Source organism: Vigna unguiculata, chromosome 5 (assembly GCF_037176805.1).
Source record: "Vigna unguiculata cultivar grain cowpea cultivar isolate G323 ecotype 2 chromosome 5, ASM3717680v1, whole genome shotgun sequence".
NCBI lineage: Eukaryota > Viridiplantae > Streptophyta > Magnoliopsida > Fabales > Fabaceae > Vigna > Vigna unguiculata.
Window position 1 is genome coordinate 6621680 of NC_140796.1, and position 72089 is coordinate 6693768.

Genomic DNA, 72089 nt, shown 5'->3' on the forward strand with positions numbered 1-72089 from the left:
ATATTGATATCTTTTATGTGATTATTATTGTCATTTTTTATTATTGTTGTTCTCATAAATTATGATGAGTTTGAAGGAATTATTTTTTTATGTATTTTGATATTTTTGGTTATTAGTTATGATGCATCGATACTTTAATTTATCTCATATGTATTCATGTCGGACACATATCTATATTTGATACTTTAGGATACTTTACATATATTTATCAATAAAGTATCTAATATATAAACCAATACTTTTATGATGACAATAATTTATAAAATTTTGTGTTGAAAATGTTTAATACATTTGATTTGAGTTTGCATTCACACAACAAAAAATCATGTATTTATAATGTTTTTAAGATTTTTTTACATTTTTCAATATGTATATCACGTATCTTGTCCTATTATTTTTTAAATAACCGTATCAATGTATCAATACATGTCGTATCTGATACACGTATCGTATTTATACATCATATATTATTAATGATGTTTTCCATCAAACATTTGTATCATTGTTATTTTTTAGTTTCTTACATTTGTGGTTACACCTAGGTTTTTTGTGCTATTTATGTGATAAGTAAATTATAAGCTATTCCAAAACACTTTTTTAGTGTACGAAATAATTATATATTATTAAGAATTTGTCACCTTAGGTTAGGTAACTTCTTATAAATAATGTTAGAGAATAAAGTGAGTTAAAATAATTTATGGTTAAATTAATTTATAAAAATCTCATTATTTTTTCAGAATATAACTTTTTAACTCTTTTACAAGTTAAATTAAAATAAAAATATTTCAATTTTTATTTCTTTTTTCTAGTAAAGGATTTTGTAAATTGTTTTTTCTACCTAAACAGACTCGTAACTGAATTTAACTGAATTATTTGTAGAATTATTATAACAGACAAATTCTTTCTCCAAGTATTTAACTGAATTGCATGTTCATATTTGGAGTTTTAGATACGATCATGTCCCTGTTGATCACGTCTTGGCGATACACATAGAAAATTTTAAAAAATAAATTTTTTAAAATTGTTATACTGCAGTTTTTGTATTTTCCTATTTCGATGAATAATTAGATATTTTTTTAATGATGAGATTACACCTTTAAAGCAAAAAACTCTATTCTTCTAACTCGAGAGGTTCATGAACATCCAACGAAAGAAATATAAAATAAAGAATCAAATAGATAAAATAATAAGAGTGAAAATAACGACAGAGATATTTGATATTTTATTATATATCAATTGAGTAGGACACGAGCAAGGAAAGAACAAAATGTGGTTAGAGTCGAAGCTTCGAATGAACATAATATGATTTTTCAAAAAAAAAAAAATTATGCTACAAGTCCTAATTATATATATATATATATATATATATATATATATATATATATATATATATATATAATTTTTCAATCCTAAATTTTTTAAATATTTTTTCTTTAAATTTAACATTTTACTATTTCAGTCTTAATAATATTCCATCAGTTTTTCTTTATGCTGTAACTTGTATCTATTATAAATTTTTGTTTGCTTTATTTTTTTCTTCAATAACAAATACATGATATCATTATCCAAAATTTGACATGTTAGTTAGTTAAGAAAAATCTTGGGAGTTAGTGAACTTAGAGTTATTATAGTGGTAGAGACCCATGAAAGGTGTAACCAATAATTCAATGCAACTTTGTTCCACACTTCAATGGATCCATTATGATCATGCCCATGAAAACGAGGTACCCACTAACTTCTCCTTTTGTTCAGAAAGACGGAAAACTAATCCATATTTATTTCACACAATTTCAGCAATAAATTGACGTCAATATTGTAATTATTATTATTATTATTAACACATGAAATTAGAAAAAAAAAAATCCAATGTTTCCCTTATTTCACAACTGAACTCTACCAATGGGATATCAGCATCATATAAGGTACATAGACTAGTTGAAAATTATTTAATTAAACTAATTTGAGACCACCAACTAACTTTTTGGGAAAAGAAACTAAAGGAAAAAATGTATACATAAACAAGAATAACTAGTGGACCCTTGACCTACTTGAAAGCATATTTGAAGTGAGTACTTTGAGAGTAAGTATGAAAAACTATGTAGATTGTCTCTTGTGTGATTTCTACCTAAAACATTTTTGTAATAATTGGATTCCTACTTTCCATCATATATTAATAATAAGATGAAATTTTTTGGATAAACTTTATTTGAGATTATAATAGATTAGTTTGAAAAAATTAATTATATTTTTAATTCTCTAAATTTTCAAGTAAAATTGAATTTTGTTCTTGTGATAAATTTTGTACCAATTTTATTCCCACACTTCATGAATGCATGTATGATGTTCTTAATAGCCATTAACGTTAAGTTATTGTGCACCGATACTTCAACTTGAGTCACGTATCCGTATTTGATACTTTAGAATACTTTATTGATATTTATCTGTGAAGTATATAATTTATAAAGTCGTAGTACACTACAAGACAATCTTTTAATAATGATCAATTTTAGTGACAAAAAATAATTAGTCATTATATAGTGATCAATTTATGTACCAATTTAAAAACTAAAAATTATTGACAATTAAAATAGTTCCAACAAATTATAATTGGTCTCTAAATTAATAATTAAAATAGTTTTTATTATGAATTAGTTTCTAAATTTATCACTAACATCAACTACCAATGTTTTGATTAACAAAATAATTGGTTTCTAAATTGGTCACTAACATTGACTACCAAGGTTTTTGGTTATCAAAATAATTGGTCTCTAATTAGGAAATTGGTCTCTAACATATCTTTGGTTACTAAAATTAGTCATTATTTAAGAGTTTTCTTATAATGATATTTTTATGATGGCAATAATTTATATTTTTTATGTTGACAACTTTAGTACATCTTGTTTTAATTTGGATTCACACAGTACCAATTATATATTATTATGTTTTTAAGAATTATTTCAAGTGAGTATTCACCAAAGTCTCACATTGAGAAATATGAAGAAGAGAGCATTAGAAAAGTATTATAAAAATAAAGAGTTGCTTTTGGAATTGTCACCACAAATTAATAGGTCTCTTGGGTGGTGTAAGGGGGCTTGGATAGTTGTGTGTTATTGGAAAGTTTTCAATATTTGCTAAAAAAATTGCACTATTAAGGGTTTACAATTTTGGTTCACAAATAATTGCACTATGAAGTGTTTGCAGTTTTGGTCCATAAAAAATTGTATACTTTTTGTTGAGTGTTTATGGATGTAGGCCTTGAGGTGCCGAACCACATTAAATTTCTTATATGTTTTTTTATTTATATTTTATGCTCTTATTTGTGAATGTGCTTCCACTTGAAGAGATTATTTTATTAGTGCATAGTTTGGCATATTGACCATAATCAACATTGCGTCTTGTGCCTTTGGAGGGAGTGGAGTTTGTGTGTGATGAGATGCTCGCATCTTGTGCCTTTGGAGGGAGTGAAGTTCGTGTGTGATGAGATACTCCTAGATTTGCTCGCTTGACCCCCCCGGTAAGCAATGTACGATGAAAATCTGATCTGTACGAGTTGTGATTTGCGTGCTCTGTGCTTTACAAATATGCTCTAGATGTTTTATTCCATAACATGTGAGACTTTTGGTGAAGAGAGAATATGTTAGATCTCAAGTGAGTATTCACCAAAGTCCCACATCAAAAGTATTACGAAAAACACAATTCTTAATTATTTTTTATTTTGCACGCCTCTAAAATATTTTTCCATTTTAATTTACTTTACAACACCATTTGTTATATCATAAATTGCTTAATCTTGTGTTTGGATGAGTATTTCAACAATTCTAAGAAATTGAAATACATTGCATTTGAAATTCTTGCAATTGAATTTCCTTCATTTTCTAAATAATCTGTTTGGATAAAGTAATTGAAATACCTTACATTTCAATCTCTTGTTTGGATAAAATAATTGAATTTCTCTTATGAGATAAAATTTAGTTTTAATAATATTTATTTAATATATAATTTTTGAAATTAAATTTAACAAATATAATTGTAACCTTAAAATATTTAAATTCGGCCAAATTTTGATTGACCTGACTCGACCAAATTCGGTCAAATTTTTTGTTGATGTAAACTCAGTCCAATTTGGCCAAATTTAGGTCGGAGCTAACTCAGTCACATTCCGCCAAATTTTGGCTGGTGCAGACTAAACCAAAATTTTCAAAATTTTGGTCGAGGTCAACTCGGCCAAATTTGGATGAATTTCAAAATTTGGATGGCATGGTCTGTATGGGTTGTTAGGAATGCCTGGTTTATTAGGCCCCCAAACCCGTTTGAGTCATCAAGCCTGCTTGACTTGTCTTGGTTGTCGTGTCCGCTCGACTTGTTTGGGTTGTCGGACTTACATGGCTCGTTTTGGTAGTTGGGTCCGCTATTTCATTGGGCTTGTTTGGTTTGTCTAGATCATCTGGTCGGCCCAGCCCGTATGGGTCGTCGGACCGGCCCGACCTGTCTAGGTCATTTGGGTCGTCTAGGCCCAATTGACACTTTTAATATTGAACAATGAGGAATTCTACAAATTGTGAAATTTCAATTTTCTTGATTTTTGAGTAAATTTCAAATGCTACTATTGTAGTGATTTGAAATATCTTCTTAAAATTCCTTAATTTCAATTCCCTTTTAATTTCCTCATCCAAATAAGTCATTTTACTCCAAAGAAATTCAAATTCTCCAAATAAATGAATTATTCTCTTAAATTGCTTATCCAAACACACTATAAAAGAAATCATATATCATTTATAAAATGCGGTGATGAAATCTGTATAAAATTTATGAAAGAAATGAAATTCAATTTCGTTTGAAAGTTTAGAAATTAAAATATAATTAACTCTTAAATATTGTTAATCTATTTTGATTCATTACAAATTTAAATTAATTCAACTTATTTATAAAATATAATTCATTCATTAACAACTATTTTGCGTACACCCGATCCATATATAAAATAATATTTATAAAACAGTAAAATGTTTTTTCTTCAAATTATATTTTTCTTAAGTTTTCAAAAATATATTTTGTAAAACAAATTTGAAAATGTACCATCGAAAAAGAAAATAAAAAATATTTAATCGAAAATTACTTTTTGAAGTTTGTTGATTTGAGTAGATTTTTGAAGCATAATGAGAATTTAATTATTTGCGAAATTGTACTTGAACAGCAAAATGATCTAGTTCAAAAAAAAAATCTAATAAACTATTCTCGTCAATAAAATTCGAAATAGTCTATAACAGTAAAATAGTAAAATTTATTAACAAAACCATTGTTCTCTAAAGATAAAGATTCAATATAACAACATATACAGCGCCAACTTAATCAAATTCTTCTATAATAAATGAACAGATTAAGCTAATTATGTGTTTATGGCAAATTTTACTTGCAATATTTATGCTTAAGTGACCGAAGAAGATTCTCTCTCTTTTTTTTTTCTTTAAACAAGGAAAATCATAGAATGATGTAAGACTAAACCTTTAAACATGATATTTCTATGACGCATTTAACAAGATAGCTAAAGTGTAATAACTTTACAACAATAAATTTACCAAGTAAACACATTTCAACATCAATTTTCACTTGGAATTATATTTGGTTTCCCTTGAGTTTATTGTTTTTCTTCTTCTATATTCATCTTTCTTATTTTACAAAATTAATTCACATACATAATAAATAAGCACGCTACGCAGGGAAAAGGTTAACATTTTTTTAAAGTAAATTGCTATTTTGGGTGGAAAAATCATTGACAAGGCTTAAAACAATGAATTTATTTTCTCTTCTCTACGTGATATAAGACTTAAATTTTCTTCACTATTCAACCTTTTGTGATGGTGAATATTTCCCAATGTAGTGAATTTGTTTTGATGAAAAACAAAACAGACCCATGTGACAATAACTTTACACATCGTATCCTAGGACCTTGATGTTGTGGAAGCAAAAAAGGAAGGGGTAATATACACATAAAGTGACACAAAAAACTTAACATATATAAGGTAAACAAGAAGAACTGAAACAAAAAAGAGAGACATGAAACTGAGTTATACTATCAAATCAAATCATCTCAAAATAATAGCAGAAAAGTCTTGTGATGCAGAAACATGAAAGGACCAAGAGCTCAAATGAGGAACTAAAAGAACACTTGAAATTATCATGCAGTCCTACAAGCACATGAAGGTCCTTATTAAGGACAAACATATGGGGCATCTTCTTATCATATCTTCCACCACCTTATAAGTACATGTAAATATACTAAGCAATCAAAACCTATTTTATCATATATATATATATATATATATATATATATATATATATATATATATGAAATCTATCAAACCAATCAAAAGCCAAGAAAAAAAAATAATCACTTGCTTTCTTTCTATGCATGTGTTTGAGAACAAATTAATAAAGAAATTAATGGAAAAACAACAACACAAGCAATATACCAAAGAATATACCGGATATAATTTCTCATAACTTCAATAATTTATGAGAAGCAACTATCAAAGAGGAACAATAATAAATCACTACAATCACAAATAAAGACACAAAAATTTTTAACGTGAAAAACTCCTTAAATCAAGGGCACGAGTCATCCAGACCAAAGACATAGTTTCACTATGACCAATAAGAGTACAAACGAGTCTCAATCAACTGCATAAATTAGTGACAACACCCAACTAAATATCAAAACAACAAATGTTTCAAATAAATAAGAATAAAGAGAAGAAAAACCTATAAAATCACTACTGCAGTGCAAAATTAATTTCTTCCAACTGAGATTTCGTAACGATGATCTGACCGGTCAGAATGAAGAAAATTGTGTTCCAAACCTGGTATAAAATTTTCAGTACGATCCAACGGTGAACAAATCCGCAATGCTAATTTTATGGTGACAGCTCAGTGAAAAACGATTTTTCCCTCTACCTCCCTCAATGTGCTAGGGTTTTTAGTGAATTTTAACTCTTTTGTTCTATCTCTCTTCTTATTTTGCGGCCCCTCTCCACTAAGTTAACTCGACTCTGTTAAGTGAGATATAAGCTTCTCAAGTTTTGAGCTTTTTCTTTTTACGTAAGAAGAGAGCCTAATACTCAACAAAAATTGTTGAATTACAACTTTAATTTATAAGAATGAAAAATGAGAAACTTGTTCCTATTATGTCCAAAAACTCGCATCGTTTAGAAGTCAAAACCGATTTAAATACTAATTGATAACAATTTTATCATTGAACTTAAAATCGGAAAAGACTTAAACATATATTATTGAATTATTGAAAAGAGAAGAATGTTATCGATGAGAAATTTTTGTATATCAGTCATTATATATTTGTATGTATATCAACTTTATGAAAATGGAGTAATTAATAAAGTGATCAAACATTTGTTGACAAGTGGTTACGTTTTCTCCTTGAAAAAAACTGAGTAAAGGAAGGAAAGCTTTTTGTAATGTTTGGATAATGCCCAATAAAAGAGGGTAATGGCTCCTCCACTTCTCTATTTTTTTTAATGATTCTTTTATCATATTTTTTAACTTCCTTTTTGTATTCTCTTAAATTATATTTTGGATGATGTTATACCAGACGACCACACAAACCAATTTGACACATTTAATTTAAAGAGTGAGGTTTTTACCTATGAAATAATGCGATTTCAATAGGAAATTTACTTTCTTATTAGTTCATGTTACAATACATTAAAGAACAATTGAAAAAATTACTATAATAAGGCTTTGTCGATTAAAAATTCACAATTGAAAAACTTACAAAATTGTTATGATTGAGAGAACAACATAAACACTTGTTTCTTGTCTTTTTGTCATAATACATGTTGAGTTTTAAAAGTAATGTGAATGGGAGAAGTTTGTGATCTTTCCCTTTGAGTAGAGCTTTTGAAGGTTGGAAGAAATTAAAGGTTTTGTTCAAAGCTTTGTGATTGAGAGAACTTTGATTATATGATAGCCACTTGTTTGGTTGTGAACATTTGACATCTTTGGGTATTTTGTGATTATGATTGTTGTTGTTTAATTTAATGCATGGAACCACTTCTGAGGGGATAAGAAAATGTCAACCACTTTCTATCTACATGCTATGATATGAACCACTTTTAATTTTGTAGGGCAGAATAGCCAAACTAACGAAGCTTTTACTTCCAGCACCTCCAACAATTTCTTAATGTACCCCACAAAATTTTCAAAATGACCATTTTGTCTTTTTCAAAAGTGACTTCAAAATTACATAAATGTACGAGATTATTTCGAAATATGTTTTTGGAATGAAGTTTTCAAAATAAAATTTTCGAAATAAATATAATACCTTTCAGAATTAATTTTGTAGAAAAATATTATATGAAATATATTTTGAAAAGAGCTTTTCAAAATATAAAGAATACATTATAGAAAGAATTTTGCAAAATGAGTTTTTTTTTTTTCACATTTCTCTCTTCTTCTTTTCTTTTAGTGTTCTTCCACTCTTCTTCTTCCTTTGTAGTAGTGGTGATGATAATTATGATGATGGTGATGGTGACAACAATGCCATTAATGGTGTGGTGCATTATTGAAAGATATTTGAGTCATGCTCTTTTATTAAAGAGGTGTATCTAGTGATTCTGAGAGTGTAGGAAACAATAACTATCTAAGTAACATATAAAGTCCAAGAAACTGACCCAATTTCTACAATATCTAAAAGTTGATGACAATTTCTTTTTCCACCCTATACTTTCTTTGTATACTATCGTGATATTTTTTGTCGTATACTAGTATGAAGTTTTCGAAATATTTAAACGTGAAAGCTATAAGAGACTACTTTCATTTGACGTTAAAAAGGAAGAAAGAATATTTTCTCAAATTGAACGTCCTTGAAGAGAAAGAAGAAAATTATTTGATTAATGGATGTTTTTACTTCTATAAAAGTCAAATAGTCTACAAAGAAAAGAGACAAAATATTATTGATCTAGTTTTTATGTTTTTTTGGAAGTTTAATATATTCTTTAAATGATTCTCCTTAAACATGAATTTAATTAATTTTACTCTTTATAACTTTTTGATTTTAACCTTTGTGACCGCTTAATAATAACGCGAAACATGTATTAAATTAAAAAAATATACATATTTCTAAAGTAACGAAAAAAATAAAATAAATATCTTCTATACAAGAAAAGTTCATAACAGAAGTTTCCTAGTGTTAAAACAGTATCGTTAGAGACTTAAATTAGAAGAACCATATAAATGAAATAAACATAAACTCAACAAAAATCTTAAGCAAGCCCAACAATCTTGTAGAGCCTACAGAAAAGTACACTAAGAAAAAGTTAATTTTTTATATTATTGTTTTAAAGAAAAAAAAACTAACCTAATTTTCATTTTTTTAATGTGTAATTTTGGTCATGTCAATTAAATTAAAATATATAAAAAAATAGTTTTAATTTTGAAAAAAAACAGTAAATTAGTTCAATCAATCATATAAATTTAGAAAATATTAATTAAAAAAAAACAAGCTGTGAAAATATTAATACCAACAATGGATGCAATGTCCTAATAAGTCTACTGTTTATTTATTTTAAGATGATTAAGATTATTTTAACATTCATATATTAAATTAAATATATATTTTTAAATTTCTCTTTGGCTTAATCTTATAATTTATTTTCTCTTTTAAAAAAGGACTAATATTACGATTGAAAAATAATGCACCAATGCACCAAAATTGTATTTTAGAAAAAAAAAAGGTGAAAAATGAAGATGGAAGAAAACAACACACTCATGCGCACACTCAGGTAGCCCTAGCTCTGAACATCGAACACAAACACAGTCGAAGGTGTTGCCTTGGTATGTTCTTCTATCGTTCCTTTGTTCATCTTTCTCGTTTTTTTCCTCTTCCAAACACCATTTTTTTTTTATCACTGCACAAACTCGAGAACCAGTGGATTTTCTCAATTGAGTATCTAACTACACTATCTCTGTTCCATTCCACAGACCAAAGATGGTGCAGTGGCAGAGACACATTTTCCCCTTCCTTCGCCACCTTCACAAGCGAGTTGTGGATCCCCACCATGCCAATCCTTCAGCTCCAAGCCTTGTCATTTCTCGCTTAGCCTCTTCTCTTTCACAAGGTTAAGACTTTTCTCTATTGCCCTTATTCATGTTTTTACTTTTGTGGTCTTAGTTATGTGGAAGTTGTGACTTTTAAGGGTTCGTTAGGATAAACCTTGCTTTGGTTTTGTAGGTCAGGTAGGGAGGAGAGCGTGGACAATTACGACACCAACTTTGCCCTGTTTCTCAAGACCCATTTTTCTTGGTTTCCAACATCAGGTAAAATTATGTTTTGATCGCATGATCACTGGTATAGTAAAACTAAGCGTTGTTTTGACTGAATTGTTAAATCATTTTGTCACTAAAATTTATGGTTTGGAAAAAGTTCGGACATCCATTTGCGGTGTTTATACCCTGAGAGAGAGAGAAGTGGGACATGCGATGGTGATGTTATAAAAAGAGAGCGATGAAGGGAAATAAGAGTGTAATTGGGTGTGAGAGGTGTTAAAAAATTGGGGTTCTTTGGACGTCATTCAAATCACAAGTGTCAGTTTAAGTTTTTTTTTTGTCAAAATTAATTCTGCCAAACTTTAAAAGTAATGGATTCCAAGGCATTTTCTTAATCTTTCAACTCTAAAGTTTGAACCGGGAAGGTAGAGCATTTTCATGTACTATAGTGAATTTTATTTTTCCAGCAAGGATGTATGTAGTAATAATAGTAACCCAGTTAAAGTTAACTAGTGTATACTAAATAATTGCAATGGTTGTCTCTTGCAACTAAATAGTAGATTCTCAATGTTTTCTCCTTTAGAGAGGTTATATCCAGGCTAAAGATTCATCTGATTGAAAGTTAATAAAACTACTCATAAAAGAGATAAGAAATACTCTTGTAGGAAATAAGCAACCTCAGAGATGGATCAGCAACAGAACATTGCAGTATGTGTGAATATATACAGAGAGAAGACAGATGCCATAAAAGAACAGATTGGCCTTGGGATCAAGCTTCTTTCTATGAGTTTTAAGGGGGTACTGATGTATTAAAGATATTTCAAAAGCATGAAGTGAAGTAACATCGCATGGTTTGCCACAGTTTTCCTAAAGGGGAAAGATGTTGCAAGTATGGAGTAGGAATACAATTGATGAGATATGCAGTATTAAGAGAGCAAAACACCAAAAAATAGATTGAAAAAGAAGAGCATGTGTAACATTTAAAAGATGTTGGTGTTTTTGTTCAACGATTCCATTTTTTTCAGTGGTCTGTTCGGATAGTCTTAACACATTTTCCAAATTGGGTTTCAATATGTTGAACAAATTTCATATGAGCATGAATTTCAGTCTTAGCCACTAAAAAAATCCATGTAAAACAGGTATGATAATCTACAATAGTGAGGAAATACTTGTGACCATGCAGAGAAATTTTGGAACATGGTCCCCGTATATCAATTTGAATTAAATCAAAGGGATGAGATGTATAAAAATCACTTAAACTGAGTGGAAATTTCTTTTGTTTAGCATGATAACAGGTATTACATGTAAATGTCGGTCACTTGAAATACAAAGATAATGTTGCTGCATAACTTTTAATCTATCATATGACAAGTGACCCATGCCATAATGCTACAAATCAATAGGCTGAACATGACATTGTGGATGAACATGACAGATTACAGGGAAGAGGGGTGGACAAGAGTAGTAGTCATGGTGTAAAGATTATCATTCACATAAACTATATCAATCTTCTCTTTGGTTTTCACATCTGGATAGCACAAGAATTTGAACAGAAAATGAGTTCACAATCAAGAGAGGCAACCAATTTCGATATCGAAAATAAATTGAAAGGGAAATCAGGAATATACTATACATCAGTTAAGTAAAATGAGTCATTAAATTTGACAGTTCTAGAGTGAGTGGCATGAATATGTTGACATGAGGGTAATTTTGCCACAATGGGATTAATAGGTGTATACATAAGAAAATTAGAAAGTGAAGAGGACATGGTGAGTAGCACCAGTGTCAAGGATCCAAGAAGTGACTATACATAGATAAACATGATTGAAGGCAGAACAAAAAGTACTTGAGGAAGAAGGTTGTGTGGAGGAGAAGTGATTGAACCAATTTGGTTATTGTGGGAAGAAAAAGGAGTTGAGTTGCCTTGAGTGGACTGTTGTATTAAAGACATCAAGGCTTGATACTGCTGAGGAGTGAATAGAAAGTCCTGAGTCTCTGAAGTTTGCTGTTGATCAGATTCAGTGGTGTCTTGTCAGGGATATCTTATCCTCCTATATTTGTTGTCACTTTTTCTTTATGAATTTGTTTTTTATTTCAAAACAAAATTACCTTCACAACAATTCTTGTTGCTGCTCCCTAAATTGTGCAAACACTTTCTTAGACTTTGTGATCATACTCAGTTATGTTTGGAGTTTTAATAAACAGTTGTTCATATTTAATATTTCCCAAATCATCAAACTAAAACCTCGGGGCTTACTGAGCTAGTGTTATAAGTTTCATAATTTTATGTCTCTGCATGGATTGTTGTTGCTTTCCTACTCTCTTCTTTCATAATTTCATATCCGTTTCAGGGAATTTCAAGTACTGCTCCATTACTAGCAAATTCATCTGAGGAAACACCTGTTTTGTCACCTTTAGTCCCAGTTTCTTCTTTGGGTAGTTCAAAAGGTGAAGACCAGAAGCAGAAAGCTGTTACTAAGCCAGAAAAGGTTCAAGCAATATTAAAGGGAATAAAGCAGGTTTGAGATGCATATCACTGTTCATGCTTGTTTGCTTTTGGTTTTCTTAGCTGCAGTTTGTTTTCCTTCATTTAGGGCATGTTTGGCAGACCTGAACAAGTATATGTTGAGTGAATTTTGTTTGAAATGATTCTAATTTTAAGTGCTTAAAAGTACAATATGAAAACTTATAACTTTTAATATACCGAACATGGCAACATCAAAGGAAAGAAAATAGTCTTTTAATTACTTAAATAATTGAAGAGATTTCACTTTATTCATTCAGTATAATGCGTGTGATGAATGTATTTAGAAATTGTAGCATTCTCCAGCCGCTCCACAATGGTGGTTTGTGATTGCACCACTCTATGAGGTGCTATTGACAAGGCAAATAATATTTTAAAAAGGAACAACTTTTATTTTTTAAATTTAACTAATGCAACTGCATACTATTACGGAAACTGCTTTTCTCCTTCAAAACAGTTTTGAGAGTGGATAAAGTAAAAGAATTTGCTGTACTCTATTGGACTGGACTAGTTTAATCTTTCCAAGTGGAACTGCCACTGCCAGACGCAAGAATTGCACTTTCTTATGTGACAAAATACCACACATCTTTATATATGATAATATGACATAATAATGATGATGACGATGTGAATATATAACACAAATGACATACTTTTAAACAATGCTTGCACTTCTACAACCAAGCTAATAAAGGGCACTTATATAACTGTTGATTGAACGATCAACAGTTGAGTGTTGTGACAAAATCAAGGTTTGCACCCCACTTGTATACCCTAGCTATATCACTAAACAATGTGAGACTGAACCATCATCATTTAGGTACCAATCGGGGGTTCTATACTTATATACTATAGATTGGATATATCCCTAGTCCATGTGGGACTAAAGTATCTGCTTTGAGGTCACAATTTTGGTAATCCCCAATGGCAAGGTAGGGGTGATTCTAACAGTAACAAATTTTGAAGTTAATTACAATCTCAACTTTCAATATTTTAATCAGAAATTGTTAGTGCTGAAGTGCATTCCTCTCACTTTAGAGGGCTAGATTTTATCGACATTTCCCCCATGAGTCCAAATAATCCTAATCTGTTAGATAAATAACAAAAATAAGGTTGAATGTGTCTCTATATAGCATTCAAATAATTATATTCCATTTTGCCCCCTGGTTTCATAGTTCCCATCCCTGTTCTCCTTACCAATCTTTCTTTAACTGTATCTACTATATTGTTTTATCTCTCCCTTCTAGCCTTCCATGTTTCCACCCATTTGTGCGTTTTCTAGTAAGCACTAATGCAAGCTAAAAGAAAACCATTGATTTGATAACATCAATAAGTTTCATTGTATCATCACAAGTATATTCAGCATCGCTATAATACGAATATTAAAAAATTATAATGCTTTATTTCATTTATGTGGTGCCCTGCATAGCTTTTTTTAAAGAAACTTCTGTTATTTTAATCAGCATGTCAATTTTTTCTGACATGTTAGAACATATATTTTTAGCTATTGAAATACCTTCCTTGATTTGATGTGTAAACTATCTTAAATGATTGTTTAGTTCATATCTGATTGATGGTGCTTTTTACATACCCTGTCTTCGATGGTATTTTAGAGTCCGAAGAAGGTCAACCTAGTTGCTGCTCTGGTTCGTGGCATGCTTGTCAAAGATGCATTGATGCAGCTGGAATTGACAATAAAAAGAGCATCAAAAACTGTTTATCAGGTAGTAATACTAGGTGTTTTTTATTGTCACCTCATTGGACAAGATTGCAAAACCTATACTTTTAATTGCTTCAAAGTTCCTCTTTGATTGCATCAAATTTTAATACTTTTTTTTCTCAACATTTTTTCCTCCTGCCCTAGCCATTTTACATTTTCCCACTTATAACACCAATATGAAATTCTAAAGTATCATTACTCTTCTGTGCATTTTGCCTGCGTTTAACACAACAAGTTGTGATTACTTAGATTCCGGTTATGTTCAATTTCAGTGGAGAGAAAGGTTATTCTATTACTTTCTATATGGTAAAGCAAAATTGCCAGCATTTGTTTTAATATCCTACACACTGCAGGTTATTCATTCAGCCCGAGCAAATGCCTCTCACAATCATGGGTTAGATCCAGAACGTCTCATCGTAGGTAATATCTTGAAGTTCATAATTGTTAGAAATGAAGTTGTTTTGTTACATGATTTGCAATGCAATAGAACATTGCAACGTTGTTTAGTCCATGTAGCTGACCTCATCTAGTGATGAAAGGCTTAATTGTTATTGTATCTCTGATGATCCTGGTTCCTTGTTTCTCTTGCAGCGGAAGCATTTGTAGGGAAGGGATATTTCAAAAGGAGAATTGCCTACCATGCCAAAGGAAGATCAGGAATCATAATGAAACCAGAATGCAGGCTAACAGTTGTAGTGAGAGAGATAACTCCAGAAGAAGAGGCTGATATTGCTAGGTTGAGAGTTCACAACTTTAAGAAACTAACTAAGCGGGAGAGACGACTTGTGCCTCATCAACTTATTGAGACCACTCCTGTTTGGGGCCGAAAAAACAAATCTAGTGCTCAAAACTTGAGTGCTGCACCTGCATGAGCCTCACTTTGTTTCCAAGTTTTCATGCCTCATGGCATTTTTTGTGTAATAGATTATTCTTCTTGGCCATCACATAATATGGAAACAGTTGAGAGCTTTGTCTGGCCCTTGTTGCAAATGATAGAAGTTTGTGCTGGATCATGTTCAGTATTATTCTCATTTAGTAGCTTATTTCTCTTCCTGATAGGTACTAAAAGGGATATGCCCTGTTCAATTAGCAGCATGAATCTCCTCTTGTTTGGAGTTGAAGTATAACCCTGTGATTTACAAGATAAGGGTATTCTTTCATCATTTTTATAAAATGTGCTTTAATTATTTATTAACTTGTTAGCAACATATATCATTCAGCAAATGAGTTTTAGTGTTAGGTGTAACTTTGGTTTGATATGTCAAATCCTGGTTAAGGAAATGAAGAATTGGTAATTTAAAACTGCCAAGAAATGAATTCTAGTTTTGAAAGAAAGGATGATCCACTTTTACTTTCATAGGATAAAAGAGTTTATTTGGGTTCTCTTTCAAACCAAAGAAAATAATTTATGTTAACTTGTCTGTTAATTTAACTGATGTTTTCAGCATGTTATTTTAGTGAGCAAGTTCACGTAGTATTTGGAATTTCTGAATGTTGATTGCTAGTAGCAATTGCTTGTGAGCACTGATGTGAAAGAAGACTTGATTTAATGTCAATTATTGAATTTATTTTATCCCATTCTTCATGGGGTGGATCATTTAATGTAACATCTAACTCATGGTCACACATGACTTTTTCTTCATCAAGTAAATGTATAACGGTGTTTTTACAGACTCAACTTCGCCATACAGAGAAAACATATTTTTTAATTCCAATTCAGGTATTTATTTGTTGCTTTTTTTCTTCCCTTATATTGCTTTTACGACGCAAAACACAATCACCATATTTTTCTTTTCTGCAAACAATTTTATTTCTCCTTTTGTAGTTCTATTATTGCAGAAATCATTATGACTTCTGGTGTTGGGTTTCTAACATTCTCCTTAGAGATGGTGTTGTTCCTGTCAACAATGATAGGCCCTTCTCTTCCCTCACAATGTTCACGGTAAGAAAGTGGAAAAATGTTTCGAGTAATAGAATAACTTTGCTTGAAAGAATGAAATATGTATTGATGAAGATCTAATAAAAAATTCAGTACAAATTTTGTTTAGAAACCATAACTGGAGGAATATATTGCTTGAAACTTGACTAGAACCGAAAAAGCTATAATTGCTTGGAAAGATGTGACTGAAGGAGTAAAAAACAAATGTTTGAAGCTATCAGATTACTGAAAAAAGGTTTAACTAATAATACCAACGATGATCACCAATGTTAATAAGGCGGGTAAGATACAATGTCAACAAAGCGGGTAAATATCCATATTGAACTCGTTTTTATATCTGTGCGAGTATCTGTTATATGGATACTTGCATATTTTTTTAATATTCACGGATACTCGTGAATATTTATATCAAAAATAAAAATAAAATTAAAGTATTTAACAACATAATTTAACTATAAATTCAAATCAAATACAACACATAATATTTATAAATTTCAATTAAAACTGAAATAACCTATTTAAATAGTGTTAAATGACAATTTATAAAAGAAATGAAAATTTAAAACCAATTGATAAAAAATAACCATTCAAAATGAATGTATTAATATTTTAATCATATTTTTTTAATTTTTTAAAATTTAGATTAGAGTATAGCGGATATAAGTATCCACGGGTACGATATTATGATATCGGTACCTACCCGTTAATATGTGGGTATAAAAAATATTCGTATCCATTGTTCACGAGTATATATTTATAATATTCATTTTCTATTCGTTACTGATTTTATCTGCATATATCCACGGATAATATTTTTTGATATTTCTGATCACGTAGAAAATTGTAAAATGAAAAAAAGGACTATTGAAGAGAATGTAAACTACAATAAAAAACTTATCTCTTTCAAAACCATGAACATTCTTTCATTTTGTCGCATAGGTCTTACTATACCCGATTTTTGTGCAATATTCTGATCACCAGCTTGATGTTCCGAAACTTTAAAATCATTCTTCAATGGCTGACAATAATCCCTCTTTCTGCAAGAATTTGATCCGATATTGTTGTTTAAATCTATATCAACACTAGAAAAATCACGGTATGTCATTTTTTGTAGCCATTCTATGTCATTTTCAACTCATAATGAAATTCTTACCTACAATATATCCTTGAGACAAACCAAAAACTCTTAAATGAGAAAGCTTTTGCTTAAACGGATTGAAATTAGGAGACCAAAGACATCTTTTAAGAATTTCTGGTTTCAAACTTCAAGAACCTGCCTTTATATAACCTTTTGAAGATCATTCATAGCCCCAGATACAAATTCAAAGACTAATATAGAGATTTTCCAGACACCAAGTTTCCTTTTTAAATCAAGAACTATGAAAGGTGCGTCTGCATGCAAGATAAAATAAACTTTCCATGTAAATCACTTTTGCAACCTTCCTAACCAGCTACATATTCCTCTTATGAAATTTTAATTCCAATGTCTACCTTTAAAACAAGTTAGAGGAAGCAATTCTGTAGTAGATACCTTTAAAATCAACAAGTTTTTCTTTCTACACATCATCAATTCACATAGATGAACTGCACAAGGTGTATGTTGTTGTTAGATAGAAAAATATAAGGGTAGCAAAACTTCAAAAAATAAAATTAAAGGATTAATCCAAAAACACAATAATTAAGGGATGGCCGCAAAATTTATTTTGAAGTCTCAATTCAAACACATTTATTTTTAGGAGGAGTGCCGAGAACACATTGGTAGGAAGTTCAATCTTCAAAGTATTCAACTTCAGACATACATACACACTTAATATATCATCTCACTTAATAGCACACAATACACAATAGATGGCTGTGTAGTTATTCATATTTCAACCACTTGAAAATCTAAAAAAAGACAAACTTTTCTTCTTCGTAATATTACTATGAAATAGTTATCGTCTTTCTTTTCCTCCACCTCTGATTGAACTGCGGAAGTCCTGGTTAACCTATAAAATTAGGAGCACAATTACATGTACAATTTTAACTAATTTGTTTCAAATAAAGTAAGCAAAATAGAAGGACATGCACCGATGTGATATGAGCGGGGTTGTTATGTAATATCTTATTATCAAATAATTTTGAGTTGAATTGTGATTTTATAACATTAATCTTACAAAATAAGAATCATTGACTTTGATACCACTGGATTTATATATCTTATCATATATGTTATAGTTATTGAAAGATTATGGTGTTATATATATATAATAATCTTACACATATCAGATATTTGATTTCACTCTTAATCCAAAACCTTAAGAATAATATTACGAGTCTTTTATACTATTTAACTTTCTATTTTATATTTGAGATTTTTTGACTCACTTGAATTATTCTCAACATTTTACTAACAAAAAATATTAGTCAATGTCTAATTTAGATATCAATTTATAAATTTTAAATTATTGGTAACTAAAATAATTTTTAAATTAGTGTTTAAATTATTCTAGTTACTAACATAAGTCACCACAATTTTAACTACAACAAAAAAATAATTCTAAATTTTTATCTAAATTAATTGCTAACAATATTTTAAATGAGTTTTGCATGACCGAACTTCAGCATACTCAACTTTTTCGTAACTTTTAAACTAATGATATGACTCACCTAATATTACGTTTCATGAGGTGTAAAAACCCTTTACATTTTTTTTTTTCTAAAACACCTTAATTCAAAATACAAAACTTATATTTTAAAATATAAAATGAAAAAATACGTTACAAAATTAAGTAATCTAAAATACAAAAGAAAAAATACATTTTAAAATATACAAACAAAAATCTATTTCTTTTAATAAAATAAAATACATGAAATGATACTTAACATTTCTCACCACACCTAGAGAGGAGGAACATACTATGGATTTGTAGGATAAAAATATTAATATTATGATTGGTGATATTGATATGTGTAGGAAAAAAATTTTAATATTGTGATCGGTGATATTGATGTGTAGGGAAGAAATGTTTATACTGTGATGAGTCATATTATAATTCATTTGTGGGGTTGTAGGAGTTGTTGAGGAGGGTTTATCATTATCTATTTTCTTTTAGAATTATATATATATATATATATATATATATATATATAATTTTATTATAATTAATTATAATAATTCAAATGAACATATTTTTTTTATAATATATATTTATTAAAATTTATTTTAGTTTGTAGAAATATTAGGCTTAAAGTTAAATAAAAATGAGAAATATTCTTTATGCAATGATATAAGTGGTTGGAGAAACATTGAAAGTTTCGGTATATATATATATATATATATATATATATATATATATATATATATATATATATATATATATATATATATATAAAAGATGGAGGAGCTTTATTCCCGGTTTCTGTAATTAAAACTAGTGAAACAATTTATCAGAATTGTATAGCTATATTGAAAGCAAATTCAAAAAACTTAAGATTTGTTCGGATGTAAATGATTGATCTAAAGGCTAACCTATCCATATCAGCAGCAACTTGGTTTGTATTCAACCTCTCTTCTTCTTCTTTATGTTAATATCAACCCTAGAAAATGGAGACAACAATGCAGGATTGGAAATTTTCTATAATATAACCAATAAGATGGAAATTATGCCACCATCATTGTAAACTACAAAACCAATGTCGGTGAAAAGTGTACTCTGTGTGAGAATAAGAAGCGTGAGATTAAGATGAAGGAGGATTAAGATGTAAACAAGAAAAATACTTTTAATTAGTTTTGTGATTATATTTAATTATAGTGTAGACAACATTATTTACAAACTTTAAATTCTATTATATGTCAGAAATGTTTTAATTAATAATTTTAATTTTAATAATTTTATTTTATTTCTATTATTTTAGTAGGATACATTTATTTTAATTAATATATCATTTAATAAAGGATAGCAGGAATGCATAAATGAAATTCAAAAAAATATTGTAAAATTCAAAATAATATCCTAATTTACATAACCACATTTTTATAATTGTGACTTAAAAGAATAAATAACAAAAAAAAGTTGTATTATGGGCTTGGAAAAATGTTGTCTATCATCATATCTTATTAGGCAATTGTTTTTTCACTATTGTATGCTAGGCAATCATTTTACAATTTTGTGGGCTAAACGAAAAAAATTATTGTCTATAGTAGGTCACATTATCCTTGCAACGACCGCAAATTTGTTATCAATTTGTTGTCTAAATTATTTAGCTTTAAGCCTTGATTTTTTATTTGTTGTCTAAATTATTTAGCTTTAAGCCTTGATTTTTTATTGTTGCCTATAGTCATTTTTCCTTTAGTGAGATTTTCATATTAGCAATCAAAAATTTTTGATCACTAAATATAATGCTTTTATTAGTGTAAAGGACAACCGTCATATTGAGGACAATTGTCACTCTATTGTTTGCTATGTTTACACGTTTCCATTTCTCTATATAAAGGAGAGTGATCTTTTATTGTAATGCATCAAATCAATATAACAAAGTTTTGTTATGTTCTCTTCAAAACTCTTTCTTTTGTTATTCTTCTGTAATATGGTATCATAACCAAGGCTTGAAGCCTATCCTCGTGAAATTTGATAATTGTTTGATTTATTATTCTACTTGTTACGCTATCAAATTATATATTAATGTCTAGTTCCATATCGTAGGAGATAAATGTGTACAAACCTTACCTTACAAATCGATTTTTTAAGGTTGTGTTAGACTTAAAATCCATATATTAACATTGTATGCGGAGCCATTAAGATTCATTAATGGAGTCTTCTCAAAATCATGTATTCTCCATCATTCCTTCATTTCATCCAATATTTGAGAAAGTCAATGATTCCAATTTTCTCTTATGGAGCCAACAAGTTGACTCGATGATTAAAGCACACAAACTACAATGTTTTGCTACGAATCTAGTTATTTTGACGTGTCTTCTCATCGAAGATGATTGCACACGATGAAATGAAAATCCAGAGTATTGTAGTTCGGAGGAGCAAGATCATATTCTCTTGTCTTGGCTTCAATAGACTCTTTCTCCATCTATCTTATCTCGTTTAATCAATTGTGCTCATTTATATCAAATTTAGGAGTAACTTCATGAGTATTTAAAAAAAAAAATGTTTAAAACCAGGATAATCATGCACTGAGCTTTGCACTACAATGCTTGACACAAAAACTGTGTCCAAGTATTTTCTTTGCATCAAATGTATTGTTGGTGCTCTTGGCTCTTACGATGATCTTGTTCTACCTCGTGAGTTAAGTTTGCCCGGATTAAGGGTTGAATCGAGTCGATGCAGGCCAAGAGTCGAGTATTATAGGTGCGGACTGAGGGCCAAGTTTAGTTGGCCTATACTAGGGTCAATCTAAGTCAGCTTATGCTAGGGTCGGACCATGTCAGCTCTGGTCGGGGTCGAGTCGAGCAGGCTGACCCGAGGTCAAGTCAAGTCACCCGGGGCAGGGTCGAGCCGAGCCGACCCGAATTGAGGGTCTTGTCAAGCCATCCCATTTGGAGGTCGAGCCGAGTTGGGTTCAGCGAAAGTTCAGCTGTGTTGACCTGGACAAAGGTCGAGCCGAGTCAGCCCGGACGGACGAACGTTGAACCGAGTAGGTCCGTGTCGATTGTCGAGTCGATTCGACCTGGGTCGAACGTAGAGCCAAGTTGGTCTTCGAGTGGAGTCGATTCTAGCTGAAGTTGAGGCGAGTTGGCAGAAGCCGAAATCGAGTTGAGTTGGCTTGGGCCGAAGTTGACCCAAGTCGGCCTGGGTTAAGGTTGAGTGGGGTTGGCCCAACCAATGGTAGTCAAGTTGGCTTGGATTTTCTAGTCGAGATGGCTCGAGTCAAAGGTTAAGTCGAGTCGCCCTAAGCTAAAGGTTGAGTTGAGTCGGTTCGGGCAAAGACTGAGTTGAGTTGGCCTAGGTCGAGGAAAGTCTAGTTGGCTTATTTCGAAGTTCAAGCCGAGTTGGCTCGTGTTGAAAGTTGAGCTAAGTCGGGCTCAAGGATAGAGTTGAGTTTGCCTTAAAATATTAATTAAATTACTTTATTCTAATAAGAAGATTGAAATCTAAGATATTTCAATTACTCAATCCAAACAAACTATTTAAAAAATGAAGTGAATTCAATTATAAGTAAATACTATGTATTTCAATTTCTTGGAATTATTCAAATCCCTCGTCCAAACACAAGGTAAAGCAATAGTGAAAGGGTAGGTTGCAAGCATTGAGTATGGGGTTTATCCATGCAAGTGAACTAAAGCAATACAAACATACTATATTTACATCAGTATTTTATTTAAGGTATGTTTGCAAGAAACCAAAACAAAGATAATAAATGATGCAAAATGTTATGCTTTGTGGGGTGATAATATAAAATGGGCTTATGCTATTCCAGACAATGGTACATGAGGAAATATCTGTATGTGGCATAAAAATCTATTCACATTGGAAAACTATAGCATAAGCAAAAGCTTTCTAATCATAAAGGGTAATTGGGGAGAGAAAAAATACCTTGTGAACGTTTACTCAACTTGTGTGTACAATGAAAAAAAGAAAATATGGAAGGAAATAATGAAGTGCAGAAGAAGTGATAACAATAAATTGTGGTGTAGGAATGAAAAGGGTTAGGGTTAAACCACAAGAGAACTGTTCCGATCCGACCCAAATTTGTCTGGCAATAATGGTTAGGAACAATGATCGTGTTTCTCAGATATTGTCCGCTTTGGAGTGGCGTGGAGCTTCGTCACGATTTTGTCTTTAAAAGGCGCCTCAGAAGGTGAAAGGAAAAAGGAGTATTTAAACTGTGTTTAACCTTGATTCCTAAGCGATGTGAGACTAATTGGGTGTACAAGAACAATATATAGGAGATACATTGAGGCAATACAATTGTTTGAATTACCAATTATTTGGAGAAAATGTACTTGATATAGAGCGGGTGGAATGACAAAAAGTAAACTAGATAGAGTGCTAGTGTCGCTCGAATGGATCGATATCTAGCCTCATAGTAATTGGTTGCTAAATGAGCAACAAAATCTGTGGTGAAACAAAACTCTAGAATTAATTGGTTGGAGTCAGGTGATTTTATCGCAAGGTTCTTTCACTTGACAACTCATTGGAGAAAGGCAAAGAACCAGATGATTGGTGTGACCATAAATGGTGAATTGTGTGAGGACCTAGAGGTGGTGAAAAAAGGGATAAAGGCTTATTATGCAGAAAAATTAAAAGAGAAAATACAATTCATTATAGGCCTTGGAAATGTTGAATTCAGTGGAACTTCTGATGAAGATAATCAACCGTTGACAAAAGAATTTTCAGAAGAGGAGGTTAAGATAGTTGTATGGAAGTACGAAAGTAATAAGAGTTCGGGCTCAAATGGATTTAACTTTAATTTTATGAAGAAATTATGCAACAAAATTAAAGGAGACATCCTAAATGACATTAATTGTTTCTTTTCTACTAGAATATGGCCTGTAGAATGCAATTCATCATTTTTAGCTCCTATACCAAAATGTGATAACCCATAACATGTAGATGAGTATAAGACTATTTCCTTAGTAGGTTGCATCTACAAGATCATATCTAAAACTTTGTCCCTAAGGATGAAAAAGGTACTACATAAGGTTGTGGACCTATCTAGTTTGCATTCTTGGAGAGTAGAAGGCTACTTGATAGTGTGGTGGTTACAAATGAAACTATAGATGAAAATAGAGGAAAATGATGGAAATGAGAAAGTGCACGATTCAATTACATTGGAGTTCTTGTTCGATATGATGGAAAGGATGGTTTTTGTAAGAAATGGATTAAATGAATAAAGGAATGCTTACAATCATCAATCATCCACAAATTGATCATAATTTGAAAGACATCTAAGATCATAATGTGATCAAATATGACTCAGTGAGGGGAAACATAAAGTTTTCTAATTTTGGCTAAAGTATTGTTGGATGCAACTAATGGTTCTTATTCTGTTCTATATATTTAACCATTAGTTTTAATTTCAATTTCTAGTGTTGTATATAAATATTAGAAAGGAAAATTAGGCTGAATAAAATACCAAACACTATAAACATTTATATCCTAAAAGGGAAGTGAAAATTGTAGTATGCATGACATTGAGGAATGGATGTCTTGTACTTACCAAACGCCTCAGGAAGAAGAACTTCATATACTCATTACTGTCATGGCTGATAGATTACCTGAACATATGAGAAAAACTGAGTTCATAGGAAAAACTATAATATAAGGATTCATTGTAGCAAGATATGTTCACGAAACAACCTTTGGATAGTTGTGTTGAGATCATCGTGAAAGGTTAAATCAGAATCCTTCGATGTTTTAATCTCCAAAAATATTGGCACTTTTGTGACTCCTTCAGAGAAAGTTTTCATATTGGGGCATTTAGCTACCATCACAGTTTTCAAATATGAAAATTGCAATGTGGCATTTCCTGAATAAAAGCATATTAGCTTTGGTAAGAAATTCAGCTTAATTGATCTTAGCCGTCCAAATACCATTTCATCACACCCATCTTCATCTTCCTCTTTTGCAATTTCTTTGATTGATTCACACTCCTTTATGCTTAGAGTCTCAAGTTTCACCAAACTTTTTAGTGTTGCGAATGTGAATAAATACTCCATCTTTTCACAGTGCTTCACAGACAACTTTTTAAGATTGATGAAAGACACTGCACACGAAACTATTTTTTCTACCCGAGGGCAAGTTCCAAGCTTTAACCATTCAAGCTTTGTGGAGTACGGTTGTACCCACGTGTGCTCTAAACCTATAGACTCTAACTCACTTAATTCCCACAAAGATAATTGTTTCAATCCAGCAAGTACATTGTCGTGAACTTGAAGCTTTTGAGAGGGAAATATCTCCTTCATGCCAAACCATTTCTGTACTGTAAGATAAAATAAATTGGGTACCTTGTGAAAGAAATCAAAAGGCAAACTATCTTTCCCATTGTTATCATCCTCAAAGGACAGTATAAGAATGAATAATTTAGAAAGGTCTTGTGGCCAACGTGCATCACTCATAAGCTTAATGTTTTCCTCATTCAGTGTCAATCCCATTAGTTTGGGAGAAACCTAGCAATTGAAGTCAAACAAATTCATAAGACAATGTGTTGAGCTAGTTAATGAAAAGAAAAGGAAACACAAAGGGTTAAATTCTAATGCTTCATTACCTTTTCAATCGAGAATAAAGGTTGTTGTAGCGGCTTAATTGGAGCCTCTATAACTTCATCTTTATGACTGTCATCAGAATCTGATGTGAATAGCTTCAGCTTAGGACAACATTCCACAAGTAACGAACCTAACAAGGGACATTCTAGATAATGTTTTCTAGGGTAAAAGCAACTCAACAGTGGCATGTTTTTAAGATATAGAAATGACAAACGAGGGAATTCAAACATTATTGTTGTTCCATTATCTTCCCTTCCAACTATTTCTACCATTTTCTCACACCTCTTTAATTCAAGTGACCACAACTTTCCAAGATTTTTGGCAAGTGATAAAGGGAATAATGTTACTAGGCTTCCACAACCATCAACATTCACTTCTTCCAAATTGGAAAAGCTCACAATTCCTTCGAGATTTTTCTTCCATACGCATTTTAAATTTGACAAGTGTTTTAAAGTAAGTTTTTTCAAACCAAAGATTATTCCCCTTGTCTCAACCTCAGTCTCATCAGTGTCAAATATTACTTGCACTACATCGGAGCTATGCACATTCAATTCTTCTAAGTTCCTCAAGTAAGGAAGTATATGAGATGGAATTACAATAACTCTCTTGCATGTTGCATCAAATTCCAATTTCTTAAAACTGCCAAAGAAGTTAATCGAAATAACTGGATTTTTGTGTTGCACTCCTGTCCTCTCAAGATAATCATCTAGAATCATTCGCTTTGAATAGTCAAAAAAATCCTGAAAAAGGAAACAAAATGAGATGTTAATATACAAGCACATGGCTCCGTATTTAACTGAGATCATATTGTGAAATCTAAATTATTTCATATTAGAGCTCATTTTTCTTTCTATTGTCCAGTTAAATTATGAGCTTAAATTCTACACCCACTTTTACATTTTCAAATAAAAATGAGCTTAGATATAAAAGTAACATCATTTGAACGAGTTACTTAGGTCACCTTTGTAATAGTCCTTATTTTATATTATATTATATTCTATCATTATTATTATTATATTATTATTTATTTTTATAATGTGTGCAAAACCTTTAAACTGAAAAAGGAGCAGAACAACAATAAAACATAACTAAAGGTATATTTTGAAAGTGTATTCCGATAATAACCGTTTGGATTTGGAATATAAGAAATAAAATTATCTTTAAGAATGCACTCTGGATAAGGAAGCGATATTTTATTTAGCACATATTAAAGTTTGGACATGGTAACACATAAATTCAACAAAACATTCTTTTCATATCTAATTGGTATCTTTGTCTCCTTATTTGTACAAGATCCATATGGTAGCCAATGAAGGAAGGTGTGAACTGGGAAGTAGGTTTGGTTAGTTTTTGGAAAATCTCTATCTGATTTGGTAAGGACCTAATACACTAAAATAAGGTACTTATGGATAAATTTGTAGAATATATTTGCAAGGAACTAATTTTGTGAAAGAAACTTATCTAGCTACTTCTTGGGCAGACCTATTATATCTCTACATATCAGAAAGTAGAATTAAATATAAAGAATTAATTTAAAGAAAATTAAGAGTCAGAATCTATTATCCTAAATTCCAGTAAATAGAAATATAATTAAACCTTCAATTAATAATGAGAGAGATTCAAAGAATTATAGAACTAATAAAAAATAGTGAAAATAACTACATTGCGTCTCAATAATGATTTTTAGATTCCTAAATTATCTATTTTTTAATGAAAGTTAAATTCCTTAATTAATTAAACTCATGTCCTACTCATACTTAAATGAAATTTTAAATAAAAGGACATTATAGGGGGTTCTCGTGCAAGCACTCGTAAAAGAAGGAAGATAACATTTGAGCACGAATAGATCGTGAGAAAGAAAAAAAATAAAATACAAGAGCATACACAATATAGGGTGGTTCTGAGAAGATTCATGCAAGTTACTCTTTTTGTTCAGTGAGGGAAAGGATAATAGAGGGAAATATCTTCTTAATTAGTATCATTAAAGAAACTCGTTAATTTTCCAGGAAAAACTCGTTAATTTATATTAGCGTATCGCGTATGTGTGTTATGTTAGTAGATGATAATAATGTAATGTTATTAAGTTAATATATAAAATAAATTTATATTTATTAAAAATAAAGTGAAATGAATAGAAAAATTAATTATTGATGAATAAAAAAAAGATAAACAGTTTTATAAAAAATAAGTAAAAATAACCATTAATTTTAAAAATTTAATAAATAATTATATTGTAAAAAGTAAAATTGGTATTATAACATATAAACACAACAAAGAGAATCTTCTTTATATATTGTTATAGATTAAAGAAACTATTTTATTGTTTAATTACCTGAGAATTTATTTAGTGGTGGTCTAAAGTTAGTTTGGATATTTATAATAAGTAATTTTTTTATAATAAAATATATATAATTAATATCCACACAGAGAAGGTTATGAAGTGTTTGTGACTAAAAAAACAAATAAAGATGAATCTAAGAAATAATGGAAGATAACCAGTCACCAGATAAGCCATAATGGGATATTTGGTTAATGAAATTTCCAATCAAACAAAGGGACGAGAAAGGTGGTAATTATCGAAGGATTTTACAAACACTTGAAGAATTTTATGAGCAGATTCGTTGATAATTATTTGCAGAATTTTTACTCCGTTGGTAAATTTTATAAGACTTTATTGATGGATTTTCTAATGTTGGTAATATTGATTTACAAACAGATTCTAAGAATTACTAATGGATTTTAACTGTTAATAATATCAAAAAAAAATTTAATGAAAAAATGTTATAGTTTTGGCATAACAAGGTTGTGTCACTAAATTAGCCAGATACAAAAAAACATAACAATTGAATATGGAGAATGCATTCTTACCTTTGTGTGAAATGACTTCTCGATTACTGTGTTGAGATCATTCTCCAAGAGTAAATCAGAATCCTCAATTGATGTATGAATGTTCTTAAAACTTGTCACATTAATGATTCCTAGGGAGAATGTTGTCATATTGGGACATTCAGTTACCAACACGTTGTTGAGACACGAGCATTGCAAAGTGGCATTTCCTGAATAAAAGCTCACTAGTCTTGGTAAGCAATTCAGTTGAATCAATGTGAGTCGTTCAAATACTATCTCATCACAACCATCTTCATCTTCATTTTTTACAATTTCTTTGATTGATTCACACTCCCCTACAATTAGGGTCTCAAGTTTCACCAAAGTTTTGAGTGTTGAAAATGTGAATAAGTACACCATCCTTTCACAGTGTACCACTTGTAACTCTTTAAGATTGATGAAAGACACTGCACAATAAACTATTTTTTCTACTCGACGACAATGGTAAAGCTGTAATAGTTCAAGCTTTTCAGAGTATGGTTGTACCCATGTGTGCTCTAACCCTACCCAATCTAAATCTGGTACCACATTCAAGAATAATTGTTTCAATCCTTTAAATATTGTGTCGTGAACTTGAGGCTTTTGAGCGGGAAATATCTCTTTCACACCAGAGCATGTTTGTAGAATAAAGTGTTCTAAATTGGGTACCCTGTGAAAGAAATCAAAAGGCAAGGTACCTTTCTCATTGTTATAATCCTCAAAGCACAACCAAAGAACCTTTAACTTGTAAAGAAGGTCTGGTGGCAATTGTGCATCACTCAACAACATAATGTTTTTCACATTGAGTTGAAGATTCTTCAATTTGGAAGAAGCCTAACAATAGACCAAACAAATTCAAAAGAAAATATATAGTTGCTTGTTAGTTAGAAGCTATAGAAGGAAAATATATAATGAAAGAAAAGAGAGCACAAAGGTGTCAAAGTGTTAATGGTTCATTACCAATATTTCAATTGAGAACAGAGGTTGTTGTGCTGGGCTAATTGGAGCCTCTATAGCTCCTTTTTGACCATCATCTAAGTTTGATATGAATAGCTTCAACTGAGGACAATAACTGATATATAATGTATCTAACAAGGGACATTCTAGATGATGTTTTCCGAGATAAAAACAACTCAAGAGTGGCATAATGGAAAGAATTAGAATGGACAAACAAGGGAATATAAATATAACCGTTGTTCCATGTTTCATTGCATCTCCCTTTTCAACTATTTCTACCAATTTCTCACACTCTTGTACTTCAAGTTTCTTAAGCTTCTCAAGATTTTTGGCAAGGGATAAAGAGAACAGTGTTACCAAGCTTCCACAACCCTTGACATATACTTCTTGTAAATAGGGAAAGTTAACAATTTCTTTGGGATTTTCATTCCACACACATTTCAAATTTGGCAAGTTTGTTAAAGTAAGTTTTTCCAAACGAAAGACCATTCCGTTCGTTTTGACATCAGTCTCATCAATTTCAAATATTACATGTACGGTATCAGAATCATGCACAAGCAATTCTTTTACGTTCTTCAAGTAAGGAAGTACGTGACGAGGAATCAAAATATCCCTTTTAAATGCTGCATCAACTTCCAATTTCTGTAAACAATTAAACAAGTTGTCTTGGAAAATAGGTTTACCGTACCGGACACCTTTCGTCTCAGGATAATCAATAAGTCTTACATGCTTTAAATATTCAAGAGCAACCTAGTAAAAAAAAAATGTCAGGAGTGCATGGCAATCTATAATTGAATGATGATATGAAAGGTCTTTATACTTTGATTGAATGAAATCCTTATGTTAAATATACCCCTTTAGTAACTATTTCTCCTTATTTTGATGTACGATAAAGATAACAATTTATATGCTAAATTATGCTAGATATTTGGATATCAATCAAACTTGACTATGCAAAGAAGAAACCTTAACCTATCAAACTAGGAAATAAATATACTTAAATTAACATATGTACATGCTTCATATTATATGTTTCTGGCGGTGATATAATTACTAGATGCAAACATTTTCAATGAAATTAAAATTAGATATTTTAATGTGTACCTTGAAATGTTTCAGCAGAGTTGTATTCAAATCACCTTCCCAATACCATTTCTCTTTTTCTTCGACTACAACATGTATTTTTTGTAGTTTTGGAGTCCTTTGCAATTCACAAAATTTTGTCATTTGAAAGCATTCACTCACTATTAATTTTTCTAGTAGTGGGAATTTTATGTCACAATTCTTGACATTAGAGAAACTTATGAGATTTTGTAGAGACACCAATTCTAATGACTTCAATTGCTTGAACTCAATCTCTTCCACTTTTTCCTCTACATTATCTGCAACAATTTCCACAATCATTGGACATGAAATTACTTTCATCGTGTTGAGTTGAACCAAGGTTTTTGCAATTGAGGTTGTCATTAAATTCCTCATCATACAGTTTGTCACTTCTAAATATCGTAAGTAACTAAAAGATATCGGGGATGACGCTAGATTTCTCAATTTTGTACATTGTTGAATGATCAAGCATTCTACCCTTTGAAGAAGCACATTATGCTCAAATCCAATCTCTTCTAAAGGCCAAATGCATTTTAATTCCAACTCTTTAAGTTGCATAACAACACCTATTTTTTCACGTGAAATAAGACTTTGAGGAGTCCAAATCCTTTTCAAGTTACTGAGTCCCAATTTTAACCTTTTCAAATTGGGAAGTCTATGAAGAAACCAAAATAGAATTTGATTATTCTTTAATCCATACAAGGAAAGTCCTTCTAGTTTGTGCATTATGTGAACATTAACAATGTACTTCTGTAACCATTCTGCTTCTTTCAAGCTAAATGACATATACTCCAAGTTGTATATCACCTAAGTAAATAAACTTGTCAATATCAAAGTATACATTAAAATGTAATGATGTATTATTTTGCTATAAGAAAAAAAAAACATAATCTCACATCTTTAAGAGTTGTTAATTCACATTTTTCATCTAAATAAGTCATGTTCTATATTTCCTATACAAAAAGCTTTAAAAGGAACTTTTGTTGCTTGAATCTAAACAAAATTGTTGTACCTTTTTTGTAGCTAAAACAATTGGTTGCACTTGTGAATTTGTGATTTTTGAAGTCAGCCCTTCCAACCTGCTACAATCAACTATATCCAATTTCTTCAATTGTGGCCACTCTAAAGTGTGAGTTCTTGAGTAGAAACTTCTCAACCCATATAAGTCCATCAATGATAGAGTGTTTAGACGAGGGAACTTAAAGTTGATAACATTTTCGCTCGAATGTTTGTCCCAAACAATAATCTCTTTCACTGCCCAACAAATATGTACCTCAAGGACTTCCAATTTTTCTAGATCAAGGGCAACAGAAAGTGGAAATATATATTTTAAATTTGGACTCATGAAAACTCTAATGCTCCTCAAGTTATTATATTTTAGTATTTTGCAAATGTCATCCTTCCATACATTCACCAAATTTGGCAGCATTTCTAGAATTATGTTATCCAAGTTTGTTTCAATTAGATCACAAGTTTGTGGAATATTCGCAAAGTCAAATATGTTTTCTACCAAGTTACAATTTGTAATTATTAAACTATGAAGACTTTGAAATCTTTGCCCCATATAGCTTGGAAAAATTGTAACAAGTTTGTGGCACTCTCTTATTATCAAAGAGTCCAAACTACAAAAGGAATGCAAACCAATATGGGATTTCCAAATGGTGGCAAGTTTCTCCATGCAGATGATCTCCATTTTCTTCAACTTTGGAAAAACATCAATATACTGTTATAACAAAAAGTGATTGATAGGTGAGCAATTGAAAGACCTAAACAATTCATACGATAACAACAAGATACTATTAATCAAACTCAATATTAAATGAGTGCACACACCTCTACATCTTCTGAATGAAATATATCCTCCATCACTTCACATTTACTTACAAAGAGGCTTTGAAGATTCACTAGACTTCCGGCCATGGAGCATGATAGTAAATACTTTAAATTTCCACAATTTATGACATTCAATGTGAGCAAATTTTGAAAACAATGGTCAAATTGATCACTCCATATCTTTTTAATGTTGAGTGAGGATAACTCCAACCATTCTAACTTGGGAAACGAAACCTGTGTGAGCAGAAATGGTCACAACAATAAGACTTGAATTTGAAAGATGGTTTCCCTAAGAGAAATGATAAAGCTAAAATGATTATGATTGTTTATATTTTTGTAAAGGAATAACAACATAAAAATTAAACATTACATATGTAATTATGATAAGATTATGACAAACCTTTTCATTGAAGAGTGGAAGGCAAGAATTGGTGACCTTGTTCTCAACGTCAGTGACAATATCCTTGTTTATATCTTGCAGGTCTTTCAATGATTGTGGACTACCAAACATCTTATCAATGACATATAAACAAGTAAATATTGGTAAAGAATTTAACGTTAGAAGTCGTAATTGGGGAAACTCAATCTTGTCATCAATGACAGTATGAGTTTGTCTTTCTTCTGAAACTATCCCCTTGAAAGAATCACAATCATACACTTCAATTGTTTCAAGCGCAATGAGAAGTCTAACAATGGAAAATGGGAAAAGGTTTACCAATTTAACACATGTTTTAATCTTGATGACTTTTAAACTGCGGAAAGAGGTCTCTGCAAGCCAATTGCCACATATTTTCTCCAAAGTATCCATTTTGTAAAGCCATATGGACTCCAATTTGGGAAAAACAAATAAAAGTTGAAATTGATCCACTGGGTTGATAATATACTTAATACCAAAATTGTTTACAATGGATAAATGTTTCAAATTTGGAAATCCTTCCACATTTAATTCATAGTAAATATCTTGAACATCATTGAGTTCTCCCAGTAGTAAACATTCAACACTTTTGAACAACATTTTAACCCATGTTTCAGAATGAATATCAATACCTTCTTTTAAGTCCAATGCCAAAAATTTCACCTCCTCGTACTTGTCAGGAATTTTGAATTCTCCCACTTTAAGCAAGTTAAGAAAGTCGAACTCACCAATGACAATCTTGTAACTATTCAAATTGTCAAAAAACAATTGCAAAAAATGGGAAGAACTTTGAATGCGTATGTCTAGATTTTGCAATTGATTCAAGTGCCTCAACTCAGACAAACTAGCATTTTCACTTTTGATATTTTCCTCAGCCCATAGTATCGGACTATCTCTGGTATAAAATTCCTCTAATGTGTTAATCCTTGGTATGATATTGGACCTAATTTCTCTCAGTTTTAAGCAATTGCTTATGTCAAAAAGCTGAAGTTTATCCAATTGACCAAATCCAGGAGGCAAATTTTCAATATTAGATCCTAAAAGACTAAGAATTCGTAAGTTCTTTAACTCACCAATGATTGATAAGTTCTTTTCTAAAGTGCATCTCTCCAAACAAAGCATTCTCAATTTTTTTAGGCATTTAATTGATGAGGGTAAGCAAGAAAGATTTACATTGGTCAAAACCAACACCCTCAATCTAATCATAGATTCAAAAAAGTGATCTGGTATTTCTAAAGATTCATTTTTATTGTCAATATGCAAGACTTCAAGTCTAGGACAATGTATACTCTCAGGAAGCTCATTGATGTCACAATAGAGTAAAAAAATGGCAGTGTACCTTTTAACGTCATCTTCATGAGGCCACTCATCAAGTATGGCATCTTTCATAAAGAACACATGTTTTTCTTTAGATGATATTAAAAGAGCAACATCTCTCACAATGTCATGCATGTTGAAGCGATCAATAGAATAACTTCTCACCAACAAACTTGATTCTTCTAGCTCATGTATCATCTCCTTTACTCGCTTCCTTGCTTCTGTAATAGTGTCGACTCCTGGAAGCAAATTTAAACCAATGCAGAATTTCACCAAGTCCATAATCAAAGCATCATTTCCCATTCTTGCACAGTGTAAGAAAATACACTTGAGCTCCTCATTTTCTAGATAATCATAGCTTAACTTTATAGAGAAGTTAGTGAATCCCCATTTTTCTGTAAAACTTTGTCTTTTAATTTGTTGACAAACATCATCCCATGTGGATAAGCTTTTATGCTTTAGTGTCCTTCCTATGGAAACTAATGCTATGGGAAATCCGGCACTCCATTTAGCAATTTCAGTAGCATTCCTATCAAATTCAGAATTTTTTACATCAGCAACTTTCTTAAGCAAAGTCTCTGCCTCCTTTTCTTCAAGCACTCCAACAGAAAAAGTTGAACTCAATTGCACATCCATTTGGTTACACAACACTTGTTTATTTCTAGATGTAAGAAGAATTTTGCCTCCTTTGTAACTACTAGATAATTTTTCCCTTTTCATCTTATTCAAATAAACTTCTGGCAACTTTTTTGGTTTAGTCTTATTGTAACCAAAATTAGATATGTTATCATTGTAGCCACCATCAAATATGTCATTGACCTCATTTTGGCTTACATCATCAAGATTATCATCATTACACGGAATCCCAAGTTTATTCAAGTCCAATCCATCCCAAAGATCATCAAGTATAATAAGGACATTCTCCTTTTCATTCTTTAACCTCTTTCGAATATGATCTGCTCTTGCAATCTCACTTTCCTCTTCCAATCTCATTCCTAACACATCAGCAATTTGTCCTTGAATTTTTTTAGTGTCGGGATTTCTTGTAACATTTGCCATAACCACTGTTTTGAACAACTTCTTTTCTCGAGTTTTCTTAGCAATTTCTAGGACTAAAGTGGTCTTACCCACACCACCAGGCCCATAAACTCCAATCATATCAACTGTAGAGTCTTCCAGTGCTTTCATAATCATCTCCATAGTTCTAGTTCTTGATGCAAAGCTCTCATAACCAGTGTTTGAAAAAACAACATTAGTGGATGGACTTTCACGATATGAAACATTCTCAATTTTAGAAGTTTTCCAAAGCTCGTCTCTTATTATTTCATCAACCATCTTTGTAGCTTTTCTTCCTAGCTGATACCTCGAGCGGAAGTTATTTGGAAAAAAACTAATTGAGCAAATTGTCTTTTCATGACATTTATCGTTAATATAACTTTTATATTCTTTAATCTTCTCATCCATTTCCTTTAAGCAATGTTGAATATCATTTTCAATTTCTTCTGCATTCCTTAATGCATTGTCAACTCGATGTTGTAGTCTTTCCTTGTTATGTTCCAACTTCTCAATATAAAATTCCAATTCTTTAAATTTGTCTTTATAACTAAAAAAGTAGCCCAGTTGTCGTTTGACCACATGTCCTACTATTTTCAAGCCACCTTCAGTTGTTGTAGAGACAACTGCATCCATGATTCCTTCACAATAGACACTTTCGTGTTGAGTTTTAGCTTCTTACTACTATTAGTAATTTCTTTCCTAAATATTACAAATGTAAACTTTTAAATGTTATTATAGAAAAAGAAATAGATAAAAAATTGAGCGAACAGAGCTAAGTTTGATGACACATTTAAAAATTCATCTAAAAAAAGCATATAAACCTAAAAGTACAACATTAAAAAAGTACTATAAAGTTGTCAATGCCAAAAAAATTGTATAAGTGACTTTTACGGTTTGTGGAGTGATGCAAATTAATTCCGATTGAGATTCTTTTAGCTTCACTTAATGTTTCTATATGAATTTATTTTTGCTGGTAAGTTCGGTTAAAATTTAAAAAATTAATTAGTTGTAAGTATGAACTAATTATAGCCTAGCCAAAATTCATAGTTTTTCAATTCAAGCTTATTGCTACAAAATTAGAAAGTGTGCAAAATTTGGGTGCAACGATTAATATATATCAAGAGATCAATTTCAAAATCCTGCTCTATCTCTATTATATTTCATGGTTTTAACTTTTAATCCAGAAGTTATCCAATTAGTTAATAATAAATAATATTTTCAAAGTATTTTTAACAAAAAAGTATCATGTAAACAAAAAGTCCAATAAAAACTCAATCTAAAAATATATAGTTTTCATTCTAACTTATATGTGTTCTTTTTAGTTCTTCATCATTTTTTGATCATACACTCATTTCTTATTCTTTATCACTTTTCTCATTTGGTGATAGGGTATCTTTGTTTTAAAGTTGAGTATTACGTTTCTCCACAGTTTTCCAAAAAGATCATGACGTGAATAACACCAATTACCATATTTCCATTAATAAGATGATAGAATTGAAACAAGTTTAAGATATTGTTTACCATCTCTCAACATACCAAATGTATCTCTCAACTCACTTAGGGGTTTTCTCAATCTCCAAAAACCTACGCAACAACGTCACTTTTTCGATTACATTACTTTATTAAATGAGACTAATGATAATTCTTATGACTCCACAGTGGTAAAGGAATCTTATTCAGAAATGGAGAAAGAAAAAATTGGTTTGATAGCAATATTACTAGAAAAAAAGAACAAGAAAGATAATATTATTTTGGGAAGATAACTAATTAGGAGACATCCCTTTAAGACAATTATACTAGAATTTTTGCTAACTCAATTCAAAGGGGTGTAACACTAGAGGCGTGCTAACTCAATTCAAAGGGATGTAACACTAGAGGCGGCAGGAATATAGATTAGTAATTAATGGAAGTGGAACATATAGTGGAGAAAAGAGTAGTTTGAATGGGGGAAGCCAATTATAGAAGAAATGTTGCAACAATTACATGGTTGTACACTCTTAAGTATAAGGATGATGAATGGGTGTGGAAGGGAGAAGAAACACAAGAGTATATAGTGAAATATACATACAAGATGTTACAACTGACATTAGAAGGGATGATAAGGTTTTGTATAAGAAATTCTGGAAAACAAAAGCATTACCTACAAACTAATTTTTTGCTTGGAGACTTTTTTAGAATAAGTTAGCAACATATGATAATTACATTAAAGGGGAATCCAACTAGGTAGTGTAAAATGTGTTATGTGTGAATGTAGTGAAGAATCAACAAGCCATATGTTCTTTACTTGTACGATGGCTACCTAAATTTGGCAGTTATATGATAAATGGATTAGGATACAATCAGTTCATAAAAATAAAGCTAAGGTTCACTTTTTAGAGTTTGGGTTGGTAGGATTTAGTAGTAAATGCAATAGTGTATGGAGGATTGTGTGGGTAACAACAATATGAAATATACGAACACAAAGAAATAATGTTATTTTTAGAAACCATAAAGTCAATGGTGTGAAGTGTTTACCTTAATACAAATTAAAACTTTGAGAAGAATCACATGTAAACACACAAAAGTAAGTTTGTCACATTTGGATTGGTGTTTGAGTCTAATTACATGCCTTAAGTAAATAACATTGTAATGGGTTGTTAGTTGGGGAGTAATAGGAATCCAATATATATAAATGCCTTTCTGATGAAAGATATGGTCACATAATCATATAACAAGATCAATCACTATATATTTAAAAACATTTAATAATTGATTAACTATTTTAATGAGATATCCATATTTCACAATATAATAAAAAATATTATCACTAACAAATAAAAAAGACCTCACAAACATGATAATTTTAAATAAATAGAATGGCTCTACTATTCCTAATTTATTCCCAAACAAGATGCCCATGAGAAATAAATTTTAGTATTAACTCTAACTTAAATTAAGGAAAGCTTAATTAAAAAACATAACTGATAAAAAAATAAAAATAAAAACTGCATTACGCAAGTCAGTCTGAACTTTTTGTCCAAGACACATGATAATTATATGAACATTAATAAAACAAATCCTAATTTATGTCAAAAATGAAAACATCTCCTAATTTTTAACATTATTGATGAATATTAATATAAACTTTTAAGAAAATATTAATGCTTATTAAAATACAAATGATACTGAAAATATATCATTAAAATAAACAGCTAATATTTGTTACCTTCTATCAATCTGACAGTACTGATCACTCAATGCGTGCGTCTGAGTCTTTTATAGGTTCCCCGGAAAAAGAAGATGTTATGAACTTCGGTGAAATACTTCGAAAACCCTTGTAATTAAGAAAAGTTGAAGTTAAATAATGAAAAAGGAAGGAAGAGAGATATCAGAACTCGGAATGAGAAAGTGTGAATAGAAGAACTTACAGATTGTGTTGATCTAAGAAAATCAGCTTTTACAGAAGAAGATGAGAGATTGAAGAAGAGTTGGTAGTTTGAAGAGTAGGGTTCTTTCTAACACAGAGTTGAACATAATTTGAAGCAGATGTTAGCACAAGAAAGAGTTGTTGTAAGAATAAAGGAAAAAGAGAATGAGAATGATTTTAGCACAAGAAAGAATATGGCTGGTTGTATGTGGATCCCTCTCATTTCTTGTGATATAAAAAAGTTTATACCGAAAGAAAAAGTAACCATGAATAAAAGCATAATTTCACTCTTCTAATGGTTTTACAATAAAAGAAACACTATTCATTTATTTTTTTAAGTTTCGAGACAAATATATTAAAATTTAAGATAAAGATAAATTTTAATTTTATATTTAAATTTAAAAATAAAAATATATTTGACCAAAAATTATTTTTTCTTTAAAGTAAATATCAATTCACTCAAAAAGAAATTGTTAAATTATTGATAAATTTGATCAATAGAAATAAATTTTGCCAATAAATTATACTGAAAAATTTTAAAATTTTAATTATTAACAAAAATATATGTTAATAAATCTGTTTGCGAATTATAATTTTTATTATTTATGAAAATAATTGTCCATAAAATCTGTTTAAAATTTAAAATGTTATTATAGATGGATAATTTTGTAATAAATTTTGTCAATTAAAATTAAAGTTTTCATTTTTAGACTTTAATCATTTAACGGTAAAATTTATCAGTAATTATCTTTTTGAAAATTTGTCAATAATAAATTTTTATTAATCTGTTAGTAATTGACATTTATGAAAATACGTCGACAATTTTATTGATAAAATAATGTAATTTTTTTAAAATTTGATAAAATATTTATTATAAATTAATTATAAATAATAAAAAGGAAAAAGAAAATAAGAGAGGAAAAGTGATTAAGAGGAAAAGAAAAGAAAAGAAGTCGAGTAGGAAGAGTAAAAGTAGTATATACACAACTTAGTTAACCTCTTAAACACGTTGCCGACATGAGATGATAAAGATTTACACACTTAGGATAAATTTACATGTAAGCTTCGTCTACATAAATTTAATTAGCTCTGCACCAAAACACTAAATCCATTTTTTTTTTAAAAAAGAAAAAATATAAAGATTTACCTTTGAGATAGAAATGGTGTCGGTGTCTGAGAAGTGAGAAACAGTTAGTGCTTGTGAAGATGAATCATTACGAGCCTTGGAAGAGATGTAAAGAACACAGTTATTTGTCTATGTACTTTTCTAGTATAAAGCTTAAAAGAAAAAACATAAAGTTACTCGGGAGAATAAAATGGGAATCATCTAAATGTAAAAACGACATTTTTTTTAATTTTCTTATTTTATATTTAATATAAATCTTACTTTTTATCGTTTTATAAAATAAACATGCTCAGAAATTATATTTTTCATGATTTTAAAATAAGGATGTATCTTTTTCATATTTTTAATAAATAAAATGTACTTTTATAGTATTTTAAATAAGGTAACACTTATTTTTTTATTTTATTTATAAATGATTTAATTTTTTATTCATAAAAATACATTTTATTTTAGAATTTTAATTTATTTATTTATTTATAGCTAATATAGTATTTTGAAATAAAATAAAAGGGATAACTATCTATTTTAAAATCAAAAGGAATGTAAATATTATTGTGTTAAAATTAGTAAAAGACAAATACCCAACTTAAAATTAGAGAAAATGTTAGTATTATTTAGTAGGAGTTAGAAAATAGAAGTACAATTTCTTCAAATCTACATTAAGAAAAGAATCGCATCTAAAACTAACCTTCTAATAGTATATGTTTCTTCTTTTTGTTATTATTTTAGTTAATTACATTTTTTGGTAAAAGTAAATGAAATTTATTAAGTATATTAATTGTGTGATTTAAGTCAAAATTTCAATTTCGTAAATTATGTTATGGACATTATTATCTCCGTCTGATTTTCTTGATTCTCTGTTATTATTTTTTATTTAATTGTTATTCTCTGATTCAATTTCTTGATTTTATTTTGATTCTAATAAATAAATTAGAATCCACAACTTTTCTCTGCAAGACTTATTTCATTTTACATTTTATTTCTCCTAAGTACAAAACTCAAGGTATACAATACATACATTCTCAAATCCGGATATTGAGATTGACACGACGACCTTAAAAAAAATTAATTTAAGATTTAAATTTATAAAAATTTAAATTAGATTTTGTAAAAGAAATGGATTTAGATTTCGCAATTTGATCCAAATATTGAATTTGTAACAGATTTGAATAGGATAATCATAAAATTAAAGATAATGATATTTTAATAAACCAAATTTTAAAAAAGTTTGCAAAACTCTTTTTTAGATAAAAAAAATACTATTTTATTATTTTATTTTTATTAAAAAATAAAAAATTAATCTATTTAATTCTATTTATAAAAAATATATCAACAAATAATTTTCCAAAATCCAATCCATGACTATGTTTTATGAGAAAAATTTTATAATATTTTTTAGGATTAAATATGATTTTGCTCCCTTAACTTTTTGAATTTTGAAATTAGTCCATTCTAAAATTTTGACCAATTTAGTCTTTCATCTTTCGAAATATATGGATTTAGTCCTTTTAATCAAATTTTGTTAGGTTTATTTGATGTTTCGTACACATTTGAGGATTGTGTTTAAGTTGTTTATACAATTTGATACATTTTTGCTTTAATATTAAGTCAAATACTAGTATGAAACACGTTTGAAATATCAAATAAACTTAACAAAAGTTGATTAAAAATGACTAAATCCACGTATTTCGAAAGATGAATGACTAAATTGATCCAAAATTTCAAAAATAAACTAATTATAAAATTTACTGAAAGTTAAGGGACCAAAAACATATTTAACCCTATTTTTTAATAAATAGTAGTTAAACCATTTATAAAGAAAAGTATTTAATTTTATGTTTTAAAACTTTAATTCTAATTTTTGTTAAGTTTTAGTTTTAGATAATGTGAAATTTTAAATAAAACAATGGAGGTGGGTGTTACTTTGTTAAAGACGTGACAAAAAAAAAGTATAGATGTCATTTTATTAAAAATATAAAAGAAAAGGTGTTTATTTTAAAATTAAAAAATTGTAAAGTTCATTTAACACAAGGTAATTGCAATCTAATGTCTTCCATTAGATTGCATTACATTTACCTGCTTAACTACTATCCAATCTATCTAGTCTTGCGTGCTTTCCCCAACTTTTTCTTTCTTTTCTTAACAGCCTTACGGACTTTAGTTTTCCGTGCTTCTCTTTTCTCCTCTTTCACCTTCTTCTTATTATCTTTCCTACCCTCTTTTCTAGCAGCTTTTTTATCTGCATGATCCAGTGCTTCACTTTCGCCATCTTCCTCCTCGTCATCGTCAGATTCAACCTCAGCATCATCCTCCAAGTTCTCAGATTTATCGTCAGAAATGATCGATGAATCTTTTGTGGCACTTGATTTCTGCTGTGAAGACCGAGTTAATGACAGAGCATGTTTAAGCCCAGTAATGGTGAGGTAGTATAAATCTTTAGTGTCCTTCCAACTTCTTATCCGTTGTACATCCTCCTCAGCATTCTCAACATCATCAAGTGTCTTTGGAATGAAAGACTGTAACAACAGTTCAAGAGATTAAACATGTAAGAAGGAACAGAAAAGATTAACAACAGTACAAGAAATTAGCCAACAATTCAGTTAAGGATAATAACTATAAAATGAAATTGAGATAACAAGGAAAGTTACCTGCACAAATACAGAGTCTGCAATCTCATCCTCTACAGATACATCACCTCTTGCCAAAATTTTTCGTTGCATCTAGAAATATTTCAAAAACCATTTAAGGTCTCTTCGAAGTTGGTCACTAATCATAAGCCATAATATAACAACAAAGCCAAATACCTCTTCCAAGTAACCATCCAGAGCATCATCAGCTATTGTTGCGTCAACAATAAAATCAAACAGTTCTCTTATTGTCATGACCGCAACACCATGCTTTTTAAAGAAATCCTGCAGGCCAAGAAGGCACTCATTCATACCCTTCACATTCCGAGGAATCTATAATTACATCTAACAATTGGAAATACTTACAGATACATGAACACAATCTTCACGCAGAAAATCTAGGGCATGGGGATGTTCATGTTCGACGGCTTGAGAAACATCAATAATATACAAGTGACCCTGTCAAAGAAAGAACATGTAAATTGACTATTATTGGCAGTTTGACATTCATTCAATGAAATATCAACTGGAGAAAGGAATTGTTCACCTCATAATATAGTATATTATATTCACTCAGGTCTCCATGCACCAATTTGCATTTCTGATACAATGTCCGCATTGCAATAATAATCTGAAACAAGAAATACTCAAATGAATGATAATCAATCACTAAATAAATGAAACAGACAAATTTGTAATTAATCTCAACCCCTAATAGAATGCAATCAAAAGAGTGTTTTAAAAAGTGTCCTCTTCTAGACTAGTAACCAAATTAGAAACCGTATACTATAGTATCCCAGCATCATAAAGTTTAAGACACTCGTTAAAGGGTTCTAAGTACAAAAACCAAAGTAGCATCAGAGGAATATTGCAGCGATTGGACATACCTCAACATAGCCTTCCCGCAACTTGTCTAAAGATAAAGCAGCATCTTTAAGACGAGGGGCAGCCCAATCAGATTTTCCTTCAAAACACAACAAAACCAGAGATTTTAAATAAAATGTATTTGTATTTATTTTTTCTAACCTAAACTGTAGTCTGCCTTAGCAGAATTAGATGATATATGCAGTAGCAAGAAATTGAAACTTCTACATTCGATAACAAAAAAAATTTAGTGCTGAGGTAACTACGAGTAGTTATACCTTCAATACTACTAAAAAAGAACAAATAAACTATTCATCACACTTTTCATTCATTCTTCTTTTTTTAAATTTCTTATCAAGAGCAGACATTTATACACTGATATTCCATATAATCAATGATAAAATAATAGATAATTGAGATCAACAGATCACATATAAACAACTAATCACATTGTTCACGGTAACATCAGATTATATTCTTGAAATTCAGAACAAAAGTAATACCTATAAATTCCATAACCAGAACATTTTGTCGCAGAAGATATGGTGTAGGACACCTAATTCCTGCTGCCTTAAGCCTGCAATCCAAAATAAACAGGGTAAAAGAAAGAAACAGTCCAAGTAAGCATGTAATCAAACTTTTGTTTCTCTTATTGGAAACAACCAACCGAACAAACCCACAAGCACTCAAAGAGGAGGCACTTCAAAGGAAAAAGAAAAGGTAGTGCATGCAAAAATTGATGCACAAAAGATTGCCTCTTCAGCGCACATTAAAACTTGATACCGTTAAGAGAAACACATAGTTCATAGAAGAATTTGCACAAAAAAGGACCAAGTTGCTGGTTCTAGTAAAAGCCATCATAGAGTACATCTAAGGTCCATAGTGCGTCAAATCATAACTTACAAGAGGGTTAAGTAACAATAACCCCAATGATGTATTGATTCTCTCTTCAAGTATTCTTCCTTCCCTTGTTATTTTGACAGTCTAATTTAATACATTGTATTGTACTCCTTTTGATCTTGGATATAATATAAGCAAAAAAAAAATTCAAACTAATTAAAAATGTTAGTTAGTAACTTTTGGTTATACTAAACTTATTAACAAAATAACCAATGTTCCTAATTTACCCTTCCTTAGAACTTGATATCAAGTATAAAAGAGAGTCATTGGAAGTAAAAATTTCAATTAAATAAAGGGTCTTCTAGAGATAGTTTTGTTTAAATGAAGTAAAATTAGTTGAGATTTGCTTATACTCAGGCTGGAGGGACTACTTTGATTTTTATAAGCATTTTAGTAGAAGGGAAAGAAGTAAGAAGAAATGCGTACCTCATAAGATTCCCCCTTTCTTTCTTTGCCCATATTTCTACCATCGTCTTATTATGCTTGCAGTATCCATTTCTAAACCGGAAGTCTCCTTGCACAAATCTAGCTCTGTCCCTGATATCACAAGATCAAAGAACGCAGTTCATAAAATCAAATAACTTTGAATGAAGAAACTGTTTCAAGGCAATGTAGCAGAAATATATTACAAGCTGCATTTTTGCTGTGCGTATCTAATGAATAAATTAAGAAAGTATCAATAATCCCTAGCCCAGAGCTTTCTATAATTCTTCAACAATATATCATATAGGTTAACAGAGAGAATACAAAACAATACGACAAGTACACTTGAATACAAATTTTAGTTTTCTCTTTAAAAGAGAGAAAACAAAGGTATGATTGTCTGTACAGTTCCTTCTTAACATTTCAGCCTTCAAGACAATTTACAGTAACAGAAGAAGCTGAAACAAGCTAATATCTGCCATACTTACTTAAATTCCAAAACAGATGTTTTGTATACTTTTATTGCAAGTTCTTGATCACCAGATTTAGTTGCATGATAAACATTTGCCTGTTAGAAAACAACAACGTAAGAAACAGAAATATGTTGGCTTAACATCACATAATCAATTATCCAAACCATGTTACCGTCATAGAACCTATACAGTAAGATTGAGAGAAAAAAGGAAATAAAAGCTCCTGGCACATCACGTACTTCCTTGCCGGTTGAAATGCATCCATTGATATCATCAAAGACACCTCTGTTCATCATCTTATACAAAACCATGCGTGTTCTTTGATCAATTGCCTGGAGGAAACTTTAGAGTTACTTGCATAATAATTGTAAAAAAGGAATCAATAAAAGAACAAAGCTCAATTTAGGTGCCACATTTCATGAAAACACCATTTACTCACCTGTTCAACAGTTGCTCGGTCTGCTTTATCTGTAGTTTTAGTCTTCCCAATAGCACTTTCTCTAACGCTTCCACGAATTGCTGTGATCACAGAGTTAGACATGCCAACATTCATCCTCCCTTCCCACTCCTGCACCACGAACCACCTAATTTAAAACTACAACCAAACAAGCATACCACACAGAATTCCAAAAAACACCATTCACCACACAACTTCAAATTCAAACTAGTCCATATTAAAGGAACACAAAAGAGCCAATAAAACAGAAGTAAAAAAGACAAGATCATGCACCATGCTCACAATTTGAAAAAATAAAATAAAATAATCTTTAATAGGTAAAAAAATGTCCCCTTTAATGTTTCCAGTGGATAATCAAGAATGGCACACATTAACAGGCACGAAAACTTCTGATAAACCTAATCCTCGTTTAATTAATTCGCAAGGTTTATGAACAATCATAAAAATAAAAAAAAATTCAAACTTCTTCGCCGTACAAAAGAATAAAAAAGGGACCCCTTTTGATGTTTAGAGCGAATAAGGGATACCATTTAGCTATTAACCATTATCCGGTTCTTCTTCCGTCTAACCTTCTCATCTTTACTTATGTAGGACTTAGTATGCAACTCACGTTCTATATTTCCATGTAGGACTTAGTATGCAACTCACGTTCTATATTTCCATGCAGGACTTAATATGGGACTTATATTCATTCTTATATTTCCAACATGAATGAAAAGGAATAAAAAGGTACGTAAGAAAACCAACCTCCAAGGGTGAGGCTCGAATGCGGTTGGAGAACCTTTGGTTGCGATTGGTGCGAGGTTGAAGAGTTGAGAAATAGTGGTGGTGGCCACCGTGAGAATTGGGGCGCCGCGAATTGAGGAAAAAGGAGTAGCCTACATCCTCATCCTTCGAATCCAACAAGTCCAACGCATCACCGATTTCAGAATCCAAAGAACTCGAAACCTCTTCATCTTCTACTTCATCTTCAATTTCATCTTGTTGATGTTGTTGCTGTTCTGAGTGAACATTGAGCTTGTTTTCGACATCGTTTTCCATGAGTGAGTGAGTGACGTTGCTAATCAAGCAAACGGCCTCCTCTGTGCCAGAGGCGGCCATTTCAGGTTTGGAGGAAGAATAACCCGTTACACTTTTCCAATGTGATTCAATTCAACATTTATTTGTAGGATATTTAATATTAATATATAAGATTGAATATATTTTTAGGAATATATAGTATTTTAGTAGCTGGATTATATTTATTTTTATATAGCTAAACTAATAATAAATATATTTTAGTAGCTGGATTATATTTATTTTTATATAGCCAAAAATTGAACGTTCTTTCATTTTCACATCTCTTTGATCTAATAGTTTCTTTTTTTTAAATATATTCTACCAAAGGTAATTAGATATAAAAATTCTAAATAATCAATATTAAATTTAGAGTAAATTTCAAAAATTTTATTTTTAATTATTTGAATAAGGTGTGAATTGATATTGACAATGGTGGAGCATCTTAAGGGTTGGGAGGCGCCATGGCCCCCTAGATTTTTTATTTTTTTAATATTATATACATTTTGAAAATTTTGATTTTTTTTAAATTTTTTTAAATTATAAGTAATATATTTTATAAATGAATGAAAATTAAATTGTTTGTATTTTTATTTCTTTTATAAAATATAACCAATTAATGTTAATAGATAATAAAATATAAAATTAAATATATAAATAATAAAAATATTTAGGTTTAATTAATTTTTAGGTTAGTATTTTCATTTAAAAATCTTAAGTTAGTCATTAAGTTTTTTCTAGTCTTAATTTGATTCGACTTTTGAAAAATTGATACAATTTGGTTATTCTCGTTAAATTATTGAAGTGGATAAACAATTTTCATCAAGATTGATAGCGAGATTATGTTAATTACACCAATAACACAACTATTTTTATTTACAACTTTAATTTTAATGAAAAAAGATTTATCTGTTTCAAGAAATTTAATAAAAATAACCAAATTGCATTAGTTTTTCAAAATTCATAACCAAATTGAAACTAAACAAAATTGAAAGACCAACTTAACATTTTTGAACTAAAACAATAATAAAAGAATAATTAAACCAAATATTTATTAAGATATTTTTTATGTCCTTTCTTGTCGTCTTCTTAATTTTACAAAAATTGTACTCATCTCTCATTGTCATATTTTTTTTAAGAAAAAAGGTAATTATTTTTTCTCTCATTTCTCATTTCTCTTATTTATTTTTTGAAGAAAAGAAAAGTAATTATCTTTTATCCTACTTGATAGTGAAATATTAATTTAATAGTTAGCATTGTTTTTTTTATCTCATGAGCATGTGGTATATTCATTTTTATGAATATAAAATAAAAATAATGTATTATGTGTTTTTTCATAACCGATTTTTAATTGTGACTTAACTATAGTATATTTTTCCTTTAATATTTACACTTCTCAAATTTTTTAGTAATGTATGATAAATTATTTTTAATATTATTTTAAAAAATTGGTATATTGATGAAGAATAAAAGAATAAATTCATTATTCAAAAATGATAAAAGTGAAGCTATTCGTGAAAATGGAAACAAGATAGATTATATTTTTCACAACATTATACTAAAGATCAAATTATTCAGTTAGAAAAACCAATTCTTAAAATATTATATTAATAATCCAACAATCTAATGATTAAAGAATTATATTATTTTGGCCCCTCCAAAATTTGTGGGTAAGATCCGCCACTGAATATTGAAGGGTTGAAACGAGAATTGACAAACCAAGATGCACTTAAATGAATGACTTTTACAAATACAAACATGATGTAAGAAATTAAGTGACTTTTGGTGAAAATAAAGGAGAAAATACTATATTATGAAGTAAAGAAAAGGGTTGCGAAAAGTCTTATACATAATTACAAAGGAGTAACATAATATTTATACATAGATACATAGCAAACGCAGATGAGATGAACATGAGCATAACTGCTCTAGCAAATGAAATTATAGATCAATCCTCCATCTTTCATTAGTCATTCCTTTACAACAAAAGGAGTTGTTTTCATTATGATGTAATGTAATTGTGTCCAAATATTTAGCGTGTGATAAGGTATGATTATTCACTGTTTTTTTCTTTTCTTTTTTCTAATTTTTACAAGGGTTTGACAAGTCTATTGTCCAATTTCAATGGTATTTATTTTTGCTAATAAAGAAAAAATTACATTACGATTAACATATTAACTAACTATAATATGATTAACACTAAACTATAACTGTAATATGATTAACACTAAACTATAATGTTGATAATATTTGAATAAATTAGTAGTTACTTACATATATACTATGTTAATGCTTCTTACACCTTCGTTTTCTAAAGACTAACTCAACCCTTTCACTTTATTTCTAATTATTATAACACACAATTATGTAAGTTCTTGCCATCCAAAGAAAAAACAAATTCTGATCGATGTTAAATTTATGTTGTAAAACTGTGAGAGAGTACTCACTTTCTTTATTGAATATGCTGGTATCGAGTTTGGGTGCTCACCAAACATAAATTATATTGGTTATTTATTTTGAAAATTTATATTTTAAAGTGTTATAGAAAAATGATGTGTAGATAAGAAGTTAAACACGATCTTTTCCATATATATATATATATATATATATATATATATATATATATATATATATATATATATATATATTATTTTCCCATTTATAACACTTTAACAGATCATTTTTTTAAATTAAAATAATTATAAATTATTTTTTTAGAATTTATTGACTTTTTAAATTAAAACAATTGCTAATAACAAAAACAAATCAGAAAATTATTAAAATAGTATTATTATTAAAATATTATTACTATTATTATTAAAAATACATATAATTTCATTTATCAAAAGTAATATTATTATTATTATTAAAAACAGTAACACACTAATTTTATAATAGATATATATTTTTTTCGATAGATTACAAATAAACTTCAAGATATTACATTTCCATATACTATATCTTTCTATATTTCTATAATACATTATATACAAATGATATATTCTTTTAATATACATTACTTATTTAATTTTACTCTTTAAAAAGTAATATTTTTTAAATTAAAATAATTCTCTTACTAATTTTACTATTAATATTTTAAATAAACTAATTTTAATAAATAATTACTTTATTAATTTTACTGTTAATTTTAGATTATATTTATTCTTAATAATACATGTATTTTCATTTGCTATAAATAAAATATATAGTAAATCAAAACGTTAACTTTTAAATAAATGCTAAGATATATTAATTGTTCAAATGTGAATTAAAATGATTTAATAAAAAAATTAATATGAATAAAGTATTATTTATAAAAATTAATTTGTATAATTACTACCATAAATAACAATAAGTTTATATACATAATATATAATATATATAATAGATAATAAATACTATATAATATAATATATAACATTATATAATATATGATATGTAATATATATAATATATTATTTATCTTCAAATATATAATTTCTACATTTATTTTTATTGAATATTTATGAAAAATAATGTTCTATTTAAAAAAATAATTAATAAATATTTGCAAAAAAAAATCTTAGAAAGAATGAATAATCTAATAATACATTTTCATCACAATATTAATCATAAAACATTATAAACAATATTAATCATAAAGTGTTATGGACAATATAGTCCACAAAATTATGTGTGTAGCAATATGCTTGTTAAAAAAATTAAATCAAAATGCAACTACCATATTCTTTTAATAAATCTAAATTTAATTTTTTTTAATATTTGAGTCTGAATTTATAATTCTTTTTTAAGATAATCTAATTGTATATATAATTATTAAATAATAATTAATAATTTAACAATTAATATTAATTTTGAATCAGATTTTATCCATTAATATATAATATACTAAAAAGGTAATTAATGTTTAGTTTTAAAAAAATGTAATTAAATATAATTAATTAAAAAATTAATTAATCATACAAATTAATTTGTACACCTTAGTCTAAATAGTAATAAAAATATACCTAATGTTAATTAGTTATTACAACAAATTTCTTTCATCAAATAGAATTAATAAATTCCCAATTCGTAAATATAAGCTAAATCAAAGTGTTATCTTTTAAGTAAATGATAAAATATAATTCATGGTTAACATTTGAATTAAAATGATCTAATAAAGAAAAAAATAATATGAACAATTCATATTATTTGTATATAACTAATATCATTATCTTTCTAATCAAGGTGGATATAACAACCGAAATTAATAATTAATAATAGATACATAATACATAATATATATATATATATATATATATATATAATACATATAAATATGAATAATTTAAAAATATTAATTGAATAATTAAAGTTAATTGTTGTGTCAAATTTTATCAATTAATATATAAAATATTAAAATTAATTATTAAAATATTGTAAGTATTATGATTGTAACGTCTCATTTAATCAATAATCTTAATTAAAGAAAATGTCACACAAGGTAATACAGAAACGTAGTCCTAAAGTTTAAAACACTACTCCATACAATCCAAGACACCCAACTATGCTAGAATTAAACCAGATACAATGTTCATCAGAATCAAGATAGGAATTTAAGAGACATACTAGTACATGGGCCATAGCCCTAAAATAAAGTCCAAAGCAGAAGAATCCGACCCAGATGGGCTACACAGCAGAACCATCACCTTCCTGCTGGCCACGGGTGTTTCTCGCATTTACTCCATCAATAAATTGATGATCATCGCAAAAGGAGAAGAACCACACACAAGCGATCAAACAAGCAAAAGGGTAAGCTAGAGTATAAAAACATTTTGTCATGCAGTCATAAAATATTACACAAACCAAGCAGTACTTATCAACCAATCATGTTATGACTTCTCAAGCAATACACTAGACTCAGACTCGACTCATCCGGATTACATATAATCTAATCGGATTCAGCGGATGCTTGCACTTGTGGTGGATTACCCTGCTCACCCCCGAGTTGCTCACTCCCGAGCTAAGTGTTACAAGTGTTATGATGTTTCAATCCCCCACACACAAGGTTAGCCTTTAATGAGTTTCAGGCCTCCTGCTACTCTCACCACAAGAGTCAGTCTGCTCTAAGTGAGACTAACTGACTCCTTAGAGTGTCAAGATGTAACCTTACCTTGAATCCTTACCAAATTATATAGATTTGGCACCACCATGAATTCCCACTAACAGGGTCATGGAATCATGTCCCGACCACTGAAGCTGAAGCACGACCCTAGAGATTTCAAGAAATTACATACTGACCACATACCAAACATATTCAAACAACCACGTAATATATATATATATATATATATATATATATATATATATATATATATATATATATATCATGCATAGAAACTTCATGCCAATATCCGTAACCAATCCTCATTCATATCACATGTTGAATCAATACCAACTCAGTATTCCCAAACCATGAGTATAGGGCTTCCTCTCATACCAATACCATGCCTCTTGATTATTAACCATCTCATTAGCTTCACATGCCAAGACCACACAAGCACATCAATCCAATTCATAACCACAAATTATACCATGCATTTCATAGGCCTCATGCATTAAATAAAGTATATCATCAATTCAAGCAACCCACAACAAAAGTGAAGTAGACAGCGTGGCCTACAGTAGATCTCGCTCAAGCTAGAAGCCCTCGCTTAGGCGAAAGGAGTTCCCTTGCTCAAGCTACAGACTCTCGCTTAGGTGAGATCGCGACAGAGGCACTGGGAGGTTCTCGCATACTCGTTTAGGCAAGCCCTCCCTCGCTTGAGCGAGACAACCCCTCGCCCAAAGGTGAGGTTCCTCGCCTGGGCTAAACTGCAGCGACACCCTAAGGCTTCCACGCCTTCTCGCTTAGGCGAGCGTCTCTCGCATGAGCGAGACACTGTCTCGCTCAAAACAAGAGCACTCCGCCTGAGTGAGACTTCGGGTGTGTCACCCTGGTTTGCTCCTGCAAGTCTCGTCTGGGCGAGTTGGTCTCGCTTGGGTGAGAGCAATAGATCTCGCCACTATCCTTCCTATAACAGTCATATTTCACATCCAAAATAATAATACAAGGCATCTCATATATTCACAGCAACGTACAGTCTATACAAGCACCAAGTAAATTCCAAAACAGGCCAAACATAACTTAAACTTGAAACCCTAGCTTCCCTTACCTGGAAAGGGGTTAGCAGAGGACTTCGCCACCCGAACCGTGACGAGCAGTAGCTTCGAGAATTGGAAAACAGTGGAACAAGCTTAAAACGAGTTCATTAAGACAAACCCTAGTTGGAACTACGGTAAGAGCATGAGTTGGAAACTAACTTTTACGAAAAGTAGAAAACTGGTCTGAGCTCACCTAGTTGGAACTACGAAGAATGAACAGAATGGGTAAGAGCATGAGTTGGAAACTAACTTACGAAAAGTAGAAAACTGGTCTGAGCTCACCTGATGAGAAACAGTGGTTGAACCCTAACAAAGCTCTTTTGGAAAAGTTGAAGGAGATGGCTGTGTTTCTGTGAATGAGTGAAAGTGAAAATGTTATGACAGATTAGGTCTGGACTCCCTTTGAACCAGTTCTAGGCCCAAACAATTTGGGGTAGCCCTTTACATTTTAGGGCAAAGTAAAAATTGAGCCTTACCATCATAATTTTAAAGTTCATGATACCTACAAGTTTCACTTTACTGACTACTAATAACCTACGAAGCTCCAACATGGCGTTGGAGCACACTTCTTCGTTTCAGAGGCACACCGAACACAAACACTTGTCAGAAGCACACATGACGCGGTGTCGGACGCTGTTATTTAGGCCAGACACGGTCTTTTCTCTTGGACATGTGAAAACGACACATTTGTGGTGTTTCAAAAAGGTGGAACACCGTTGCAGAGTTGCCACCGTTGCAAGCAAAATAGGATTACACAGATAAGAGAAGATAGGAAAGGGAAAGTTAGGTGAAAGAAAAAAAAATTGAAAAACTAATCATATTCTTATTAATTTAATACTTTAGTTATTTTATATAATAAATTTGTTTTAATTTCACGGATCATCAAATAAATTTTTTCAATTATCATATTTTCTTTCTTCTTAATATAATATTTTATTTAAAGAAATTTTAATTGGTTTTATTTGTATATAATATATTATATTATAATTAATTTTAATCTATGACATCTTTTATTTTTTATATTTAAATAATTTAATTTCTATTACATTAATTTATATGATTATATAATTAATATATTTTACTACCCGTATTTCAAATAAATTTAAATAAATTATTTTATATAAAAATAAAAATAAAGATAAATACATAAATAATTTTAACTAAAAATATTAATAAATTATATAGAATTAAAACTAAAAATTTTAACAAAATAATCTTCAAATATATCTATTTGAATATCTTTATATCTCATCTTTTAATAATAAAAACCGTATACATATCCTATAAATACATAAAGAGACTTACAAAATATAAGAACTAAACATTATGATTTACATACTTTTTTTCTAGCAAATATAGAATTAAAACTAAAAATTTTAACAAAATAATCTTCAAATATATCTATTTGAATATCTTTATATCTCATCTTTTAATAATAAAAACCGTATACATATCCTATAAATACATAAAGAGACTTACAAAATATAAGAACTAAACATTATCATTTACATACTTTTTTTTCTTTTGCTAGACTTTGTTTCTTTTATAATTGTTTATCTTGATTTCTATTAATTATAATTGGTAAATTGTTTTTTATATAAATATTAATTTTGAATTTTTTAGACTATGACCTGTAATTATTATATATATATATATATATATATATATATATATATATATATATATATATATATATATATATATCACTGTGTTCGTATTTTATATTTTTTTAATTTAGACGTTTTTTCGTGTCCGTGTCTGGCTTCATAGCTAATGACTTGGTTGTGGTATCATTGTCATTTGATGTCAGGTGAATCAATTATTCGATGGTTTAGACAGCTGAATTTGAGTCTGAATTTGAGACTTAAGTGTAAAAGAAGTGATCATTGGTTGTGATATATTTAATGTTTGTGTCATCATTCAAACCAAGACATTTAATAAAGTTTTGTTGGCTCAAAATTTTGATGGTGTTGATGAAAATTTAAATATTTCAGAAATCATGATTTTGGAGGATTGGGTTAGTATTGTGTTCAAAGATTTTGCTACAAACACCTTTGTAGTATGGCAAATGAATTTGGAAACCAGATTCTTCACCTTTTTGTTGATGCATGAAGAAGAATATTGTTGGATTTATGTTTGTTGAAATGTGCATACAAAATTATAATTTTGTACAAAAAAATTATATAGTAATTTCTGTAGGGTGTATCACCTATCATGAATGCAAGTAATGATAGATTCTGATGTAAATTTGCAATGCATCATCTGCTAACTAAAGAGGTAAATAAGTACTTAGATATTATAAATTTGTGTATAAAATTATAAGTTTGTACAAAAGTTATAATTATTCGTAAGCAAAATTCTAATTTTGTACAAAATTTATATCGTAATTTCTTTAATATTTGAAGGATGCATTTTTTATAATACAAGTGTTTAGAATGATAGATTTTAGTAATAATCTAGTCATAGTTTTATTAAGGACCATGTTCTTATTCATATGTTCATATGAGAACTAATGAAAATTTTTTAGTTTTTATTTTAATTTAAATAATTTATATTACATAAATTAAATTTAATAAAATAAAAAATAAATAATGAATTTGTAAATTTAAGTTTGATTACACGTTAACAAGAGATTAATTTTATTTTTATGACATATTTGTTCTTTTACTATATGGAACCCGGCCACAATAACAAATTTTCGAGTTCTAAGATTTATCTTTCCTTCCTATATATTGAAGTTGGTGATGCTTCTTTTAGGTTTGGATAGGACGACAGAAGTAATACATATAAGGTTGTGACAATAATTTCCTATCTTAATTCTAAATCATCGATAATGTGGTGAAATCTTGGAATGAAATCAAGATTTACTCTATCAAATAGAAACGATGACTAGAGAACTATACACAAATGTCCTGCAAATTTTACTTAAACTAGTCTTTTACCGTTAAAGAAACTCCTTTATCAAACTCCTTTAAACTAGTCTTTTACGGTTAATCCATTCATGACTTGTTCTGCTTCTTATACATATCTAATGTTCATAGCTGATCATTGACTAAACTATGTGTATTATATTTAAAAGTAGTTGTTAGTACTTAATTTGAGAGGAGTCCGAAAGAAAAGGACAACCCTGTTTCCAGCATTTTAACCGTGACCTCCAAGTGAAAAGAAATAGCAGCAATCTTACTCTTTTATATGCTCGGTCGTAAGTAAAGTAAAAATATCATAATAAAGTATATAAGAAAAGAATAATAAAAAAATGCAAACTTTTGAAATTTTGGTAAATTTTGAAATGAAATGGAGTTATACTTTTGTGACAGAAATATTAAAAATATTAAAATTAAATAATGATAATTCAAATTATAAAATTTATATCAAGTTAATTGATTGTAAGTATTAAAATGAAATAAAGAATATATATATATATATATATATATATATATATATATATATATATTAAAATGATATTCACCTTGTTAAAAAACTATAAGCATTGAGTAATTGTAAAAGGTGAATAATTGTAAGGTTGCTTGCACTATTGTTTGGATATAAATAGGATAAGTTCATTGCAACATAACTAATTAGTGAATCACTTAATTTAGTAGTTTAGAGCTTAGGCAATGATAATATCATTTGGAAGTTTATGTGAATAACAATCTTGAGGGCATTTGGAATATGAAAACCAAAATTATTTTTAAGAATTCTAATACGAATACAGTAAAAAGATAATTATATATATAGAAACATTAAAATTAAAGGTGTTCTTAGATGTGTAGTTTTGTTGGTCCCAAGTTCTTAATTAAATTGTAAAATCAAACTTAATTGCAGTTATTTTATTTGATTGTTTACGATTATCTATATTTAGTTTGTGCCTCCTACTATTTTTTACTTAAATTTGATCTTACAATGTTTTAAACGAGTTTTGCATGACCGGAACTTAACATACTCAACTTTTTCGTAACTTTTAAACTAATTATAAGACTCAACACATCTACTTTACTTAAAAATATGTTTCATATTTACATTTCTTTTTTCTGCCTAAAAACCATTTACGTTATAAATTGATGTTATTGGTTCCTGTGCATTGCAGTGGGCAATCTTTCTGTTTTAGTTCTTCAGGAAGAAATTTTACAATTCCTTTCTTCACTTTTGTCTTGTAAAAAAAACTATATTTTGGTCCTTACAGTAGAGACACATTTCCTGAATTCTTTAATATAGTGATCCATGTGTGAAGTTTGTTCATGTACGGACGAAAAACATGTATATTCTGTGTACGGACGAAGTTTTTTAATTCGAACATTTTCTTCTATGTTGGATTGTAATGCTGACTCTTTTAGTCTATAATTTCAGAAAAGAGTACATTTCAGCAATGTATTTTTATTCAGCAATAATATTTATTAATGAGATACCATCCTGTGTGTTATTGTTGAATACTTGCAGGTTTATTCATGAATATTTTTATTATTGTTTTTGGTTGGTTGTTATCATTCAAACCATTGTAGTTGAGTCCTTCATCAATGTCATTAATGTTGGGATGTTACACAATTCCTTCAACAATTCCTCATTATTGTTACTCATTTGACTCGTCACTCGTCTTTTTATTTGCAGCGGAAGAATCATTGTATTGTTTGTTACAACTTTAAAAAGAAGCGTTCATGTTCTTGCTTGCTTCCTCTTGTCACCATGGCACAAACATAGAAGAAGGACAACCCAAAAATAAAGCCACCCCTTTTATTTTTCTTTGCGTTACGGAAGAATGAATATGTAGCTTGAAGTCCGACAATGGAAGATGGGATTATGTATTTGGAGTTTTAAGAAGTAAGGAAGGAAGAAACAGTTGCTTTGCTATTCGAAAAAAAAAAAAAGACTGAAACATCTATGTGACAGCTAGGATTCAATGAAAATATAGGGGTTTTATTTTTACATCTGGTCAGTTCAAATTCTTTTGGGTTTCTTTTTTCAGATCTGTACCCGACCAATTATACATGTTTTACCCGATTTAAAGTATCCAATACAAACCGAATTCATTTAAAACCGACCGAATGTCCAATTTTTTATTTGGGGTGGTCAGGTGCAGATGGGTGAGGGTTTTTTACTCACCCCTACAAAGGTCAACTCACACTAGTGCAGGGAAGGAAAATGACAGCGGTTATTTTTACCTTTTAGCTTCGGGTGACCAACTGAGGCATATACTATCGAAGTAAAAAGCTAGTTCTTTATGCCTCAATTATGGAGGCATATTAAGTAGTTATTGTCTCGGTTCCCGCAAAACCGAGGCCTATTGCGTATCAGGAATAAAAAAATATTAAATAACTCTCCACTCAATCCACTATGTGTAAACCCTAATTCCACGAGTGGTGACTTTGTTGATGTCGCCCTCCAATTCCCTTCCGCTCGCGCCAGTCCTCCACCTCCGCCCCTTTCCAAACCAACCACAGCCACGAAGAATTCCTCTCGCCGCTCTCAGACCTCCTCAAAACGAGCGTTAAGGCTCTGTTCGAGGCACTATTCCCGCTCTCATTCTGGAGAAGTTTTGTTCGAGGCATGAGAAAGTTCTGGAGGCAAACCCTCTCTCGTTCGAGGCGCTGTTCGAGGCGCTGTTCGAGGCATTGTTCGAGAACGCCTTGCTGATGGATCGGTCAGGGGAAGGGGGGGGGGGGGGGGGCGACTATCTGGTGGCTAAAGGAGGCGTTGTGCGTGGTAGAGGAGGACAACAATAAGAAGGAGGCAAGGGATGTGAGGCTCATCATTGCACAAATCTCATTGTGGAACGCCGCTACGAGATTCAAGGGAGGCAATGGCGCCGGAAATGCCTCTTCGACGGTGCAACGATGGTGCGACGACGGTGCAGCGACGATGCAGGCAGAATGGGACGACGCACAGTGGCTGGATTCTCGAAGAAGAAGAAGAAGGGAGGACGCTACTACAATGAAATGGTTTGGGGTTTTTTAACCCTACGAAGCCCCACTGCCTCGGTTATTCGAAACCAAGGCATATTCAATCAGGTAAATGAAAACAAATATTAAAATACAGCAACTTAACTGCATCGAGTGAAAAGTAACTTAAGCAAAAAACATATTATATCGCGGTTGAAGAGTACCCGAGACATAAAGTTATCTTATAATTTTCAAATTCAAAAATAGTGGGAATCATAAAAATTTTTGAAGTTATATACCTCGATTAAAATCACAACCGAAATATATAAGTTGACTTTAATTTTAAAAATACCATCACATGTTTATATATTTATATATGTTTATATGCTTTAATTATTCGAGAACTGAGACATATGCCGATGTAAAAAGTATAAAATGCACTAATATTATAGTTGCTGCTATGATTTATTGTATGTTTGTTAAAGATGCATTTGATGCAGTTGGAAATTACGACACGTCGCTGCCATGCCATGCAACTTCTGAATTTTAAAATTTTTCATAATATTTTGTAATTTCTATAATTCCTTTCTGTTATTATCATGCAACACGACAGACTCGAAACTCCTTTCTTTTGAATGCTTATCTGAGTCTCTTCACGTCCTTTCCTTTATGGCATTATCTATTATGTACAACTACACTTTTTCTTTTTCTTTTTTTATTTCTTTTCACGTTTAATAATGTATTATTTTTATTATTTCAAAACATTTCTGGCAATATCATAATAATAGTAAATAACAATAGTAATAATAATATCAGAAGAGTAGTTGTGTCAATTTTATTTTAGTTTTATGAGGGGAACAGAAGGTAATAAGAGTAATAAGTTCTTGGCATAGAAAAGTTATAAGTTGATATTTAATAGCCTTACCTAGCAGAATCATTCATGTTCATCAGATATTTTCCAGAATTTTAAATTAAAATATCTTACTAATTAAATAAACCAAAACATTTTACACGTAAGGATAATGTTTATATATGGCAAATTTACTATGTTGGTGGTGTACTTTTCACCAAAATTATCGAAAATGAACAAAGTTTCAAAATAGTACGTGTAACTTAGATAACATGATTTTATTGAAAAAACATTATGTCATGTACAGGCTTCGACATAAAGTGTTATATAATTTCGGTATAAATTAATTTTCGTTATTTTTTTTATTTGAATTAAAGCAAACATAATAACTTCAATTCATATGATACAAACACACTTACCCATATAAATAAAATTTTAATTTTTTTCTGTTTTAATGATTTTAGTGTAGAATTATAGTAGTACGGTAAACTTTCCTTTATTTCGTACCTACTGTGTGTGTGACACTATGAATCCATTCTGGTGGTGGAATTCGGCACAGAGGCCTCTGCACATTCATCAGTAACACTCTTCAAGCAATAATGTAGTAACCATCTGTCTTATGGGAGTGAAAAGAAATTATAAATAGAGTGGATAAGAACCATTTTTACTTGTTTAGCAGAACCAGCTTCTAGAAAATAAAACAAAAAAAATAAAAAATAAAAGCTACCAAAGCATTTGTTATTTTATTTTGCTATTTGAGACTTTACAGACAATCTTATATGTAGCATAATGTATAGTTAGATATAAATATAGATTCATTTTCTAAAATAACTTCGAAATTTTAATTTGTCATGAATCAAACATAATTTTAGTTTTATTTTTTTATGAAATTTTAACTGCCACTACCTATTGAATATAATTAAATAAGTTGTTTACAATAATACCTTTATCACATGAATCTGTATACACTTTTTTAATCGCAAATTTTATTTTTAATGTGTGATTTACAATTTTGATTCCCTGTTTTTATTGTAGTCTCTAAATTTAAATAAAAAAATCACAATTTTAAGTTAATATCTCAATTTTATTCATGTTTTATTTTGTATTGACTTTGATTAAACACAAATCTAACATATCCATTCGACATTATTATCAGAATTTAATTAAATCAGTTAGAACATAAAAATAAAATGCAAAATATTAAAATGAAACGTTATATATGTATGCCCCATTTTTATATTCTGTCCTAAAGTTGATGGGCTGCCTTTGTGAGTGGGCCTAAGGCCGGCCCAATGTATAAAATTTTTAGGTCTGCCCTAAACCTAGAGTTCCTTGCCATTTTCAGAAAAAAGCTTTGTCCTTGCCTCGAGCCACAGCCGCCTTTACCTCTGCTAGGGTTTGGAGAAGTCGCAGTCTAGCAAGTTCAGCCGCATTTGTTCCGTTCCGCTTCGCTAAGCCGTTCCTTGGGCTACTGTCCTTCGCCGCTCGAGTATCGGAAGCTCTAGCTTGCATCTCCCAGGTACGGGAAGTTAGAGCTCTTGTTTTCCAGTAGTTTTGTTCTGTAATGGCGTTGATCCCACTTGCATGATTTAAATCCTTCGACTTGATGTATGAGAATGCGTTGTATGCTGGTTTGGTTCGTTTTCCATGGCTGTGCAGTGAAGAACAGTGACGAGACCTGTTAATCTTGCCCAGGCGAGTCAATCTCGCCTAAGCGAGATGAAACAGGGAGCTCGCCTAAGCGAGATGAAACAGGGAGCTCGCCTAGTGCTCCTGCGCAAAAAGTCGCCCAGGCGGCTCGCTCAACTTTTGAGCGAGCAGGCAACTCGCCCAGGCGAGAGGGATCTCGCTTAAGCGAGATCCCGCGTTGCTCATGCACCTGATTTTTTGTGCTCTCGCCTAGGCGAGGGGGAGGCTCGCCTGAGCGAGACCCTCCAGCCTAAGCGAGGTGCTGGGCGAGGCAATGTGATGTGGGATGTTCTTCTGGGTTTTGTGTGGATAATATTTGCTTGGTTTTGAGTATCTGTGCTAAAGGCTTGGTATGCGTGGGCATGATAGAGAAATACAAGTTGCGAATTATGTATAAAGGGTGGGCATGAGTTTTACATGAGATTGTATTGAAAGGGTTGGTATGAGAGAGGCATGATAACGATATGGATTGGAAGTCCTTGGTACATGAATGGTTCATGATGAGACGAAATGTGTTGAGCCTGGAACATGAAAGGCGTTGACTTAAAGGTCGGTACAATTAACGTATACATGCGTAGTGGATATCATTTGGGTTGTGCGGTTATGTCCTGTATGTGTCAGTGCATAAGTCCTTGGGGGTCTCTAGGTGAGGTCTCCGGGGTCGCGCTTCAGTGGTCGGGACGTAATTCCATGGCCCCTGCTAGTGGGTGTTCATGGTGGTGCCCCATCTGTATAACTAGGTAAGAATTCAAGGTAAGGTTGCATCCTGACGCTCCGAGGAGCCAGTTAGTCTCACTTAGAGCGGACTGACTCTTGTGGTGGGAGTAGCAGGAGGCCTGAAACTCATTAAGGGCTAACCTTGTGGTGGGAGAGATTTTGATTCATCGTAACACTGGTAACACATAGCTCAGGATCGAGCAGCTCAGGGTCGAGCAGGGGTATCCACCACAAGTGCAAGCATCCGCTGAATCCGACCGAGTTATACGTATCCGGATGAGTCGAGTCGAGTCGTAGTGTATTGAATGAAGAGTCATAACATGTTTGGTTGTTATATGGATGTGAGATGATGAAAATATATTTGACTGTATGATGAGTATGTGTTGGCTCTAGCTTACCCGTTTTGTTACATGGTTGTGTTGTATGTGGCTGTTCTTCCTTGCGATGATCATCAACTTGGTTGATGGGAGCAGATGGGCGAGGTTCTCGTGGTCAGCAAGGGAGTAGTGATTCAGTAGCTTAGCCATCTGGACTGGAGTCATTTTATTTACGATTTCTTTAGGGCTACGGCCCCTGTATCGTCTTATGATTTCTTACTCTACACACCTTATTAGGATTGTATATGTTTTATGTTGGCATCGTGGTGTGCCAGGTTGTAGGGGTTGCGTTAAGGACCCCAAGACTACGCTGCTATACTTTATCACGTGACGTTTTCTTTAATTTCGTTTAATAATTAAATGGGACGTTACAATATATGTAAATAAAAAAATAAAGATACGCTTACAAATAAAATAATACAGCAGCAAAATTAGAAAAAAAAAAAAAAGAATTCTCAGCCCAAGCGAGTTTTGTATATATAACGAAAGATAAATTTTATATTAAAGAAAAATAATTCATGGACATAAAAGGTACATCAATACTTAATATACACCTAAAGAGAGAGTGAAATGATAAATGTATATGTTATATAATGTGAAAAGAAAAATATAGAAAGAAAAAACAAGTACAGATAAAATAAAGATATTGTGTGTTATTATTCTATATTAAATGTCAATGAATTACTTATAGGTACAATATTAAATAGTACCTAATTTTATTAGAAAAAAGGTCGAACCCTGCCTTAAAATAGGGGTAGTAGAACTTTAAAAAAATGAAGTCAACGTTACTTCATAATCTGACATAATTAATTATCATAAACTAAGTGAATGAAATCACCAGAATCATGACTGCCATGTGCTTTTACCATCTTTCAACAAACTAAAAAATTAATCTTAAATAATTAAAATTAACAATTTTTTATTATTTTAGTATTTAAGAGAGATTATAGATTTCTTACTATAACAATTTCAGTCTTTTTATGTGCATTAACGTTAGTAATTACGTCATTTGAATTTGACTTATGGCTTGACACACATTTGAATTTGACTTTTAACCAGGATAACAAAGTCATGCAAGAACTAAATCAAAAGTTTGTGTAATAATTAAAGTTATAGATATAAAAGAAAAAAAAACATGCTTTGTTGTTTTGCTAAGCGACAAACACCACAAATTGTCTTATTATATTTGACGTAAGAAAAGGTGACATGAATTTTATCAAGAACATTATTTGAGGATTATGAAGTCTACAATATTTCATAGAACAAAAAAACAATTTGCATTTATTCTTTATGTAAGTAGTATTTACATAAATATCTTAAGGAATTAGGAAAATTTGGTTTTCTAGATGATTACACTAATATTAAACCCAACGACCCTTGTTAGGGAAATAACCGAAATAACATCTATAAAATTATACATGAAATTTATTTTCTAGATAAATTCTTTAAATTATAATAGTAATCACAGTCATGTTTTTTTTTATTCCTCTAAATAATAGATTTCACATACCGACATGTAGCATGTAACTAAAGGCACGTCTCAACAGTTTGTGCACTTCACACGTGTGTATTGCCAGCTGTACGCAGCCTTAAAAAAGCAAGGCCCACTTTACACATGGCGGTTTCATCTAAGTCATCATCTTTTTCAAGTAAGGATCAGTTCGATTTACCTCCGATTGTTTGATATACGTTTTAAGAAAATTTAAAATTTACTTTATTTGAAGATAAAAAATATTACATTTAAGATATAAATGAATATATTATTAAAACTTTCAAATATAAGACTCAAAATTAATTTTAATCATGCAATGTGCACATATATTTTAATAACATAAATATTTTATTTTTAAAAATTCTAATTATTGATTATATTACCATTTATATAATATTTTTTGAATTATCTTTAAATATAATTATTTATTTTGTATAACATAACATATATATATATATATATATATATTACTTTTTTAAACCATTTTATTTAACTTTTATCATGCAAAATATCTCATACTTTATATTTTTCTCTCAATTACTGTATTAAGATTTAATAATGACTCCGATTATTTTGAAAATTTTTAAAAATAAAACATAACCACCTATATTTTCGCTAATATAAAGTAAACACGTTATAGTAGTATGCTTAGTTCAAATTATTTTTAAAATGATAAATATAATGTAGTATTATTCTTTACTATTTTTAAAACAAAATAGTATTTAACAAAATAAAAAACAAGACTTGGTATATTTAAAATTTTAGTACATCAAAGATTTTTAGAATTTCGTACATATTCAAAATTTACCCAATCACAACGGTCGCAATGTCTGTAGAAAAACCAATCCTGACCGTTGGATGGAAAAACATGTTCGAGCTTTAAGTCCCTTTCTCCGTTGACAGTGTAAAATAATGCCTTTTACAGAGAGAATCTTCATCTTCGAGACAGCGAGACTGACATATTATCTTCCATTTGTAGAGAGAGAGAGAGAGAACGGTTGGAAGAATCAAGTTTGATTTTTGAATTGTGGCTGGCTGTGAACCTTGAAGTGAAGTGAATACTTCTATACTGCACTTGGTAGTTAACTTGGTTACTTTCTCAGGCTTAGCTGGTAATTTTTTTTGTCTCTTAATTTTTATTTGAAATTTCCAGACTTTATTGTAACCTTTGACTCTGGGTGGAAAGATTCTTTCTTCTGATATCTTCAGTTTTTTTTTATAGTATTATTAAATGAGATTTTGAGTGTTTTGTGTCCGTTTCTCAATTATGAAGCAGAAACCGTTTCTGGATGTTTCTGAGTCCGCTGAAACTGCTTCTGGTTTGTAGTGTTGTGTGATTTGAGCATGAATACGCGTTTTTTTCAGAATATCAAGGTTTTCCTTGATTGCTCTAAGCGTTACATTTAAATGACTCAATGTTGTCGAGAGTTGTCAAAAGCAAAGGCTTGGGGTTGGTTTGTGATCCTTTCTGGCATTTCTGTGTGTCACTACTTTAGTGTGCGTCTTTGTCAGAGATATACAGTGTGTGGTTGCTCTGTGAAGTTTGAAGATTAAGCTACAGCAATTTGCTTTCTCAGTTATCTATTCTGAAAAGGTCGGTTGGTTGGTTCTATAAATTTTTCGATATTTTTTATTTTTGCTTTTGGGTTTGTTGCTTTGATTTGATCTTCATTTTCCGGAAAGAAAAGTAGTGTTCTTTTACTCTTTTTTCATGTTTTTGTTTTTGCAAAATCAGATTTTTGTCTTTCTAGATGTGGGTAGCTATCACCGATCATATCATGGAACATGGGACTCTAATGGTTTTGGGTTTTACAGAAACATTGAGGATTGAAGAACAAGGATGTTTTGTGCATCATCCAATGTCTCTCAGGTGGATAAACTCTTGCAATATTAAGCAAATCACCTTAATTTGAGGTATATATCATATATTATTTATAAATATTTTGTCTGGTGATGGTTCATTGTACGAACTAGCGTGTATACAACTGTAGACAGGGACTTGTGTCTTCCCTTCAAAGGAAAGCCTCTCCCTTTCTCATACCAGTTGCCTCATTTATGAGGAGAAAGAAGGGAAAACACACAGCTAAGAAAGACTTCTATTTTTCTCAAACCATTGATAAGGGTCAGAATCTAGCTGATTAAGCTCACTTTTCTCTCTAGATTCATCTTTGACAAATCTCACTATCATGGTTCAAAAGTAAAGTTGGGGTTTTGTTTCTTATTGACCAATATACCCCTAGAAAGTATACCATATTGCATCAGTGCCATGTGTTAGGTGTGCCTTTTGGAAGGGCACTCTTGGATTTGTGTCTAAAATATCTGCCGACGGCTTTTTTATTGTTTGCTGTTAAAAGTATTTATTTTCCTTCGCTTTCAGCAACCATTCTATTTCATCTACCATGGTTTAGCTTCAATGACAATAATAATGTTTAATTTACAACAAATTTAATACGTACTTGTGATTTTTCAAGGGGCATTGAATTGGCAAACTGAGAGAAAAAGAAAAGACTAGTGGGGCATGCTTTGGTACTTCAGTTTTGTTGGTCGAGTCATGCTTTCAGTAAACAAGCTTCTTGTGTGATCATAAGAGATTCTCGAAGTTGTTGAGGTTATTGGGGTGGTTGTTTTTTTGTGCCTCAGAGTTTTCTAATGGAGTCTTAGTTTATAATTTACGGATCATATGATTGCAACTGCTCCACCACAGCCTTATAATTTTCTACGCTGATATCGTTTTTCTATTTTACCAATTTGCATCTGGGTCATTTCTTTGAAGGCTTGGTTTGGTTTTGTTGTGTTCGCCTACCAAACCGAAATCATGGTGGAAGATGGTGATGAGGTTGCAGTTGATGCACGTTCCACAGAAGACTGGTTGTTGCATGCACAGGAACTTGTTCCCGTTGTTCTTGATAAAGCAAGAGAGGCCAAGGGATTTGCCGGTAGATGGAAGATGATCATTGCAAAATTGGAACAGATCCCGTCACGATTATCAGATTTGTCAAGCCATCCATGCTTCTCAAAAAATGCTCTATGCAAGGAGCAGTTGCAGGCCGTGTCAAGGACGCTTGGGGAAGCGATTGAATTAGCTGAGTTGTGTATGAAGGAGAAGTATGAGGGGAAGCTTCGGATGCAGAGTGATCTAGATGCATTGACTGGGAAGCTCGATTTGAATTTGAGGGATTGTGGGCTTTTGATCAAAACCGGTGTGCTGGGTGAGGCTACTTTACCATTGGCTGTGTCAAGTTCTGTGGCAGAATCAGATGTTGCAACACACATAAGGGAATTGCTGGCGCGTCTTCAGATTGGGCACTTGGAAGCAAAGCACCAAGCTTTAGACAGCGTTGTTGAGGCCATGAAAGAAGACGAGAAGAATGTTTTAGCGGCTCTTGGTCGGAGCAACATTGCTGCTTTGGTTCAACTGCTTACAGCTACCTCTCCCAGGATAAGAGAGAAAACAGTAACTGTTATATGCTCGCTTGCAGAATCTGGTAGTTGCGAAAACTGGCTGGTTTCTGAGGGGGTTCTGCCACCTCTTATAAGGCTTGTTGAATCCGGCAGTGCGGTGGGGAAGGAGAAGGCTACGATATCGCTTCAGAGGTTGTCTATGTCAGCCGAAACAGCACGCGCAATAGTGGGGCATGGTGGGGTTCCTCCGTTGGTTGAACTTTGTCAAATCGGTGACTCTGTGTCACAGGCTGCGGCTGCTTGTACTCTGAAGAACATATCAGCTGTGCCTGAGGTGAGACAAACTCTGTCTGAAGAAGGGATTGTGAGGACCATGATCAATCTGCTTAACTGTGGTATTCTGCTAGGTTCCAAAGAGCATGCTGCAGAATGTTTGCAGAATCTCACTGCAAGCAATGAGAATCTAAGGAGGAATGTGATATCAGAAGGTGGTGTTAGGAGTCTTCTGACATATCTTGACGGTCCACTTCCTCAAGAATCCGCTGTCGGAGCGTTGAGGAATTTGGTCGGATCGGTCCCTGAGACATCCTTGGTCTCTCTGGGTTTGGTCCCCCGATTGGTTCACGTGTTAAAGTCCGGATCTTTAGGTGCCCAGCAAGCCGCGGTCGCCGCCATATGCAGAGTTTGCAGCACCACAGACATGAAGAAAATGGTTGGTGAAGCTGGATGCATCCCTCTCCTTGTGAAAATGCTTGAGGCCAAGTCAAACAGTGCTAGAGAGGTTGCTGCTCAAGCAATTGCAAGCCTTATGGTTGTGTCTCAGAATAGGAGAGAAGTTAAGAAGGATGATAAAAGTGTGCCAAACTTGGTTCAGTTGCTTGATCCGAGTCCTCAGAACACTGCAAAAAAATATGCAGTTTCATGCCTTGGATCACTTTCTTCAAGTAAGAAATGTAAGAAGCTAATGATCTCGTATGGGGCAATTGGGTATCTCAAGAAACTTACTGAGATGGACATTCCAGGAGCTAAAAAGCTGCATGAACGGTTGGAAAGAGGGAAATTAAGAACTTTTTTTAGCAAGAAATAGAGAAAAAATTTGTTAATTTCCTTTTTTGTACCAAGAAGCAAAATGCCGAGTTGCAAACTTGAATGAAACAAGTTTGTTAATCTATGTATTATAATCAGTGTTAGTTTATATTATAAATATTTAAATTTCTGTACACTTTTTTCTTCTGAAATTCTTATTGGAACTCGAATAAGTTAAGTTAAATCTACTGATTTTTCTGTAGTTTATACTAAATCAGTGTGAAAATTTCAAACTATAGATGATTCTGTTTTGTCTTCATGCAGTGATTTTTAATTTTTTTTTGTTATTTATTGGCCACTTTGTGAATCTATATAATGATTGTAATCAATGTTGGATTTATGATAAATCATTAAAGCTTTTGTCTCCTCTGCTTTCGATGCTAACATGTGAGAAAGTTAAAACTTCTGATGTAGTGATTCTTTAACCATGCAGTGGGTTTTCTTTTTCATTGTGTATTTTCTCAATTAGAAGTAAGGGTTCTACAAAGAAACTTAAAAAGTACAAAATGCATGACAGCAATTGATTATGGGATCTGAATAAGCAAGGAATATAAAAAAGGAAAGAAACGTAAGTGGCGATGATGAGATAATGTAATATTTGTCGTTCTTTTTCCATTTCCATTTTGGATTAGTGGTGCTTCTAGTTATTGAAAAAGTTCTGAATTTGATTTTAGTTTCTAGGCGTGGCAAAACGGGAGTTTCTGACATTTTAAAACTTTTGTTTTAGTTATCTATTTTGAATAAACATGTAAACTTTTGATTTTTGTATGATAGGAAAATTAAAAAAAAAAATACAGAATAAAAAATATTGATTTCAATAGTTAAAAGTTAAAATAAAAATATAAGTAATCACCTTCCAACAAAAATATTGATTTCAATAGTTACCTTCCTTATATATTATTTTAAGTAATCACCTTCCAGCACTTCAATTATTTTATAATTTTGACCTGTTGTTGTGCTCGGATGCCTTCGCATGAAAGAAAAAAAAAATCATTTTTAAAAATATATTATTTATTAACAAAATAAAAGATTAAATATATTTTATCCTTTAATTTTTAATAAAAATTAAAATTAGTACACTTATTTTCCAGAAATAACATTTCTATATATATATATATATATATATATATATATATATATATATATATATATAAAGAAGAAAATATGGTATTCATTTTACTTCGTATTTTACATTTTTATATCTCAAATTGGTGTACTTTTTGTGTTCTGATATATTTAATAAAGTCGTATATCACTTAAGAGTCAAAGTTAAGCGAAGTTTAAATATTTTTATTTCTCTATTTTTTGATACGCCTTTTAAGAATAATCTGTGACAGAGTTTCACACTACTTCAAAAAGGAACAATATCTCGAGAATGCTGTTTTTGTTTCTAACGATATCTCAGAACACTTTATTTTTGTTTCCATTGTTCAAGTCTCATAATAGAAGAAAATTTAAAATATCATATTTTCCTTAGTTAACATGCTTTCGTAATGTTGTCCCTATCATCAGGATGTTTCCCTCTTCTGAATGTGCAGCAAGATTTCTGAAATCAACTTCTAATAATCTTCTTTTTGCATGCCCTATTTGTATGGTGAAACCCCTTTTAAAAATTGTCCATTTCTTTTAGCACACTACAAAAAGCACCAAGTAAAGTTGACTAAGATAAGTTGGACATCAAATCAAATAAATAGTACACAAAACACATGCACATAATTAAAGAGCTAAAACCACAGGACATCAAATAAAATATATAAAATTATTTTTGGGTCTCAATTCTTTAAGTTATAAATTTGTAATAATCAATGCAATAAAACTTATGAAAGAATGAAACCATTACAAGTATTATACATTTTAGAAATGGTAAAAAGTGTAAAACATTATTTTAAAATAAAATAATTAACAAATCCAATTAATTAGGAACAACCATTAGTCTTTTGGGTACAATGTTTAAACTTAAGTGAAATGTAATTACGAGTACATTTTTTCTTTGCAAAACATATTTGCTCTCTCTCTCCCTCTTCTTCATTTTGTTAATGTATTCTCTTAATGAAAAAGAAAGAGTTGTATATCCTTCTTACTAAAACAAAATAAAATGTGAGATTAACCGTTAACCTTTTCTCCAAGAAAACACTTGAAGCTCAAAGAAGGGTTGACTAAAAAGATGTACCTTGTTAAACATGATTTGTCTTGGGTGGGCAAGGTGAAGGATTGTCAAGTAGCTCTCTTTGTTATCTAACTAATACTAAAAACGTATTAGTAACATTTTATTTTATAATTTTAACTATTTATTATAGATTAAATATATTTTATTTGTATCGACCTACAAATTAGTTAAAAGAGTAAAAGTAATCTTCTAAATGACACTCATTTTAATATTAAAATATCAAACTATAAATAAAAAAATTAATTAATCAAGTTTCAATTTATAGAGGTTACCTTTCCTCTAAAGACTACTCTCTATCTTTTCTTTACCCTTTTTCTAAATTTCTGACATTATCTTTTATCTTTTTAAAGACCAAAATCTATCATAAGAATTATTGTTTAGAGCACAACAAATCTACTTGATTAAATTTGTGATTAGAGTAAGTTCATCTTTTATTCTTTTTTACATGTGATTCAAGAGAGTCCAAGATGAATTTTTGTCTGAATGTGATCATGAGGGTATGTTCAAATCATTGATTTAAGTTTTCTTTGTGTAAATAGAGTGCCTTGTGAGAATTAGAGTTTTTTGAACAAAAGTTGAGTTAGGAACTCCATCCATGTAAGAGAAGTTAGTATATTTTCCTATTAGTAGTATTGTTTTAATGAACTAATTTTCAGAATTGGGATTTGTTAGTGTGCTTAGTAGTGATTGTTGATAGAATGTGATTGTATATAAGTTAGTGAACCGTTGAATATTAGATATCCAAAAATTGAACTGAAATTTGTGATGATTATTATGTTGATTTGATTTTGATTTATCATTTTGGTCAATTTATTCTATCTGGAGGTTTTTGAATTAAGTGGTAATATTTTATAACCTAAAAAAGAAATAGAATAGTCTGAATAGACAAATAGGCAATTTGATATATCAATTCAACTTTTGAAAATTGTGCAAACTTGTTTGAAAAGTCAGTCAATTATTGGACAAAAATGTAATTTTGAGATTACTCAGAGCTTGAGTGATCTTACTCGTTGGACGAGCTAAGACTCATTAGGCTAGCTTTAAGAAAGGCTTCCAGAGGTTTTATTTGTTGGGTGAGTAAACCACTCACTAGATAACAATATTTTTGTGAATTCTAGTGAGCTCGAGGTGGTTGGATTATTGGGTGAGAGATGAGTATAGTTGAGCGAGAAGAGAATTTACATATGAAAATAAATGCTTTTATATTTTGAAATAAAATAGGTGGGTAAGGTGAGTAAAGCCAAGGCGTTAGCCATAATCTACTCTTTTGTGTGGGTGAGTAGTTGAGAGTTAGGTCATGAGTCATAATCTACTCTGAGATGTTTGATGTGTGAATGTAGTTATTTTCAAGGAGATAATACTACATTGAGATGCTATAAGATGTGTATTAAATGGTAATTCCATGCATGAGATTACCCTAACTCTACTAGCATTGAAATCACATAAATGAAGATGCTACGTTGTGAGAGTCCAAGAAGGCTCCAATGTCCCGAAGGAGCAATATGAAAAAGAATCGCGCCTCACAAATGATATAGGAATTTACCTTGTCGTATGAGTGGAAGACAATTGCTTATATATGTGGCTTTATGTGAGCATGATGTAGTATGACAATTACAAAATCTAAATCTATTCATTCAATACACTCGTCTTCCAAATGTAGAGCCAAATGGATTGTTATTGATGGATATTTCATTTTTGATATTGTGAATGAATA

The 72089-nt window shown here is 30.6% G+C and overlaps 4 protein-coding genes and 1 pseudogene across 9 annotated transcripts; 2 read left to right on the top strand and 3 right to left on the bottom strand.

Moving 5' to 3' along the window:
• Positions 1 to 9712: 9712 nt before the first annotated feature.
• LOC114186307 (uncharacterized) lies at positions 9713 to 15717 on the top strand. The gene is made up of 7 exons (XM_028074365.2): positions 9713 to 9846; positions 9994 to 10130; positions 10244 to 10329; positions 12630 to 12797; positions 14416 to 14526; positions 14876 to 14942; positions 15114 to 15717. The coding sequence occupies exons 2-7, from the start codon at positions 10001 to 10003 to the stop codon at positions 15392 to 15394; spliced, it is 843 nt and encodes a 280-aa protein (XP_027930166.1). The 5' UTR covers positions 9713 to 9846; positions 9994 to 10000; the 3' UTR covers positions 15395 to 15717.
• A 9007-nt stretch (positions 15718 to 24724) lies between these two features.
• Positions 24725 to 25932, bottom strand: LOC146886017 (uncharacterized). Its single transcript, XM_085672898.1, has 2 exons — positions 25663 to 25932; positions 24725 to 25564 (listed from the first exon to the last, which is right to left on the bottom strand). Exons 1-2 carry the CDS (start codon positions 25930 to 25932, stop codon positions 24725 to 24727), a joined length of 1110 nt encoding a protein of 369 aa, XP_085529024.1.
• Positions 25933 to 26071: 139 nt separating this feature from the next.
• Positions 26072 to 38830, bottom strand: LOC114183052 (uncharacterized; annotated as a pseudogene). Its single transcript, XR_014994985.1, has 9 exons — positions 38615 to 38830; positions 38413 to 38520; positions 32820 to 35906; positions 32420 to 32653; positions 31599 to 32309; positions 30587 to 31393; positions 29486 to 30232; positions 28529 to 29359; positions 26072 to 26400 (listed from the first exon to the last, which is right to left on the bottom strand). The product of XR_014994985.1 is annotated as an uncharacterized LOC114183052 (transcript).
• Positions 38831 to 41680: 2850 nt separating this feature from the next.
• LOC114183058 (uncharacterized) lies at positions 41681 to 46629 on the bottom strand. The gene is made up of 12 exons (XM_028069907.2): positions 46231 to 46629; positions 45466 to 45594; positions 45266 to 45358; positions 45042 to 45121; positions 44557 to 44667; positions 43734 to 43807; positions 43254 to 43330; positions 42914 to 42997; positions 42733 to 42825; positions 42544 to 42651; positions 42388 to 42459; positions 41681 to 42255 (listed from the first exon to the last, which is right to left on the bottom strand). Exons 1-12 carry the CDS (start codon positions 46582 to 46584, stop codon positions 41836 to 41838), a joined length of 1695 nt encoding a protein of 564 aa, XP_027925708.1. The 5' UTR covers positions 46585 to 46629; the 3' UTR covers positions 41681 to 41835.
• An 18003-nt stretch (positions 46630 to 64632) lies between these two features.
• LOC114183056 (ARM repeat superfamily protein) lies at positions 64633 to 68342 on the top strand. Of its 5 annotated transcripts, none has more exons than XM_028069902.2 (4): positions 64633 to 64832; positions 65536 to 65634; positions 66192 to 66328; positions 66494 to 68342. In XM_028069902.2, exon 4 carries the CDS (start codon positions 66536 to 66538, stop codon positions 68207 to 68209), a length of 1674 nt encoding a protein of 557 aa, XP_027925703.1. In that variant the 5' UTR covers positions 64633 to 64832; positions 65536 to 65634; positions 66192 to 66328; positions 66494 to 66535; the 3' UTR covers positions 68210 to 68342. The 5 variants fall into 5 exon arrangements, with proteins under 5 accessions (XP_027925703.1, XP_027925700.1, XP_027925702.1 ...); XM_085674045.1 differs by lacking the exon at positions 66192 to 66328 and adding an exon at positions 64997 to 65314 and having other exon boundaries at positions 64654 to 64832; XM_028069899.2 differs by having other exon boundaries at positions 66192 to 68342.
• Positions 68343 to 72089: the final 3747 nt, after the last annotated feature.

What these genes read in the sequence shown, in the direction of transcription:
- LOC114186307 (XM_028074365.2), top strand. Translation starts at nt 10,001, where the DNA reads ATGGTGCAGTGGCAGAGACACATTTTCCCCTTCCTTCGCCACCTTCAC. An exon ending in TTCTTGGTTTCCAACATCAG is followed by an intron (nt 10,330 to 12,629) that starts GTAAAATTATGT and finishes TATCCGTTTCAG; the next exon opens with GGAATTTCAAGTACTGCTCC. An exon ending in TATTAAAGGGAATAAAGCAG is followed by an intron (nt 12,798 to 14,415) that starts GTTTGAGATGCA and finishes ATGGTATTTTAG; the next exon opens with AGTCCGAAGAAGGTCAACCT.
- LOC146886017 (XM_085672898.1), bottom strand. Translation starts at nt 25,932, where the DNA reads ATGGTAGAAATAGTTGGAAGGGAAGATAATGGAACAACAATAATGTTT. An exon ending in CTTTATTCTCGATTGAAAAG is followed by an intron (nt 25,565 to 25,662) that starts GTAATGAAGCAT and finishes TTCAATTGCTAG; the next exon opens with GTTTCTCCCAAACTAATGGG.
- LOC114183058 (XM_028069907.2), bottom strand. Translation starts at nt 46,584, where the DNA reads ATGGCCGCCTCTGGCACAGAGGAGGCCGTTTGCTTGATTAGCAACGTC. An exon ending in TTCGAGCCTCACCCTTGGAG is followed by an intron (nt 45,595 to 46,230) that starts GTTGGTTTTCTT and finishes TTCGTGGTGCAG; the next exon opens with GAGTGGGAAGGGAGGATGAA. An exon ending in TCTGGTTATGGAATTTATAG is followed by an intron (nt 43,331 to 43,733) that starts GTATTACTTTTG and finishes TGTGTTTTGAAG; the next exon opens with GAAAATCTGATTGGGCTGCC.
- LOC114183056 (XM_028069899.2), top strand. Translation starts at nt 66,536, where the DNA reads ATGGTGGAAGATGGTGATGAGGTTGCAGTTGATGCACGTTCCACAGAA.